A 72,089-nucleotide genomic window follows, 5' to 3' on the forward strand; every position below is an offset into this window, starting at 1 on the left:
GGAACGGGAGGTGGACGTCGTCTTCATCAGCAACCGAACGTGTGACCAAGTACGGAGGTGCTGCCTGTTCGTGGCGCCGTGATCAAGATCTTCTACGCGCTTTTGCAAGCGGCAAGTGAACGTCTACCGCAGCAACAAGAGCCTCATCTTGTAGGCTTTGGAATCTCTTCAAGGGTGAGACTCGATAATCCCCTCGTTGCTACCGTCTTCTAGATTGCATCTTGGCTTGGATTGCGTGTTCGCGGTAGGAAATTTTTTGTTTTCTATGCAACGTTATCCTACAGTTCGTTTAGTTCTTGAGGACATGGGTGAAGTCTAAATGCTAGTAGTGAAGTATGGTTGAGTAATATTCAATGTTATGATATTTAAGTTGTGGTGTTATTCTTCTAGTGGTGTCGTGTGAACGTCGACTACACGACACTTCACCTTTATGGGCCTAGGGGAATGCATCTTGTACTCGTTTGCCAATTGTGGGGTTGCCGGAGTGACAGAAACCAGAACCCCCGTTGGTATATCGATGCAGGAGGGATAGCAGGATCTCAGAGTTTAAGGCTGTGGTTAGATTTATCTTAATTACTATCTTGTAGTTGCGGATGCTTGCAAGGGGTATAATCACAAGTATGTATTAGTCCTAGGAAGGGCGGTACATTAGCATAGGTTCACCCACACAACACTTATCAAAACAATGAAGATTAATTAGCCGTATGTAGCGAAAGCACTAGACTAAAATCCCGTGTGTCCTCGAGAACGTTTGGTCATTATAAGTAAACAAACCGGCTTGTCCTTTGTGCTAAAAAGGATTGGGCCACTCGCTGCAATTATTACTCTCGCACTTTACTTACTCGTACTTTATTCATCTGTTACATCAAAACCCCCTGAATACTTGTTTGTGAGCATTTACAGTGAATCCTTCATCGAAACTGCTTGTCAACACCTTCTGCTCCTCGTTGGGATCGACATTCTTACTTATCGAAGATACTACGATACACCCCCTATACTTGTGGGTCATCAAGACTATTTTCTGGCGCCGTTGCCGGGGAGTGAAGCGCTATTGGTAAGTGGAATTGGTAAGGGAAACTTCTACTGTTTGTGCTGATTTTGTTTCTGCCTGCTGCTATAATTCATTATGGAGAGATCTTCTCTTGAGTTTTTATTTGGGAAATCTACTACTACTGCAAAGGTAGTGGATGAGGCGCCAGGTGAGGAAGAAATACCATACAAAATACCTATGAAAATTATTGAACGTGTAGTGGATAACCGTTATACAGGGGATGGAACTGTCCACCCTGGAGATCATTTACTGTTCTTACATGAATTATGCGGTTTATTCAAGTGTGCAGGTATTGCTATGGATGTAGTGAGGAAGAAATTATTCTCTATATCGCTGTCTGGTAAAGCGGCGCATTGGTATAAATTACTGGATAATGGGGATTCTCTTGAATGGAATGATATTGTGCCCCGGTTTTATTCTAAGTTCTATCCTCCAATTGAGATTCACAAGGATCGGAATCGCATATATAATTTTTGGCCTCATGAAGGAGAGAGTATTGCCCAAGCGTGGGGGAGATTGAAGTCTTTAATGCTCAAATGCCCCATTCATGAGCTTCCTGGTAATATTATTATTGATAATTTCTATGCAAGACTTTCTTTTGAAGACAAGACCTTGCTGGATACTTCTTGTTCTGGATCATTCACACGCAACAAAGAAGAGTTTAAAAGGGACCTTCTTAATCGGATCCAGGAGAATACTGAAGGATGGGAGAACGACAAAGATAGAGAATCAGGTATAAATTATGATTATAAATGCATTGAAGCTTTTATGGATACTGATAAATTTCGTAATATGAGTGCTACTTATGGTCTTGATTCTCAAGTTGCTGCAAATCTTTATAAAGCTTTTGCTTCTCATTATGAATTGCCTAAGAAGAAGTTTGATAAGTATCATGAATCGTATAAAGATAAAATTGATTCATCTATAAATAAATGTGTTGTAGTTGAAACTGTTGATCATGTTATTCCTGAAGCTTATATTGAAAAAACTCCTTTCCCTGTGATGTCTACGGGAGCTTCTATTCTTGTAGACAGTGTTGGGCCTCCAAGAGCAGAGGTTTGTAGAACAGCAGCAAGTTTCCCTTAAGTGGATCACCCAAGGTTTATCGATCTCAGGGAGGAAGAGGTCAAAGATATCCCTCTCATGCAACCCTGCAACCACAAAGCAAGAAGTCTCTTGTGTCCCCAACACACCTAATAGGTGCACTAGTTCGGCGAAAAGATAGTGAAATACAAGTGGTATGAATAAGTATGAGCAGTAGCAACGGCACCAGAAAAGTGCTTGCTGGCGTGTAGTTGATGGTGGTAATATTGCAGGCAGTACAGATACAGTAGAACAGTAAACAAGCAGCGATAATAGCAGTAATTAGGAACAAGGCCTAGGGATCATACTTTCACTAGTGGACACTCTCAACATCGATCACATAACAGAATAAATAGATAGATGCTAGACTCTACACTCTCTTGTTGGATGATGAACACCACTAACTGTGTAGGATTACACGAACCCTCAATGCCAGAGTTAACAAGCTCCACAATATTCAATGTTCATATTTAAATAACCTTAGAGTGCATGAGAAATCAACATAACCAAACCAAGTACTAACATAGCATGCACACTGTCACCTTCACGCTACGAAAGGAGGCATAGATCACATCAATACTATCATAGCAATAGTTAACTTCATAATCTACAAGAGATCACAATCATAGCCTACGCCAAGTACTAACACGATGCACACACTGTCACCTTTACACCGTGCAGGAGTAATAAACTACTTTAATAACATCACTAGAGTAGCACATAGATGAATTGTGATACAAAACTCATATGAATCTCAATCATGTAAGGCAGCTCATGAGATCATTGTATTGAAGTACATAGGAGAGAGATTAACCACATAGCTACCGGTACAGCCCCGAGCCTCGATGGAGAACTACTCCCTCCTCATGGGAGACAGCAGCGTTGACGGAGATGGCGGTGGTGTCGATGGAGAAGCCTTCCGGGGGCACTTCCCCGTCCCGGCGGCGTGCCGGAACAAAGACTCCTGTCCCCCAGATCTTGGCTTCGCGATGGCGGCGGCTCTGGAAGGTTTCTCGTACCGTGGCTTTTCCGTCTCGAGGTTTTAGGTCGAGGACCTTTATATAGGCGAAGAGGCGGCGTTAGAGGGTCGAAGAGGCGGTGACACGATAGGGCGGCGCGGCCAGGGCCTGGGCCACGCCGGCCTACCTCCTGGGCCCCCTGTGGGTCCACTCTGGCGACTCTCGGGTGTTCTGGATGCTCCCGGGGATTCTAAGATGTTGGGCGTTGATTTTGTCCGATTCCGAGAATATTTCCTTACTAGGATTTCTGAAACCAAAAACAGCAGAAAACAGCAACTGGCCCTTCGACATCTCGTCAATAGGTTAGTTCCGGAAAACGCATAATAATGACATAAAGTGTGCATAAAACATGTAGATATCATCAATAATGTGGAATGGAACATAAGAAATTATCGATACGTCGGAGACGTATCAGCATCCCCAAGCTTAGTTCCTGCTCGTCCCGAGCAGGTAAACGATAACAAAGATAATTTCTGGAGTGACATGCCATCATAAACTTGATCATACTATTGTAAGCATATGTAATGAATGCATCAATCCAAGACAATGGTAAATGACATGAGTAAACAACTGAATCATATAGCAAAGACTTTTCATGAATAGTACTTCAAGACAAGCATCAATAAGTCTTGCATAAGAGTTAACTCATAAAGCAATAATTCAAAGTAAAGGTATTGAAGCAACACAATGGAAGATTAAGTTTCAGCGGTTGCTCTCAACTTATAACATGTATATCTCATGGATAGTTGTCAATGCAAAGCAATATAACAAGTGCAATATGCAAGTATGTAGGGATCAATGCACAGTTCACACAAGTGTTTGCTTCTTGAGATGGAGAGAAATAGGTGAACTGACTCAACATAAAAGTAGAAGAAAGGCCCTTCGCAGAGGGAAGCATTGATTGCTATATTTGTGCTAGAACTTTGATTTTGAAACCAAGAAACAATTTTGTCAACGGTAGTAATAAAGCATATGTGTTATGTAAATTATATCTTATAAGTTGCAAGCCTCATGCATAGTATACTAATAGTGCCCGCACCTTGTCCTAATTAGCTTGGATTACCGGGATTATCGCAATGCACATGTTTTAACCAAGTGTCACAAAGGGGTACCTCTATGCCGCCTGTACAAAGGTCTATGGATAAAGCTCGCATCGGATTTCTCGCTATTGATTATTCTCAACTTAGACATCCATACCGGGACAACATAGACAACAAATAATGGACTCCTCTTTTATGCATAAGCATTCAACAACAGTTAATTTTCTCATATGAGATTGAGGATATTTGTCCAAAACTGAAACTTCCACCATGGATCATGGCTTTAGTTAGCGGCCCAATGTTCTTCTCTAACATTATGCATGCTCTAACCATTCTAGCGGTAAATCTCCCTTACTTCAGACAAGACGGACATGCATAGCAACTCACATGATATTCAACAAAGAGTAGTTGATGGCGTCCCCAGGAACATGGTTATCGCACAACAAGCAACTTATAAGAAATAAAATGCATAAGTACATATTCAATACCACAATAGTTTTTAAGCTATTTGTCCCATGAGCTATATATTGCAAAGATAAAGGATGGAAATTTTAAAGGTAGCACTCAAGCAATTTACTTTGGAATGGCGGAGAAATACCATGTAGTAGGTAGGTATGGTGGACACAAATGGCATAGTGGTTGGCTCAAGGATTTTGGATGCATGAGAAGTATTCCCTCTCGATACAAGGTTTTAGGCTAGCAAGGTTATTTGAAACAAACACAAGGATGAACCGGTGCAGCAAAACTCACATAAAAGACATATTGTAAACATTATAAGACTCTACACCGTCTTCCTTGTTATTCAAACTTAATACTAGAAATTATCTAGACCTTAGAGAGATCAATTATGCAAACCAAATTTTAGCAAGCTCTATGTATTTCTTCATTAATGGGTGCAAAGTATATGATGCAAGAGCTTAAACATGAGCACAACAATTTCCAAGTATCACATTATCCAAGACATTTTAGCAATTACTACATGTAGCATTTTCCGATTCCAACCATACAACAATTAACGAAGCAGTTTCAACCTTCGCCATGAAAATAAAAAGCTAAGAACACATGTGTTCATACGAACCAGCTGTTGTGGGTATACTTCATGGGTGTACCATCGACAGTGGCTAGATCCGGCAAGCCCGGGTGGCCCATAGACGGTGATGAGGCATGCGGCCCATCGGGCGGCCCAGTTGCTGTTGATCATGAAGGAAGAAGTCCAGCCCAGGATCAGCAGGCCGGATCCGTACCGACCTAGGAGTGACCCGGATCCAGGGAGGCCCATGAGGAACCCGGATCCAGTACGACGTGTATGGAAGGCGGATCCGTGACGTGCACGGCAAGATATTGTACCGTAGCTAGGCTGTCTGTAATCCGGCTAGGACTCTCCATGTAAACCCTAGATCCGTGCGCCTTTATAAGCCGGATCCCGGGAGCCCTAGAGGCACGACCACAACTCATTGTAACAACGCGAAAGCGCCCAGATAATTCCAGACAAGCAGCAGTAGGCCCTGTCATCGTGCAGGTGTTCCGAAGCTGGGTAACTCGCGTACCACCGTCCCGTGTGCACTCCGCCCTATGGCCCCTACTTCTTCTCCCCCTCGTGAGGATCCCTCCTCCGAGGTACCGTCGATTAGGCAACGACAGTTGGCGCCCACCGTGGGGCCTGTGGCGTCTGGAGGCCGGAACCGGGAGGGTTCCGCCATGGGAAGCTACGACGACACCATCGCTGTGGGGCGCGTCCTTTACGCCGGGAATCTGCCGATCGTCCCTCCGGATGAGTGCTGGATTCCGGCTAGGACAAACCCCGTCAAGCTCTCCATCGTCCCAATTGGCGGCATTCACATCTTCATCGGGGAAACCGTCGATTCCGACGGAAACCCACTGGTAAGTAACGCAGACGCGACCGCCGCAGAGCTGGACGCTGTCGCGAAGATCCGATCTGAGATGCAGGAGCTTCCCAAGGAAGATTCCGCCTCGGATCTGGAAATTTCAAAGCCCACCCAATCCGCCCCTGAGCAGGAAACAAAGGTGGAAGACCAATGCAGATCCGCACAGGTTTCCCGGGTGTTAGAAAAGCAGAGGTGCCACTTCGTACACTTCTTGGCCCATACCGCCGGAACCGCCCCTCAAGAAGACGAAGCTGGTCCTGAGCAGGTAGAGGCACCGGAAAACGGCGCAGATCCGGATCAGGCTCAGCTTGTCGGAGAAAGCGAAGCTCCGGTTGAAGAGTCGATTTTGGGCAATCTGAGCCCAATTTCCGGCGACACCCCGTCCACGGAATCTGATGACTTCGTTCGCAAGATAAGGGAGTACGGATACGGCGATCAGCCTGAAGTCGACTCCGCCCAGCCCAAGCAGGTTCTCGCAACGGTAGCAGCGCTGGGGCAAACTGGATCCGGAGACCAAGTCAGCCAATCTGACCCCCAACCATCCCACCAAGGATCTCCAATGTCTCGGGTGCGCCCCCAAAGGGATTCTCCCTCGGAGGAAATCTTGTCGGCGAGAGGAGGTGGCCGCGCGAGCAGTTCTTAACACACCTATAACCCCGGGCGACGCCGCAGATCTGGAGGCCCTAGAGACCGCCAGAAAGGAAATGCTGGCCACAGCCAAGAGGCTCGCCGATACCGAAGCTGCGTTAAGGATAGGAAGGGCAGATCATGCAGCCTGGACGGAAAACTTCGAGAGACAGGATCGCGAGATTGCTGCCACACTCGAGCAGGTCAAGAGCATGAGGGCTGAGTGGGAGGTAAAGATGACCTATGCGCAGGCGGAGGCCGATCGAATTGTTAGAGAAGAAATTCCGCCTCGCAGAATACCCTTCAACACGCCCGCAGATCACCAGCCGCTGGAAACTCCCAAGGACAACATACAGAAAGCAGCGGAATTGCTGAAGAAGAAGGACGAAGAAGTTGACATCAACTATCTCCGCACACTTGTCGCTTCGGCAATGCAGCGACGAGCAAGGCAGATACTTCACGCAGGTTGGAATCCAATCCGGATAACGTGTATCTACCGCGCAGAAGGACGATGAATCGCACACCGGATCCTCGGAGCGCGAGAAGAAGGGCCACAGCACCCAAATCCGATCCCCGTTCCGTCACAGACGCCTCCGTCGGATCCAAGGAAGGGAAAGGACGCGATGTACTCCGGAAGAGACAAATACCGCAACCCCTCACCTCCACCCAACGGTTACCCGCGACCCCCTCGCCGCCGTAGTCCAGCCGGAAACACCAGGCCCGTAGGGCATGGTGCGCTTGTTATCCGCGACAACGTGCCGCCAAGAAACAGAAACAGGGAGCGCTCGCCGGAACCTCGCCGGAATCAGGACAATGTTCATGAGCCCGAGCCCAGGAGGAGTCGGAATGAAGACCGCGGTCCAGAGCCTCGCCGGAACCGCGATCCAGAACCTCGTCGGAGCCGGGACCCAGAGCCTCGTCGGAGCCGTGACCCGGAGCCTCGCCGGAACGACCAGGGCAGCCAGCGCCAAGGCGAAGGCAGCCACAGGAGCCGGAGTCAGCACCAGGAAGGCCGAGGAGATTCAGATGGCGGAAGCAAGAAGTCAGACCGCCCACCTCGCAGGTCTCCCTCACCACCACCTAGCGGTGGCGGCGGAGGTGGAGGCGGAGGCAATGGCCGGAGATCTCGCTCTCGCTCCAAGTCTCCTCGCCACGGCTCGCGCGACGCGCGGGACCGCCTTAACGAGTACAGAACCGACTACATTGGTCCGAAGTGCTTTGGCAGGATGATTCGAGAGGAACCAAAGCCAAGGATGAACCTCAAGCTACCCGGAAATCTGAAGCATTATGATGGCACCGAAAGGCCGGATACCTGGATTGAGGATTACTACAATGCTGTAACCTTCGCCGGAGGAACCCCTAACATCGCCTGCCGCATGCTCCAGTTGTACCTTGTAGGTCCAGCCCGGATCTGGCTCAGCGACCTCGAGAAGAACTCCATCTTTTGCTGGTTCGACCTGAAGAACGCTTTTGAGAAACACTTCAGGGGCACCTACAAGAGACCTGCCACAACAAGCGACCTACAGGCTTGCATCCAGAAGAAGGGCGAAACATCAAGGAATTTCCTCACCCGATGGTTGGCATGCAGAAACGAGTGCGAGAACGTTGACAACCGCACAGCAATGCACGCCTTCATTGGGGGCTTGCAGCGAGGAGGATTGCTGCGTCACAAGCTAACCTGCATGGTCAATGCAAATCAACTGACGTTGGATGACATGATCACCATCGCTAGCGATCACACTGCCGCCGATGACGACGCAGGCGGTGATCTCGCAGCCACAGCAATCCCCCTGCACCAACAAAAGAAGAACCGTGACAACGGCGGCAGCAGCAGCCATAAGCGCAAGAACCCTGATGACCAGAAGAGTGGCGGATCCGAGATGGTCGCCATGGCGTTTCAACGCGGAGGTCCAGGAGGCGGAAGAGGACGCGGACGCGGAGGCGGAGCCGGCAGGGGTCAGCAGCATACCTCCGAGGTCACTGCTGCCGGATCCCGCGCACCGCAAACCTATGAGGAGTACAGAGACATGCCCTGCCTGGCCCATCTGGATCCGGTTACAAGGAAGTCCACTCATACCAACCGCAACTGCAAGTGGGTCAATGATCTAAAGAACGACCCGGAGGCCGGATACAAGCGCGCCCGGAAGCACCGCCCTCGCGGAAAAGGTGGCAAGGGCAAGAACAAGGACAAGGAGGACGATAGTTCCGAGGCGATGGATGAGGATGATAACTCGCCGGATCCCAAGGCAGGATCCGCAGGAAAATCCAACCCATTCGACAAAAAGAGCGTGGGGGCTTACCACACTTTCCTCGGAACCCCAACAGTACGCGCCTCCAAGTCAGCTACCCGGATCCTGAACGCCATAGTTCCGGCTGTGCCGCAGTACGTCAGGTGGTCGGAAATCCCGTGCACATTTGATCGGAAGGATCATCCCGCAATTGTGCCGAAGGAATGCTACGCCTTGGTTGTAAGTCCCCGCATCGATGGGTATGACTTCTCCAAGTGCCTCATGGATGGTGGAGCTAGCCTGAACATCATGTACCTGGAGACTCTAGAGCGGATGAACCTCACCAAGGAACAGCTCAAACACAGCACCACTGAGTTTCATGGCGTGGTTCCGGGTAAGAAGGCGAACTCCCTCGGCAGCATCACACTTCCCGTGGCTTTTGGCGATGTTCATAATTTCCGCGAAGAGAAGATCACGTTTGAAGTTGTGCCCTTCAAGAGCTCCTACCACGTCATCTTCGGCAGGCCCACCTACCACAAGTTCCACGCAAGAGCGTGCTACATCTACAACAAGCTCAAGATTCCGGGTCCTAAAGGTATGATTACCGTATCCGGAGATTACAAAAAAGCTCATGAGTGCGAGTTAGGCGAAGCCGCCTTCGCAGAATCTGTGATATCCGGAGAAGAGCTGAAAGGCTACAGAGCCGCGGTGGATCCGATCGAAATGCAGACCACCAAGAAGCAAATCTCCGAGCGAGAAAACCTCCTTCAAGCCCGCGATAGAAACCAAGAAGCATGACCTCATCCCAGGTGACTCTTCCAAGCAGGTTTCGATCGGAGCCAACATGGACCCCAAATAGGAAAGCGCGCTCGTCGAGTTCCTCCGCGCTAACATGGATATCTTCGCATGGCAACCTTCGACATGTCCGGAGTACCTAGGGAACTCGCCGAGCACTACCTCAACATAAATCCGGGGCCAAACCAGTGAAGCAAGCTATGCGACGCTTTGGAGATAAGAAGCGCCGCGCCATAGGAATGGAACTAGCAAAGTTACTAGAAGCAGGTTTTGTAATAGAAGTTATCCATACCGATTGGGTCGCGAATCCCGTCCTTGTACCCAAAAAGAACACTGAAATACTAAGAATGTGCATCGATTACTCTGGCTTGAACAAACATTGCCCGAAGGATCCGTTCCCCTTGCCGCGCATTGACCAAGTCATTGATTCGACGGCGGGGGCGGAACTTCTGTGTTTTCTTGATGCGTATTCCGGGTATCATCAGATCCGGATGAAGGAATCCGACCAAAAGGCGACTTCATTCATTACCCCCTTTGGTACTTACTGCTATGTTACTATGCCTTTTGGTTTGAAAAATGCAGGTGCTACTTACCAACGTACGATGCAGCGGTGCACGAAGGACCAAATTGGCGGAACGTGCACGCTTACGTCGACGACATCGCGGTCATGACCCGGAAAGGATCCGACTTGATCAGCGATCTCACGTAAACCTTCGACAACCTCCGCAGGTACAAGATGATGTTGAATCCGCTGAAGTGCGTCTTTGGCGTGCCAGCCGGAAAACTCCTTGGCTTCATAGTCTCTCACAGAGGCATTGAGGTTAACCCGGAAAAGATCAAGGCAATCCTGTGCATCAAAAGGCCAACTTGTCTCAAAGATGTGCAACGACTAACTGGTTGTGTTGCGGCAATCAGTAGGTTTGTTAGCCGTCTTGGCGAGAAGGCACTACCTCTGTACAAGCTGCTTTGAAGAAAACAGACAAGTTTGTCTGGGATGATGCAGCCGATGCAGCTCTTCGAGGGTTGAAGGAAATACTTACCTCCCCTCCTATCTTGGCAGCTCCAGCAGAGTCAGAGCCAATGCTCCTTTACCTGGCAGCTACCAACAAGGTCATCAGCCTCGTCATCGTGGTGGAGCGAAAGGAAGAAGGTCATGAATATGACGTCCAGAGACCTGTCTACTACATTAGCGAGGTGCTGACGGAATCAAAACAGAGATATCCTCACTTTCAGAAGCTAGCTTATGGCGTGTTCCTAGGCAGCCGGAAGGCTGAGGCATTATTTCCAAGAGCATCCGATGAATCGTGAGCAAGGCTCCGCTGTCAACAATTCTCAACAACGCTGACGCAACAGGACGTACGGCTAAATGGGGCATCGAATTATCCGCCTTCGACATCGCTTACAAGCCAAGGACTGCGGTAAAATCTCGTGTTACGGCAGATTTCGTTGCAGATTGGACAGAAGCTCCGGATGCAAGTCTGGAGCCGGAACCAGAAACATGGGTCATGCACTTCGATGGATCCAAGCAGCATCAAGGCTCAGGAGCCGGAGTCACCCTGAAATCCCCTACCGGAGAAGAACTGCAGTATGTTCTGCAGATCCACTTCGAAGCTACCAACAACATGGCGGAATATGAGGCTCTACTACACGGTTTGCGCATCGCTAAGGAAATTGGGATCAAGCACATCATATGCTGTGGAGATTCCGACCTGGTGGCACAACAAGTAGCCGGAACCTGGAACGCCGTAAATTCCGTCATGGCGGCCTACAGAGACGAAGTTGATGAGATTGCCAAGAGCTTCCTCGGATACGAAGTCAAGTACGTCAGGAGAGACGATAACACAGCGGCAGACATGCTATCCAAGCTCGGATCCGGCAGGAAACCAATTCCACCTGGCATTTTCCTGGAGCATCTCCGGATACCCTCAGTTAAGGCGCTAACCGGAAAACCCAGAGGTGGCAGTGTCTCCGGCTAGGGAAGTGATAGCTATCATTCCGGCTTGGACCCAGCCTTTCCTGGACTACCTCATCGATCAGAAGTTGCCAGAGGACGAGGTCCTCGCACGACAGATCGTCAGACGAGCAAGAACCTACACAATAGTTGATGGACAGCTCTACAAACGAAGTGCAGCAGGGGTATTTCTTAAATGCGTCTCCAATCAAGATGGCATTGAAATCCTCAGAGAGATCCACGCAGGGGACTGCGGGCATCACGCCGCTCCCAGATCACTCGTTGCAAAAGCTTTTCGGTTAGGTTTCTATTGGCTTACAGCTAAAGAAGACGCTGATAAAATAGTCAAGACCTGCCGAGGTTGTCAGTACTACGCTACTCAACCAAACGCTCCAGCCCAAGAGCTGAAGACCATACCTATCACCTGGCCATTTGCGGTGCAGGGGCTTGATATGGTTGGTAAGTTAAAAAGATCATCTCCTGGCGGTTTTGAGTACCTCCTGGTCGCTGTTGACAAGTTCAGCAAATGGATCGAGGCTAAGCCAGTGAGAAAAGCCGACGGTGCTACGGCACTAAAATTTGTCTGCAGCCTCGTGATGAGATTCGGCATCCCTCACAGCATAATCACAGATAATGGCACGAACTTCGCTCAAGGAGAATTGAGGGATTATTGTGAAACAATGGGGATACGATCGACCTCGCATCGTGGCTCATCCACGGTCAATGGTCAGGTTGAAAGGGCTAACGGCCTAATATTATCAGGAATTAAACCACGCCTTGAAGGACCGCTGCGACGAGCAGCTGGAGCTTGGGCTGATGAGTTGGAGGCTGTTCTGTGGAGTTTACGAACTACCCCTAACAGATCAACAGGGTTTACCCCTTTTTTCCTGGTATACGGATCCGAAGCCGTGCTTCCCTCCGACATCATCCACGATTCACCGCGAGTTTCCGCCTACAATGAAGAAACAGCTGACGAGGCCAGACAGCTATCTGTGGACCTGATCGAGGAAGCTCGGAACTTAGCAGACCAGAGATCCGCCATCTACCAGCAAAAGCTCCGACGTTATCACAGTCGTCGAGTTCGGAAACGCTCCTTCATGGCAGGAGACCTGGTCCTCCGCCTTCGACAGGTGAAAGACCATAAGCTGCAATCTCCATGGGAAGGACCCTTCGTCGTTAGCAAAGTGCTTCATAACGGGTCGTACTACCTTGTTGATTTCCGCGAGCTAAGGGATAGACCTGCTAACTGGCACCGGAAACGCAAGCGTGAGGATCCGGATGACATCTACGATGAAACAGATCGCCCCTGGAATATCGCACAGCTACGTCCTTTCTACACTTAGCATATATTTTCCGAGTTATAAACTCTGTAATAGTTATACATGATCAATGAAATAAAGCTTCTGGTTCACTCTTTGAGTCTTTTACCTCCTTTACTTGTTCATTTTAGATCGTGTATGTTTTTCCGACTAAAACCGCAGAGCTGGATATTTCCGCCTAGGCGTGTATGAAAGTTGTGATTTTCAAAATCGTCCTTTAGGACGTAAGCTTAAGTTTTCTGATTAAGTTGTTATCTGCTGCAAACTCGTGGATTCCTAGTAGCGATTTCCGGCACCTATGCCTGGGGGCTTGTTTCCGCGGTTATGGACGGACTGCCATTGGGCTTCGTCGCCGCTGGCGAGCGTTTCCGGCTAAGGTTTTCCGGCTCGTGGAAGGTCAAGCGAGCAAGCCGGAAAATAACGAAGTCAGCACTTGCTTTCTGACATGAAACAAAACATGCACATAATATTTAACGGATAGCAGGATAAGTGTTTCCGCCCCATGCATTATCGTTTCGTTCCTAGCTACTTAAGAATTTAGTCTTATTACAAACCCACTCCGGGGCCAAAATGATGCAACTTGTTTCAATGTTTCAAACAGGAACTCTACTCGAGTCCTCCTCTTCGATTGCTGGTAGCTGGAGCCGTCGTCGCTGGCAGCAGATCCGGCTTCAGAGTCTTCTCCGAGTTTTCTCCGGAGTGCTCGCTTTGGATCCAGGAACCTTCCCCATAAAACTCGCTCGCCTGCTTCCTCCTCTGCATCGGAAAAACCTTCGGGCAGATCGTGCTTGTTGTACCGTAACGAGTGATCCACTCGCTCGACAAACAGCTCTTCATAGCCTTCAGTTTCCGCGAGGAGGGCGCTCATGTCGGAACTCTCGGGGGCTCCGCGTGCAACTTGCGCCAGGTTGAGTGAGGGGAAGAAAGCCTTGCAGGTGGCCAGGACTAAGGAGGCGGCTCCGCGCGCTGAAGACTTCTGCCAGTCCTTCATGAACTCCGGCACCTGTCGCATAAGTTTGGTCATCGTGTCGACAACTGTGGTTTTGGCTTTCTTTAGCCGCAGAGCCGTGGCAATCCCGCGACAAGCTCCAAACAGCGCATCAATTGAGATCCGCGCTTCATCGTACGCCTCCGTCCTCGTCAGGTTTGAGTCCTTTGTCCACTCAAAGCCAAGGCTTGCTGTGAAAGAAAGAGGTTCAGTTCCGTCAAAAGAAAACATGCAAGGTGGTCGGAGCAACGACGCGGAAAAATGCTTACGGAAGATAAGCTTGTCAATGGCTTCCGCCTCCGCTTCCAGGGCTTTGTTCTTGGCAATCAGGGAGAGCGCGCGGCCTTGGCTTTTCTCCAGCTTGTCGATCAGTTCCGCCTTCTCACGGGCGTGCTTCTCGGAGAGCTCCTTCCTCGCCTCAGTCTCTTTGCTTGAAGATTCTTTCATGAAGTTTTGGAGGGACTCGTTCTCCGCCTCAAGCACCTTGACCTTGGCGGAAAGTTCATCAAGCGAGGAATGCTTGGCAGTTTCTTACGAAAGCAGAATTGAACATGTTATGCACCACTGAACAACCGTCGGCGCAAAACAACAGTGAAGATCCGGATCTCGTACCTTGAAGTCGGGTCTCAAGCAGCTGGATAGCCTTTCGGCTATTTTCCGCGTGTTCGCGCAGTCCCTCGATCTCCTTGATTTGCTCCAGCACGTGAATGCGCAAATCTTCGTGCAGTTTCCGCGTGGACTGAGAAGCAGCAGAGAGAGTCGGATATTAAAATCTGGGGGGCTGGCAAAGATTTCGAAGACTTGGCGAAGATTTCAAATTTCCGCCTAACAGTACATTTTGAGAAGCATCGGCTAATACATGTTACACGGAACTATATCACCCAATGCTTGGGGGCTAGTATTACCTGCCGCACTTCCTTGTGCTTGACGAAAAATTCCTTCAGGCTGTCCTCCAGTTCCGCGAGATAACCCACCTCTTCCTCCGGCTTCCCCCATACCTTGTTCAGCATGGCGGAAACTTCCGCGTGACGCTCTGCGAGTGTAAGTTTTTGGAGGGATGGAGTTGGCTCGAGGTTGACGCGGGTCGCATTGGTAACTTGGAGGAGCTTGGCCTTTTGCTCTTGCTCCTCATCAGTAGGTCCCGCGAAAGCGGAACTTGGTTGATCTGGTGGAGGCACGGGTGAGGAGGTCCTCTGGGCGGAGTCGCCATGGTGGGCAGGGTCTTCCGGAAGGTCATCGAGGTCAATGATGTCCTTCGGATTTGGCTTGCTGGCAGATGAAGCCTTAGGTGGAACTTCCACCTCAGGAGTGATAGGGAAGGAAGCCGGAGATGGTTTGACTTTCTTCTTGATGACCCTTGGGGCCTTGGGAGGTTGGCTTCCGGAACTTCAGGAAAAGTATACAAGTATAAGAGCAAGTGTTAAACCAGAATTTGGGTCTCGGAAGAAGACGCTTACCCGGAAGGCTTGAAAAAGTGCTGGATGGCAGGCTGCCCTTTGTTGCTGGTATTAATCAGCGCGAGGCGCTTCTTTTCCGCCTCAGCTTTCCGGGTAGCCGCGATGCTGAGCGTTTCGCGGGGGCGTTTCGCGTAAGGGCTGGAAGGGGCTGGTTTCTTCCTCTTCGCGGGACGTGGAGCTTCAGGAGCTTCCGCCTCTGATGTGGCTTCTGGATCCGCGTGGCCGGTGGATGGGACTCGGAGAAGAGTTCCGAGTTGATTTTCCTCAAGCGCCTCGAGCTAGTTCAAAGTTACACTTAGCCAAAAGTTTGAAGAAAAACGATAAACCAAAGTCAAGACGACGTACCGCAGTTCCGGATCCCTCCGTGTGGATGTCTTTGTTGCATACGTGAACGTGGAGTTCACGTGGGATTTTGATGAGGACCCGGATCCTCTTGTCGATGGCGTCGGCGGAGAGATTATCCTTGGTGGCGCGCATCGGATCGTCACGCCCTGTGTATTCGAACATCAGGCGGTCTCTATGTTGCAGCGGCTGGATCCGCTTCGTGAACCAGGAGAGGGTTAGGTCTTTCCCTGTCAGCCCCTCCTCCGTGAGCTTGCAGATCCGCCTGACAGCGCGGGTCAGCTGTGGCGAGTCGGAGAAGTGGGGGCAATGCGTCCATGACGGAAGCTCGGTGGCGGGACAGTTCTTGAAAGGTGGTAGTTTCTTGTTGCTCGCGGGGTCGGAGACGTCCTTCAGATAGAAGAAACCCCCAGACCAGTATCTCGCGGATTCGTGGCGGTCGGTGGGGGGGTAGACGCGGCCCGGGCGGATGATGAAGGTGACAGATCCGCAAGTCGCCAGCTCGGAAGTTTGGCGGATCTTCTCCTTCTTAACAGAGAAATAATATTGGAAGAGGGGAAGCTCTGGAGTTACCCGGAGGTGACCTTCGCAGAGAGCGACGTGGTTGCTGATGGCGAGCACGCTGTTCGGAGATATATTGTGGGGTTGGAGTCCATACGTCTTCAGAATCTCCCGGAAGAAATCTGAAGGCGGAAATGAAAATCCGCGCTCCACCAGTGCCTTCGTCACCACCATCTCGTCGTCCCTTGGAGCCGGAGCTGGTTCATCTGGAACTGTCCTCCAGCTTCCGGGTTGCAGGAAGCCCTCCGACTCGAGATTCTTCAATTCCATCTCGGTGGTGGTGCAGGGCCACCACTTCCCCTTAGCTTCGGAATCGCGCTTTCGAGCTTTTGACTTCTTGGCAGCTTCTTCTGTTTGCTGCTCCGACTGGCCCGCCCCAGAGGTTTTCTCCGGGTGCGCGGAGGTCCCCTCAGTCTCCTTGCCGGAATCCTTTGAAGGGTCCAGTCTGATGGGGACAAAGGGAGGAGGGGCGGAGGAAATTGGCGTCGCCATGATCGGTTCCGAGCTCGGAGGCGGAGTCGTCGAAGACATCTGAAGAAAAAAGGTTGGCGGAAACTTTCCTTAGTCGGATCTCACTTCGTCTTCCCCAAATCTATCCCTACCAACTACGGCGCGAAGTTTGAGCTCGAGGTTTTACCGTAATGGCGCGTGCGGTGGTCGGAGTTGCCGGCGGCGAGTTTTTCCGCGCGGTGGTTCGCCGGAGTTAAGAACACGAAGAACACTGCGGCGGAGGGCTCGCTCCGGCGATGCTCCGGCGACTTTCCGGTGGTTTCCGGCGCGGCGGAGGAATGGCTCTCGGGCGGCGCTCGGAAGAGAGGTAAGAAGGGGGTGAATGAGGTGAGAAGGGGTCGACGGCTGATATTTATAGGCGAGAGGATGAGATTCGTGTTCCGCATCCTGTGGTCGGAACGCAAGCGTCGCGCCGTTGGATGCGTGACACGTGTCCCAAACCCTAGCGGTAAAAATGGCTAGAGATAAGTTACCGCGCGGATCGCGCGAAAATGGCGCCAGAATTGGCGGAACCGTTTGAGTCTTTTAAGATTCCGGGTAAGTGCATGAAGATAAGTTGGCTCTTGTTCGCGAGCAGGGAGTAACCCGGAAATGTTCTTTGGAACGTCGATGGATGAAGTCCCGCAGGATGAGAGCATTTTCCGGCTATAAGTTGGAAAAAGAATAAAATGCAAAGTTTGAGCTCTTCAAGTTTCTCCGCGTTGCCGACGATGCCGGAAACCTAAGGAACAAGCATGGCGGAAGCTGCAGGTGAAACTCGGAGAACTCTGGGGGCTACTGTTGTGGGTATACTTCATGGGTGTACCATCGACAGTGGCTAGATCCGGCAAGCCCGGGTGGCCCATAGACGGTGATGAGGCATGCGGCCCATCGGGCGGCCCAGTTGCTGTTGATCATGAAGGAAGAAGTCCAGCCCAGGATCAGCAGGCCGGATCCGTACCGACCTAGGAGTGACCCGGATCCAGGGAGGCCCATGAGGAACCCGGATCCGATGCACGTGTATGGAAGGCGGATCCGTGACGTGCACGGCAAGATATTGTACCGTAGCTAGGCTGTCTGTAATCCGGCTAGGACTCTCCATGTAAACCCTAGATCCGTGCGCCTTTATAAGCCGGATCCCGGGAGCCCTAGAGGCACGACCACAACTCATTGTAACAACGCGAAAGCGCCCAGATAATTCCAGACAAGCAGCAGTAGGCCCTGTCATCGTGCAGGTGTTCCGAAGCTGGGTAACTCGCGTACCACCGTCCCGTGTGCACTCCGCCCTATGGCCCCTACTTCTTCTCCCCCTCGTGAGGATCCCTCCTCCGAGGTACCGTCGATTAGGCAACGACACCAGCGGAGCGTGTCTCTCTCCCACACAGGCATGCTATTTATTTAGAGAATGAAAATAACAAAACGAAAATAAAAACACACAGATGCTCCAAGTAAAGTACATAAGATGTGACCGAATAAAAATGTAGTTTCAAGAGAAGGAACCTGATAATTTTGTCGATGAAGAAGGGGATGCCTTGGGCATCCCCAAGCTTAGATGCTTGAGTCTTCTTGAAATATGCAGGGATGAACCACCGGGGCATCCCCAAGCTTAGACTTTTCACTCTTCTTGATCGTAGTATATCATCCTCCTCTCTTGACCCTTGAAAACTTCCTTCACACCAAACTCAAAACAACTCATTAGAGGGTTAGTGCATAATCAAAAATTCACATGTTCAGAGGTGACACAATCATTCTTAACACTTCTGGAAATTGCTCAAAGCTACTGGAGGTCAATGGAACAAAGAAATCCATCCCACATAGCAAAAGAGGCAATGCGAAATAAAAGGCAGAATCTGTCAAAACAGAACAGTCCGTAAAGACGAATTTTATTGAGGCACCAGACTTGCTCAAATGAAAATGCTCAAATTGAATGCAAGTTGCGTACATATCTGAGGATCACTCACGTAAATTGGCATAATTTTCTGAGTTACCTACAGAGAATTAGGCCAAGATTCGTGACAGACAGAAATCTGTTTCTGCGCAGAAATCCAAATCTAGTATCAACCTTCGATTAGAGGCTTCACTTGGCACAACAAAACACAAAACTAAGATAAGGAGAGGTTGCTACAGTAAAAACAACTTCCAAGACACAAATATAAAACAAAATTACTGTAGAAAAATAAACACATGGGTTATCTCCCAAGAAGTGCTTTCTTTATAGCCATTAAGATGGGCTCAGCAGTTTTAATGATGCACTCGCAAGAAACAAAAGTTGAAGCAAAAGAGAGCATCAAAAAGCAAATTCAAAACACATTTAAGCCTAACATGCTTCCTATGAAAAGGAATCTTGTACACAAATAAATTCATGAAGAACAAAGTGACAAGCATAAGAAGATAGAACAAGAGTGACTTCAAAATTTTAAGCATATAGAGAGGTGTTTTAGCACCATGAAAATTTCTACAACCGTATTTTCCTCTCTCATAATAATTTTCAGTAGCTTCATGAACAAACTCAACAATATAACTATCACATGCAGCATTCTTATCATGAGTCTCATGCATAAAATTATTACTCTCCACATAAGCATAATCAATTTTATTAGTAATAGTGGGAGCAAATTCAACAAAGTAGCTATCATTATTATTCTCATCATCAAATATAGGAGGCATATTGTAATCATAATCAAATTTATCCTCCATAACAGGCGGCACCATAAGACTACTATCATTATAATCATCATAAATAGGAGGTAAAGTATCATCAAAGTAAATTTTCTCCTCAATGCTTGGGGGACTAAAAAGATCATGCTCATCAAAACCAGCTTCCCCAAGCTTAGAATTTTCCATAGCATTAGCAACAATAGTGTTCAAAGCATTCATATTAATAACATTCCCATTAGCATGCATATAAAGTTCCATGGGTTTTTTAATTCTCTCTTCAAACACATCATGTCCTAATTCAAGATAAAGTTCATAAAGATCTCTCATATTTTTGTTGTTTTCCATTATGCCTAACTAGTGTAAACAAGAAACAAAAAGTTGCAATTGCAGGATCTAAAGGAAATAGCTTCGAGCACAAACACAATGGCGCCAGAAAAGTACTGTTACCTGGAACCGGAGTATGAGTGCCTTTTACCTTTCCTCCCCGGCAACGGCGCCAGAAAAGTGCTTGGCGCGTAGTTGACGAGGGAGGAAATGGTGTAGCTTTCCTTCGTTCCCCGGCAACGGCGCCAGAAAAGTGCTTGATGTCTACGGGAGCTTCTATTCTTGTAGACAGTGTTGGGCCTCCAAGAGCAGAGGTTTGTAGAACAGCAGCAAGTTTCCCTTAAGTGGATCACCCAAGGTTTATCGATCTCAGGGAGGAAGAGGTCAAAGATATCCCTCTCATGCAACCCTGCAACCACAAAGCAAGAAGTCTCTTGTGTCCCCAACACACCTAATAGGTGCACTAGTTCGGCGAAGAGATAGTGAAATACAGGTGGTATGAATAAGTATGAGCAGTAGCAACGGCACCAGAAAAGTGCTTGCTGGCGTGTAGTTGATGGTGGTAATATTGCAGGCAGTACAGATACAGTAGAACAGTAAACAAGCAGCGATAATAGCAGTAATTAGGAACAAGGCCTAGGGATCATACTTTCACTAGTGGACACTCTCAACATTGATCACATAATAGAATAAATAGATAGATGCTAGACTCTACACTCTCTTGTTGGATGATGAACACCACTAACTGTGTAGGATTACACGAACCTTCAATGCCGGAGTTAACAAGCTCCACAATATTCAATGTTCATATTTAAATAACCTTAGAGTGCATGAGAAATCAACATAACCAAACCAAGTACTAACATAGCATGCACACTGTCACCTTCACGCTACGAAAGGAGGCATAGATCACATCAATACTATCATAGCAATATTTAACTTCATAATCTACAAGAGATCACAATCATAGCCTACGCCAAGTACTAACACGATGCACACACTGTCACCTTTACACCGTGCAGGAGGAATAAACTACTTTAATAACATCACTAGAGTAGCACATAGATGAATTGTGATACAAAACTCATATGAATCTCAATCATGTAAGGCAGCTCATGAGATCGTTGTATTGAAGTACATAGGAGAGAGATTAACCACATAGCTACCGGTACAGCCCCGAGCCTCGATGGAGAACTACTCCCTCCTCATGGGAGACAGCAGCGTTGATGGAGATGGCGGTGGTATCGATGGAGAAGCCTTCCAGGGGCACTTCCCCGTCCCGGCGGCGTGCCGGAACAGAGACTCCTGTCCCCCAGATCTTGGCTTCGCGATGGCGGCGGCTCTGGAAGGTTTCTCGTACCGTGGCTTTTCCGTCTCGAGGTTTTAGGTCGAGGACCTTTATATAGGCGAAGAGGCGGCGTCAGAGGGTCGAAGAGGCGGTAACACGATAGGGCGGCGCGGCCAGGGCCTGGGCCGCGCCGGCCTACCTCCTGGGCCCCCTGTGGGTCCACTCTGGCGACTATCGGGTGTTCTGGATGCTTCCGGGGATTCTAAGATGCTGGGCGTTGATTTCGTCCGATTCCGAGAATATTTCCTTACTAGGATTTCTGAAACCAAAAACAGTAGAAAATAGCAACTGGCCCTTCGGCATCTCGTCAATAGGTTAGTTCCGGAAAACGCATAATAATGACATAAAGTGTGCATAAAACATGTAGATATCATCAATAATGTGGCATGGAACATAAGAAATTATCGATACGTCGGAGACGTATCACCCTGCTAAAATGAAGGAGTACTCTGTTATAAATAGTGCGGTTCATAAAAGTGAAAAGAAACCTATAGAACCTGAAGAACAAATAAAAGATGAACCTGCTGTTGCAATAGTTAAAGATCTTGTGACTGAAAATGTGGAGGATGGTCATATTATTTTCTGTGAAGATGCCTCTAATATTGTTTCACATCCTAATAAGTCCAAGCAAGCTAGTGTTCCTATGCTATCTGTTAGAATTGGAGATCACTGTTATTATGGTTTATGTGATATTGGTGCAAGTATTAGTGCTATTCCTTATGAGCTTTACACGGAGATTATGCACGAAATTGGTTCTTGTGAACTTGAAGATATTGATGTGGTTATTCGGCTGGCTAATAGAGAAACTATCTCTCCAATTGGTATTGTTCGAGATGTGGAAGTTCTATGTGGTAAGATTAAATATCCTGCTGACTTTTTGGTACTTGGTTCTGCTGCTAGTAAATATTGTCCTATCATTTTTGGTAGACCTTTTCTAAATACTTGTGGAGCTATTATAGATTGCAAGAAAGAGAAAATTTTGACTAAATTTGCTGGTGAATCTTATGAGTTTAACTTCTCTAAAATTGCCAAAACTCCTTATAAAATTGATTCGCCTAATAATGATTTTAAAGTTGAACAATGTGCATCTATTGCTCTTGCTCCTAATAATCCTTTGCAGCAACATTTGGAGAATAGTGAGAGTGAAGTTTTTAGGGAAGAAAGAGATGAGCTTGATGAAATTTTCCTTCGTCAACCTATTCTTAAGCATGATTTACCGGTGGAAGATCTGGGTACAACACCACCACCAAAGGAAGATCCTGTCTTCGATTTAAAACCATTGCCTGATAATCTTAAATATGCTCATATTGATGATAAGAAAATATATCCTGTTATTATTAGTTCTAAGCTTTCAGAGTTTGAAGAAGAAAGGCTATTGGAAATACTGAAGAAGCACCGAGGAGCTATTGGCTACACTCTTGATGATTTGAAGGGGATTTCTCCCTCTATTTGCCAACACGCCATTAATATGGAAGATGATGCGAAGCCTGTTGTTGAACCTCAACGTCGTTTAATTCCTAAGATGAAGGATGTGGTAAGAAATGAGGTATTAAGACTTCTTGAAGCTGGTATTATATATCCTATTGCTGATAGTAGATGGGTTAGTCCTGTGCATTGTGTTCCTAAGAAAGGAGGAATGACTGTTGTGCCTAATGATAATGATGAGCTCATACCTCAAAGAGTAGTTGTAGGGTATAGAATGTGCATTGATTATCGAAAAGTTAATAAGGTTACTAAGAAAGATCATTACCCTTTGCATTTTATTGATCAAATGTTAGAAAGGTTATCTAAAAATACTCATTTTTGCTTTCTTGATGGTTATTCTGGGTTTTCACAAATTCTTTGTCATAAAACTAAGGATCAAGAAAAAACCACTTTCACTTGTCCCTATGGAACTTATGCTTATAGACGTATGCCTTTTGGTTTATGTAATGCTCCTGCTACTTTTCAAAGATGCATGTCTGCTATTTTTCATGGCTTTTGCGAGAGTATTGTAGAGGTATTCATGGACGATTTTTCCGTTTATGGGAATTCTTTTGATAATTGCTTGCGGAACCTTGATAAAGTTTTGCAAAGATGTGAAGAAACTAACCTTGTTCTTAATTGGGAGAAATGCCACTTTATGGTTAATGAAGGAATTGTATTGGGACATAAAATTTCCGAGAGAGGTATTGAAGTTGATAGAGCTAAAGTTGAAGCAATTGAGAAGATGCCCTATCCTAGGGATGTTAAAGGTATTCGTAGTGTTCTTGGTCATGCTGGGTTTTATAGGAGGTTTATTAAAGACTTCTCCAAGATTTCAAAGCCTCTTACTAATCTTCTTCAAAAAGATGTACCTTTTGTTTTTGATGATGATTGTTAAGGAAGCTTTTGAAACTCTAAAGAAAGCCTTAACAACTGCTCCTATAGTTGAACCTCCTGACTGGAACTTACTTTTTGAAATTATGTGTGATGCTAGTGATTTTGCTGTAGGCGCTGTTCTTGGACAGCGAGTAGATAAAAAACTGAATGTTATTCATTATGCTAGTAAAACTCTTGATGTTGCTCAAAGAAATTATGCTACTACTGAAAAAGAATTGTTAGTCGTAGTCTTTGCTTGTGATAAGTTTAGATCTTATATTGTTGATTCAAAAGTTACCATTCATACTGATCATGCTGCAATCAGATACCTTATGCAAAAGAAAGATGCTAAGACAAGGCTTATTAGATGGGTACTTCTGTTGCAAGAATTTGATTTGCATATTGTAGATAGGAAAGGTGCTGATAATCCTGTTGGTGATAATTTGTCTAGATTGGAAAATATTGCTTATGATCCTGTTCCTGTTAATGATAGTTTTCCAAATGAACAATTGGCTGTAATAAAGGTGAGCTCGCGAGATAGCCCTTGGTATGTTGATTATGCTAACTTTATTGTTTCCAAGTACTTGCCTCCAACCTTTTCAGCTCAGCAAAGGAGGAAATTCTTTTATGACTTGAGGCATTATTTTTGGGATGACCCACACTTATATAAAGAAGGAGTGGATGGTATTCTGCGAAGATGTGTTCCCGAATATGAACGACAAGAGATATTGAGTAAATGTCATGGTAGTGCTTATGGAGGACATCACGCCGGAGATAGAACCGCGCAAAAGGTCCTACAATCAGGTTTTTATTGGCTGACTCTCTTCAAAGATGCAAGGAAGTTTATTTTATCTTGAGATGAATGTCAAAGGGTTGGTAATATCTCCAGACGCAATGAAATGCCTATGAATTATACTCTTGTTATTGAACCGTTTGATTGTTGGGGATCTGACTTCATGGGAACTTTTCCCTCTTCAGAAGGTAACACTCATATACTTGTTGATGTTGATTATGTTACTAAATGGTTGGAAGCCATACCTACAAAAAGTGCCGATGGTCAGACCTCTTTAAGAATGCTTTTAGATATTATTTTTCCTCGATTTGGAGTTCCTAGATATATTAAGACAGATGGAGGTTCTCATTTTATTCATGGTGGTTTTAGAAAAACTCTTGCTAAATATGGTATTAATCATAGAATTGCTTCCGCTTATCATCCTTAAACTAGTGGGCAAGTAGAACTATCAAATAGAGAGATTAAATCTATCTTGCAAAAGACTGTTAATAAAACTAGAAAGAATTGGGTTAGTAAATTGAAGGAAGCACTATGGGCTTATAGAACTGCTTATAAAAATCCCATGGGAATGTCACCTTATAAGATGGTTTATGGAAAAGCTTGTCATTTACCTTTAGAACTTGAGCACAAAGCTTATTGGGCTGTTAGAGAATTAAACAAAGATCCTAAACTTGCCGGTAATAAGAGGTTGTTGCAATTGAGTTCTCTAGATGAATGGAGAAGTGAAGCTTATGAAAACGCTAAACTCTTTAAAGAGAAAGTTAAGAAATGGCATGATAGAAGGATTATCAAAAGAGAATTTAATATTGAGGATAAAGTCCTATTGTATCGGTCTCGTCTCAGATTCTTTGCAGGGAAATTACTCTCGAAATGGGAAGGACCATATGTTGTTGAGGAGGTGTATCGTTCAGGAGCAATTAAAACTAGCTCTCTCCAAGGCAATGCCACACAAGTGGTGAATGGACAAAGACTCAAGCATTATATCTCAGGTGATTCTTATAATGTAGATGTTGATATTATTCGAGTGGAAACACCGGAAGCTTTCATCAAAGGTCAAATTGACAGTCCACCAGAACTCAACTTTGAATAGGTAACAGTACAGGTAATAAAAAGTTCGTGATTTACTTTCCGAACAATAGTTTTGCTGTTTTTGGAAAATATGAAAAATTACGAGATCGAAACGGAGTGGAGGAGACGCACGAGGGCGTGCCCTCATAGGTCGATGCGGGCCCCAGCCTGGCCGCGCCGCCCTATGAGCTGGCCGCCTCGTCGCCTCTTTCCGACTCTGGTTCGACCTGGTATTTTCCTTATGACATACAAATTCCTGCTATATAATCCCCCGGACCCCTGGAGGTCCGTATATCGTTTTCTCGACGTGTTTTGTTTCGAGTTGTTTCTGCCAGGATTTGTTTCGGATCTAGAGGCATCATGTCTTCGTCGGAAATTCCAAAGGACAGCTCCTGCAAGGATGTTGACAACTTGTACATGAACGAGCTGAGGATGCATCCCAAGAAGTTGCTGCTCGTTCATGGGGAGCTGCAGATCAAAGATGTCCAGGGTCCTAAAGGAGAAGGAAACTGCAAAGCTATGGGGCGACATCCTCTCACTTCACGACACCACCAACAAACTCCAAGCTCAACTCTATGACGTTCAGAATCAGAACTGTGAGTATGAAAACAGGTTTAAACACATGAGCTATGCTGCTAGTTTCAGGATTCCCGAGACCAAGATGTCATTTGTTGATGGAGAGCCTCTTCCTTGGAAATCTGATGATGGGAATTCATCACCACCATCGCCGAAGGAGTAATTCATCATCGGTATTGGCATCCCCTTGGTTTGTTCCAAGCTTGGGGGAGTGCTGCGGTATCACATCATCACTATCTTTTACTTTTTACTATTAAGTAGTGTCATATCATGAGTAGGGAAGTTATCATATAAGATGGGTTGCAATGTGGAAGTATCTCTCCTTTAGTTGGTTGTCTATGTATCCCTTGGTGTGAGTTATCGTTATGAAATATTAATGAGAAGTCTTATCATTTACATATTGCACACCTTATTTTAGTTTGCAATCTCTAATATATGATTGATCTTGATTTTAGTATTGGTATCACTTTGGGAGCATTGAGTAAATCTATTTGGTTTTGGCAAACTTAGCATTGGTCAAATAGCAACAACACCTTGAGGTTTAAGTAGAAACTAGGAAACATGCCCGTGCGTTGCACCGGAGAAAAAAAAATTTATAATCACAGTGGCATACAAATAAGTTATGTTTGTACGGTGACGGTTTGCCGCTGAACTCACCCAACATCATCGCTTTCATGGGGGCTCCGAGGTCAGGGCATCGTCGCCGTATAAACATAACCTATTTGTATGACACTGTAACTGTAATCATTTTTTTTCTCCCGGTGCAATATGTGGTCACGTTTCTAGTCTTAATAAAAGGAGTTAAGCCGCGAGAAGAGGAGTGAAGTTGGTGTTGCTAAAAACATTAGAATTTGCTCAGGTGCATTATTATGAAGAAATATTTTCTTCCATGATTTTTCAATCCTATGGTCTCTTCCCGACTTTCCGATACATCTTTTTCAATCGCCCAATGCATGCAGCTTGTCCCCGCGCTGAGGTTCGTCCAACACATCAACATTAGCGCTTGGAGACGCCATGGCCCAAACCCTGGTCGCCGCCCTTCTATGTAGGATCTAGATGCTTACGTCCGGAGAGGCAACCCGCGATGGACGAAGGCGCGCTTCATGGTGGCCGAAAGTGACGAACCAAACCATGGAAACATCAATTCGAACAAAAAAAAATGTGTGTGGCGTATCGTGGAAATTCGACAACATCGGCACGTACCTCAATCAGGGCGCCACGACTGCTTCCTTAGTCCGCCACTTCAGCCAAAACATTTGAAAACATGTGTCATTGTGATTTGCTTCCATCACCACATCATCCTACTCCACGGAGACCTTCGCTTCCCTCATGGTTAGGGGGTAGAGGAACAGAGAAAGGCAGATAAATCATTTAGGAGTTAGGATGCAGATAGGTCGATGCTTTCAGCAGTGCATATTTTGAGTTGTACACTTCATTTAGATACTTTTGAAGTCGACTATGTAAAGTCAACCGTACTGACATCTCGAGCTAAGCGTACAGTCTCGGAATGGTGGTCGTGTAAGGGCATCTCCAACGGGCGACTCATCCCGCGCCCGCGCGTCCGGATGGATCCAGACGGACAAAAACCCGGCCCAGCGCGCGGACCCATCCCTAAAACGGATGGCCGCGGCGTCCGGAACGACGCAAACCCGGCCCAAATCTGGGCCGGGTTTGCGTGGCCGCGGACGCGAAAGGATGGTCGCTTGCGTCCGCCCCTTGTCCGCCCCTGGCCCGCGTGTCATAGACATAAACATTTGTTTTCATTAAAAAGAACCCATTACAATTTTTTTTAACTACTACTTCTATCCTACTACGTACGGGGCCGGCGGCCTCGCCGGCGTCTCCTCGCCGACTCGCCGTCGGGGTCGTGGATTTCACTCGACACGGGCGGCCTGTACGCGTGAGGATTCCACTCCAGCTTACCAGCTGGGTGGCGCGGCGGCGGCGGCTTCGGCGGAGGCCTTCATCCTCCTCCTTTCCGCCCGCGCACCTCGGGCGCGCTCGCGCTCCGCCTCCTGCGGCGGAACCATCCGCTTCCCGCATACCTCAAGCTCCTGCAGGGCGGCGCGTTCCACAGCGGTGCGCGCCTCCAGGCGGACGCGAGCGGGGGCCTGGGCCTCGTGGTTCTCCCGCCGCCGGCGCATGCGCTCTTGCCGGCCGCGCTCCGCCGACGCAGCATCCTCGCGGCGCGCCGCTCGGGCGAGGGCATCCGGATGAGGTGACGGGCTGCTCGCATAGCGATCAGCTCGTTCTTCGGCCGAGGAGGTCGCCTAATCGGCGGCGGCCGGCCCTCCAGGTGGCCTCGTGCTCCTTCGTCACGCGCGTGAGATCGGCGAGACGCTCCTCGATGGCGGCGTTGATATTCGCCAGCGCGAGGTCCTCCTCGTCGACGGGCTCCTCCGCGGCGGCCGCCCCCTCCTCCGCGGCCTCGTACCAGCCGTCCGCGGTCTCGTGCCAGCCGTCCGCGGCCGCCTCCACCATCTCGGCGTCGCCTGCCTTCTTTGCCGCCGCCTCGGCAGCGACGCGGAGCGCTTCGTCGTCGGCGACCCACCGCGCGTCCGCGCGCTCCTCCTCCGTCCGCGGGAACCTGGCCCGGGCGGCGAGGGAGAGCTTGGCCCACGTGGCCTGCAGGGTGCGCGGCATGGCGACGGAGAAGGTGGAGTGGCCGCCGGAGAAGGTGGAGTGGGAGAGGAAGGTGATGCGGTCTGTGTGAGACCGCCGCCGTCTTTTATAGCCGGCGGTCTGGCGGGAAACTTGGGCGCGAGCGCGCGCCAATAGCGTTTTCGCGCGCGCGGGAACCTTGGTGCGCGCGGGATCTTTCCCGCGCGTTCCACCGCCCACCATGGCTGTCCCGTCGAGGCCTGCCATGGCGCAGCGCCGCGCAACGAAGACGAACCACGTGGCGTCTCTTTGGGTCGCCGCGTTGGGCGCCGCGTGCGACCCAAACGGACACGCAGACGCGGGGCGCTGTCCGCGTGTCCGGACGGCCACGCAAACGGCCTAAAACGGACGGCCCAGCGCGTCCGTTTGGGTCGGCCGGTTGGAGATGCGCTAAGAAGTTAGTTGTTGGGTCACGTTATCGAATTCGGCAGTGATTTCAAACTGTCAGTATACTCCAATGTTTATTTCTGATGATTTTTCATTGAATCATTTTGAACAGCAACAGTACGGATAATAACAGATGACCAGCTTTCTCAATGAGATCATCAATTGATGAAGCTTGGTATGTAGTCTGCCGTAACAAATCAGAGGAAAGGATACATGTTTGTGCATACTCAAAGGCGATCTGACTCCTTTCCAATTGCACAAAGTTGACATAACATGAATCTCAACACTTGCGCTTCTAACAATAAAAATGGTGGCAGATAAGATTCAGCTACAAATGGGCCACATTGCTGACCTGAAATTTTTAACGACATTGAACGGGGTTGGTAATTAAAAGAATGCATAACTGAGAAAGATCGAAATTAATATCCATCACATGACCAACAGAAGCAGCGCCGCATCGACGCACACATGGCAGCAGAGTATCAAGATTATCAGAAAAATATGCATGATAACCCACCGCCGTACCGGCCCCAGAGCAGATCAGCAACCAGCTCGCTCCATATCCTCACGCGAGCTTGCCAGACACCATATGGAATAGCACTTGTCCAGGGCCATGAAGAGGTCGCCCACCTGTATGTGCAGCATGGATGAGACTCTCCCGCCTATACCTGGATCGGAGCACGCGAGGTCGAACGCCCAAGATCATCAACGCAGAGGCAGCGCTAGAAGCAAGGCTCTCCTCACTCCAGGTCGGGGCGGTGTGGAGGAATTTTGGGATCGGGGCGGCCGGCGGCGGCCAAATCGAGAGTTGTCGTAGGAAGGAGGCTCGGGCGCGATGTGGCCCAGAGCTCGGATACGGGGTATCGGCAGTGGGCAGTCCCGTTCCTTCCGCTGGAGGAGTGAAGCGGCGCTAGTTGCCAGAGATCGAGAGGGTTGGTGGCCAGTTGGGGAAGAAGCGCCCAGTAGAGACGATGAGACGAAGGTCAACTCGCTGCGGGGCTGGGGAGAAAAAAACGAAACGTTTTTCACTCGTGGATAGCAATGGTGGGTAATTTCTCTTCAAGTTCAGGGGCAAATCAGTAAAATATCAGGACGGACGAACAAGAAGCCTTATTTTCTTTATTATTAGGTATAGAAGAGAAATACATATAGTTGTTTCATTGTCTTCCTTTCTTGTTAGCTCATAGCTTATTATTCTGAAGTTAAAACTGTTTGTGCTTACAAGAGAGATGCATCACATGTATATTTGTTTGTTTCCCTCAACTCTTGTGCTTGCTATTTAACCATGCTAGCCAAAAACCCGCGTTGAGAGGGAATGCTTCTCGTGCATCCATACCTCAACCCAAACCTATGCCATTTGTGTCCACCATATCTACCTACTACATGGTATTTCCTGCCATTCCAAGTAAATACTTCGTGTGCTACCTTTAAACAATTCAAAATTTACTATCCCTTATTTGTGTCAATGTTTTATAACTCATGAGGAAGTATGTGGTGTTTTATCTTTCAATCTTGTTGGGCAACTTTCACCAATGGACTAGTGGCTTCATCCACTTATCCAATAATTTTGCAAAAAGAGCTGGCAATGGGATTCCCAGTCCCAAATTAATTAACCTAAATAGACACTCCTCCATGGTATGTGATTGTTGGACGGCACCCGAAGGATTCGGTTAGCCATGGCTTGAGAAAGCAAAGGAGGGGAGGAGTGTCATCATAATAAAACTAAAATAAAAAGGCACTCCTTCATGGTATGAGATTGTTGGCAGGCACCCGAAGGATTCGGTTAGCCATGGTTTGTGAAAGCAAGGTTGGAAGGAGTGCCAACCTAAAATAAAACTTTATGGGAGCCGCTCTTCGAAAGTTTGTCTGGCAAGGGGGTTAGAGTGCCCGCTACCAGTCGTTGACAACAACAAACACCTCTCAAAATATTACTCCCTCCGGCCCGAATTAATGGGCGTGATGTTACTTTTGCAAAACGCCCCTTTGTATTTCCCGACAAACAACCGAGTTAAGCGTCGTCTCTCTCCCTCACACTCCCCCGCCGCTCCCCCGCCGGCCACCACTTTCTCGCCCGCGCCGCCTGCTCCGACCTTCCCTCGCCGGCCGCGTTGCTTCCTCCTCGTCTCCCGCGTTTCTTCCAATCGAAACCTCACGAGGAGGGAGATCAAAGATGAAAGGGATCCCTTTCCCCCCCCAAGCGCATCACTTTGCCGACTCCGGTGGCGCGCCGTCCCCTCCTCCCCGTCTCCGGCGACATCGCACCGCGCCAGGCCGGCAAGCGAAGACGCAGGGAGGGGCGATGGACGCGGAGCTCCTGGAGCTGCAGCGGCAGCTGGAGGCGGCGCAGAGCGCGCGCTCGAGCTGTCGGAGCGGAACGTGGTGGAGCTGGTGCAGAAGCTGCAGGAGCGCGGCCTCATCGACTTCGAGCTCCTCCACACCATCTCCGGCAAGGAGTACATCACATCCGTAAGCCACCCGGCCCCTCCCCCTCCGCACACCTCTACTAGTACTCCCCAATCCCCTCGCAGTCTCTCTGGAACCAGATTCACCTCTTTGCGGCGGAGGGGTTGTAGTACTCTCTGCTGTAATTGGGAATCAGCCCTTCGAATTATGGACCCCGCGTTGAATGAAATCATCGGTTCTACTATTTCAGCTTTGCTGTACAGCAGTCTAGAGATTTAGTTTGATAAATCGTATGCCAACGATGATCTAGCCAGTGCTCGGCACTGACCTATTCTATCTGTGGTGGATTGCCTCTGTTGTAGTGTGCTATTAGGATATGATGCTACCATGTAACAACTATTGATTGGGTGTTGTCAGTCTTGTCTGCTCCACTTCTGATAGTTGTAGGTTGGCCTTAACTTGTGTAATCTGAGTGGCACCATATGTCCTTCCCCTACACGATATTTCAGTCCAAAACATAAAATCTGAGTTGCACCAAACATTGAACTTGATTTCTCTGAATATGTTATGTTGGAAAAATGGACCTTCCCTGCAAAACATTGGCGTAACTGCTCTATTTTCATTTGTTGGTAGGTGCTGGAGCAGCTGAGTGGACAGTCACCGGTGTTCTCCAAGGGTCAGTTTCTTAGAGCCAGCCTATTCTGTTTGGCCATGTCCAGTTCCAGTATGGTCTATGTTGGTGCTGCCTGACAGCGATGGTATTGCGTTGTTGCAGGCTTGCAGCGAGGTACACTGTGAGGTCTTTCGGCATCCGGCGTAATGAGAAGATTGCGTGCTACGTGACGATCAGGGGCGAGAAGGCGATGCAGCTGCTGGATAGTGGCCTGAAGGTGAAGGAGTACGAGCTGCTCAGGAGGAACTTCAGTGACACGGGATGCTTTGGGTTCGGTATCCAGGAGTAAGTTAATCTGATGCTGGTACTTTTTGTGTATGGCACATTGGCTGCTTCCACTGGTTATTATCTTGTTATAAAGATACTGTTTACTTGTTAAGTACTCCGTAGATGAAATCACATGTTGTGCATCTGTAACTTCATGTTTACCATTCATTAGAGCACCATGAGAACCAAGACTTGTAATTAGCTGTAGACTGTTTGAAACAGCATCAGATTTAATATGGGCATTTGGTAACAACTCTTGCCATCATCATTATGCAGCTACTTGTTATTAATGAAATTCCCTTTATTTGTCCACCAAATGTATCATAGTACGCTTTTAATACTTGACAATCCATCGACTCCTGCTGGATAACTACTCAGTTTAGAAGTGTGTATTACACTGTTTGATTTTTGTTTGGACAGGCATTGTGTTGCCATTGCTAGTTCTTTCCTTGCCTACTGATTTGGGTTACACGTATAATGTTCAAACAATTACAGCCAACACAATTATATACTCCACCTTGTTTCAGCCATCTTTCACCTTGTTCAATGTACTAAACAAGCTATTACATGTACTAAACAAGCTACTCATGCTAGCTATTTTAGGAGGACTAGCTGTTTGTTTGTGCCATCCTTAGCCGAGCTTATCCTTGGTCGACCAATTATATACTCCATGCTTATACTTTATACTTTACAGCCAACACAATTACGACCATCTTTCACCTTTACAATTTGTTGCAATATACCATGCTTGTACTTTACATTTGTTTGCTCTTGATCCTCTTCTTCTCCTTAGGCTTCTCTTCTTCTATTATTGGTTGTTTTCCCTTTCTCTTCTCCTGCTTAGGCTTCTCTTCTTCTATGCTTGGCTGTATTGCAGCTTCAAAATCGCCTATTTGTGTTTCCCGGATGAGGTCAAGTTTCTGTAAATAGTAGACATAAAATTCTGTGAGTAAGATGCATCAGTTTAGACTTATCTTAATACAGATAATTACAAGCAATAGGACATTGACATACAGTCTTGACTCGACGCCATGGACGGCTAACGCTTGATGGGTCCTTCAACCATGTGCTATATTCTTTTGCTGCGATAATAGTGTCATCGTCCACAATTAATTGGGATCTTCCTTTTCTCATTGATGCTTTCTTTGCTTGTGTAGCCTTGATCTTTTTCTCCTCTTCCTCCTTTAGTTGCTTCTCATATTCCTCTATCAACTTTAAGGTTTCTTCATATAGTTCACTATCAACCTCTAGTGTGTCAGGCAAGTTTCCCTCTTTTATCATTTTGTCCTTGCCCATGTGAATTAGCTTGTATGTATTTCCACCCTGGTTTTTCATAATCTGCACAAGGACAGACTGCAAGGTGACATACACTTTGGCAAGTGTATTCACGTCATATGCATCATAAGCTTGTTCTACTGATTCTATCAGTTCTTTGAGACTATTAGGTGCACTCTCAAATGCCAAGGATTGGATTGAACTGAAGAAGCAGAGATCCAGAACATTCACATCCGGGGAGTTAGGAGGTTGAAAAGTCAACCTAATATCCAATCCTGAAGCTTTTACGGCGGCTTGAAAAATGGGATCATCAGGCAGAACATGTGTTCTTGCATTGTCCTGTTGTATCCATATGGTTCCCACGTCTCCATCGTCGGGCCATACTTCAACAATTGCTGGAATTACCTTCTCACAGAGGTATTCCCGCATCACGTCTCTAGTAACATTGAGATTCTTTAGCATCAAATCGCCTTTTGTCTGATACTTTGAGTTGTACTTGGCCACATCCTCTATGACAAAAGCCCAAATTCCGACCTTTCCGTCAAATGTCATATTACCTTGTGCATCAAATCTTGGTCTTGCAACCAGAGTTAGGAACATCACCTTACCGATGTTGTTATGGTTATGGATTGTGCGAACTGGATCCGGTTCTTCTGGAGTTAGGTAATATGTTCGATTACGCTTTGTCATATCAAACCATTTTTCATCCATATGCATTATGCTCCCCATCATTTTGAAGATAAGCTTTGCATCTGTTATTGATGGTTCATCTATCATTGAGATGCAATATAGAAGTCTTCTAAGTCTGTTTTCCAAAGATAGATATGGCTTCAGACTATTAGTATGGCGCCTTAAATCGCCCCATGCCAACCTTCTTTGTAGTGTCGAGAAAGGGACATCAAGGGACCTTGCTAGCGCCCTCAATGTACCCCTTTTGTTTAGTGGAACTTTAGGCACCCTTTCGGCGAGATTAAGCTCTCTCCTCTTTCTTCCGCACCTTCCTTTTCGCTTGTTTGAGAAATCAAGCACTTCATTTCTGTCCTCTTGATCTATGGCCTTCTTCCATGTCTTCTCAACAGATCTAAGACTTATTCCCAAAAGTTGAGCGACAATTTCTTTATCCGCCTTCACCACGGGTCTATCATTGCCTAGAGCTTTCAATGCAATATATGCAGCAAATTTATAACTCTCCGGCATATCTTTATGGTGCCTCTGCACACCATGTTCTTGTTCTTCTTCTAGAATCTGTTCTGGCTCCGCAGCATGTTCTTGTTCTTCTTCTAGAATCTGTTCTGGCTCCGCAACATGTTCTTGTTCTTGCTGTTCTTCTTCTGGAACATGTCCTAGCTGAGCAGCATGTTCTGGAGTATGCGGACTGAAGTCGAGATCCAGATCCCTCCCTGCATCATCCTGCTCTTGGGGAGGAGTTAAATTGATATCAAAGAGGAGGACCATTTTCTCCTATTGTGAACTGGGCGAGCTGCAGAAAAGATAGACCAGAGTCATTACAACCATAAATTTTCTGTAGCCAGAAGTTAGAGATAACACATTTGTTCCTTACTTGCATGTACAGATTCCAGGAAGCATAAATTCTAGCTCAAGCAAATAAATGTGGTGCAAGCATTCTATGCTTTGAAGCTAAATAATTGTGTTAACATGCAAGTATCTTTGTGCAAGCATCCGATGACCAGAGTCATTACAACCATAAATTTTCTGTTAACATGAAGGTACACTGGATCTTTGTGAAATGTCTGTTTTAATTGCTTGTCGGGACATGATTATGATTTCATACTTTTGCTATGCTTTATGGGATGATTAAGTGTTAACTCCACACTCTACATTCTTATTATGTTATGCATGTGTCACTTTAAAGTTCCATAAGAAACATTTTAGAATCACAAATATGTCTGAACTACTCCACCGATATATTTGGCAGGCAGGAATACAAAACTACAGGGTCTGGCTGCTGCTATTCTACAAGCCATCATGCAATATCCAGAGGTTCCCTTCCTTCCATCTCGAGCCTCAATTGCAAATTCCACCGATTTTCTCTTGACCCAGTTTCTCCCCTAATTTAATTTGTAGATTCAAGCGGCAGTTTACGCTCTTCGGAATACTAGGGGCCTGCCATGGCCCAAGGACAAGGAGAATGAAAAGAAGCCTCAGGAGAAGAAGAAGCCCGAGGAGGAGAAGAAGACTGATAAAGATCTCCTTGACTGGCTTCAGGCCATGTTTGGATTTCAGGTAACCTTACACTGCATGTCTATATGTCTACTTTACTCTCAAAATACACATCATCTAATTTCACTTCTCTCTTTGCAGAATGATAATGTATCCAACCAAAGGGAACATCTCATATTGTTACTAGCAAACGTACACATAAGGCAGATACCCAAGCCTGAACAACAGTCTAAGGTTCTTATTCTCCTTCTTTATCTTAGCTTAAGAGGAACTGGGCGTTGTTTGTTTCCGTCTTTCTTCATGTTGCCTAAAAGTACTGTGATGATGAGTTCTTGTGCCTTTTGTTGTTTTTTCCAGTTGGATGATAGGGCTTTGGGAAAAGACTTTCAGGGAGTATCAGGATTTCCAGGTTAACCATGTGCATGAAACAACTGAAAACAACCAGGCAATGATAGAACTAGAGGCCGAGAAGCACAGATTGGAGAAGGAACTGAAAGACCAGGAACATAGGCTTTTCATTGGACCTGATCTACGCTAATGCTCTTGTTTGGAATCCACAAACTTCTGATAGTTCCTAACGAAACAAAACTGGTCTGTACTGCAGCTCACTAAGAAGATTGAAAGATCCAACCAGGCGCTGACAAAGCTTCATAGTTCTTGGAACCCTTCAGAGCCATCTTCAGACAAGGAACTCTTGACAGAGGAGGAAATGATGATATTCATGGAAATGGCATCAGGAAACGCGACGGAGGAGCAGGGGTTGGGGGAGCACGTCATCGGATAGCCACTGAAATGGCAATGGAGTTGAGCGTGGCAGGCCGAGGCCGAGAAGGAGGATGGTGACCAAGAAGAGGTGAGAGTGGCGAGATGGTGCCATTGTTGGATGGGAAGTTGGGATGCAGCGGGAGATTTATAGGAGGATTGATTTGGGCGGGAGGCGCAGCTACAAAGCGTTGGAAAATTAGAAGAGGTGCTGGTGGTTTGGCCGTTCAGAATCAAGTTCAGTCTCACTCTGACCAAACCAAACCCAGCATCGCGCGCACGACCATCTGAACCTGCCATCTGAGATCGCACCAAAATGTATACAGTGGGCACAGACGGGACGACCGCGAGCGCGGACGAAGGCGGCGCAGCGGCGGCGGAGTGGATCTTGGAGAGGAGGCCAAACCTCGACGGCCGCCGGACGACCTCGACGGCGCAGTCGGTGTCGAGGAAGAGGAGCTCGGTGAGGTCGCCCACGAGGCCTTCCTGCGCCGGGAAAGGAGAAGCGACCGGCCGGCGGGCCCTCCGCGGGAGCCTCCCTACACCGAGCGGATCCGCCCCGAACTCCCTCTCGCCGGGGAGCTGCGGACGGCAGCGTCGCGCCGTCGGCCTCCTCCTGGAGGAAGACGAGTCCTGATTTGGACCTGATTGCAAATTATTTTGAATTCGGGAGGGGGTTATTGTAAAAATAAATTATAACGCTCGCCCGAACAGTAATTCAGGTCGGAGGGAGTACTTTTTATTCTCTTTATATGATTTCAAAACTGAAAAAGCTCTAGCACATGATTTAATCCCTGCTTCCCTCTGCGAAGGGCCTGTCCTTTACTTTATGTTGAGTCAGTAAACCTATTCCCCTCCATCTCAAGCAAGCATTTGAGTTGTTGTGATCAAACCATTATATTGTGATTTGTTTCATCATGCCTTTTACTCTTCCTTGTTTAGTACAAGTTTTATCTGAATGGATATAGCTTTGAAAGTTATCAATGATCATTATGATTGAGTATGCAAGATGTGCCATATAAACTTTAACATGAGAGCGCTGCTCGATAGATAAATATAACCTGTTAATTGTTCTCTGACCAAGAACGAAGTTTGCCATCACCAACTATGATTTCTTATGAACCTTTATTTGTGGTTACCTTATACTTGTTTCAAGTTGAATTATATGAAGAAGTTGTTTACTAGAATGTCTTGTGTGAATGAATATGATGCTTCTTGTCCGTATTTGATTTATCGACTCTTCACTCCATAAACATGTGGTCCTGTTTACCGAGTTCAGTTTCGCTTGGGGACAAGTGAAGTCTAAGCTTGGGGGGAGTTGATACGTCCAATTTGCATCACTATTTTATATCGTAATTTGCTGTTATTCGTTGATATATTTCATATTTGGAGATAATACTTATGTTATTTCATCTATTTTGCATGTTTCATGATTATTGGAGGATCGCGCACCGGAGCCAGGATTCTGCTGGAAAAAGCGCCGTCAGAATGCAATATTTCGGAAGATCAACAGTTGACGGAAATTATACGAAAAATCCTATTTTTCCAGAAGACGAAGTGAGCCAGAAGGGGGAGCCGAGGGGACCCGAGGTGGGCCCACCCCATAGGCCGGCGCGGCCCAAGGCCTGGCCGCACCGCCCTGTGAGGAGGGGGCCCACAGCCCCCTCTCGCCTCCTTTTCTTCGCGTATGCCTTCGTCCCGAAGACCTAAGCTCCAGGGGTACGTCGCGAAGAGTCACAGCCGCCTCTGCGGGGCGGAGAACACCAGAGAGAAAAGAGCTCTCCGGCAGGCTGAGATCCGCTGGGGAAATTCCCTCCCGGAGGGGGAAATCGACGCCATCGTCATCGTCATCGAGCTGGACATCGTCTCCATCACCATCGTCATCATCTTCATAATCATCACCGCCGTCTCCACCGCTACACATCACCACCGCTGTAGCAATTTGGGTTTGATCTTAATTGTTTGATAGGGAAAACTCTCCCGGTGTTGATTTCTACTAGTTATTGATACTATTGAGTGAAACCGTTGAACCAAGGTTTATGTTCAGATTGTTATTCATTATCATATCACCTCTGATCATGTTCCATATGATGTCTCGTGAGTAGTTCGTTTAGTTCTTGAGGACATGGGTGAAGTCTAAATGCTAGTAGTGAAGTATGGTTGAGTAATATTCAATGTTATGATATTTAAGTTGTGGTGTGATTCTTCTAGTGGTGTCATGTGAACGTCGACTACACGACACTTCACCTTTATGGGCCTAGGGGAATGCATCTTGTACTCGTTTTCCAATTGCGGGGTTGCCGGAGTGACAGAAACCTGAACCCCCGTTGGTATATCGATGCAGGAGGGATAGCAGGATCTCAGAGTTTAAGGCTGTGGTTAGATTTATCTTAATTACTTTCTTGTAGTTGCGGATGCTTGCAAGGGGTATAATCACAAGTATGTATTAGTCCTAGGAAGGGCGGTACATTAGCATAGGTTCACCCACACAACACTTATCAAAACAATGAAGATTAATTAGCCGTATGTAGCGAAAGCACTAGACTAAAATCCCGTGTGTCCTCGAGAACATTTGGTGCTAAAAAGGATTGGGCCACTCGCTGCAATTATTACTCTCGCACTTTACTTACTCGTACTTTATTCATCTGTTACATCAAAACCCCCTGAATACTTGTTTGTGAGCATTTACAGTGAATCCTTCATCGAAACTGCTTGTCAACACCTTCTGCTCCTCGTTGGGATCGACATTCTTACTTATCGAAGATACTACGATACACCCCCAATACTTGTGGGTCATCACTAGCTTTACTTTATTTACTATCTTGTTTGCGTTCTCCATATTAAAAACACAAAAAAATTAGTTACTTGCTTTTACTCTATCTAGTTTGTTTTATTTACTATTGCTAAAATGGGTACTCCTAAAATTACTAAGTTGTGTGACTTCACAATCACAAATAATAATGATTTCTTATGCACACCTATTGCTCCACCTGCTACTACAGCAGAATTCTTTGAAATTAAACCTGCTTTACTGAATCTTGTTATGAGAGAGCAATTTTCTGGTGTTAGTTCTGATGGTGCTGCTGCCCATCTTAATAATTTTGTTGAATTATGTGAAATGCAAAGTATAAGGATGTAGATGGTGACATTATAAAATTAAAATTGTTTCCTTTCTCATTAAGAGGAAGAGCTAAAGATTGGTTGCTATCTTTGCCTAAGAATAGTATTGATTCATGGACTAAATGTAAGGATGCTTTCATTGGTAGATATTATCCTCCTGCTAAAATTATATCTTTGAGGAGTAGTATAGAGAATTTTAAACAATTGGATAATGAGCATGTTTCCCAAGCATGGGAAAGAATGAAATATTTGGTTAAAAATTGCCCAACCCATGGACTAACTACTTGGATGATCATCCAAACCTTTTATGCAGGACTGAATTTTTCTTCACGGAACCTATTGGATTCAGCTGCTGGAGGTACTTTTATGTCCATCACTCTAGGCGCCGCAACGAAGCTTCTTGATAATATGATGATTAATTACTCTGAATGGCACACGGGAAGAGCTCCACAAGGTAAGAAGGTAAATTCTGTCGAAGAAACCTCCTCCTTGAGTGATAAGATTGATGCTATTATGTCTATGCTTGTAAATGGTAGGACAGATGTTGATCCTAATAATGTTCCTTTAGCTTCATTGGTTGCTCAAGAATAACATGTTGATGTGAACTACATTAAAAATAATAATTTCAACAACAATTCTTATCAGAACAATTCTAGTAACAACTATAGGCCATATCCTTATAATAATGGTAATGGTTATGGTAATTCTTATGGGAATTCTTACAACAATAATAGGAACACACCCTCTGGTCTTGAAGCCATGCTTAAAGAATTTATTAATACACAAACTGCTTTTAACAAATCTGTTGAAGAAAAGCTTGGTAAAATTGATATTCTTGCTTCTAAAGTTGATAGTCTTGCTGCTGATGTTGATCTTTTGAAATCAAAAGTTATGCCTAATGAAAATAAAGATATTAAGTCATTTGCTACAGCAAACGCCATCCAAGTTCGAATTAATGAGAATATAAGATTGATGGCCGAATTGCGTGCTAGGTGGGAGAAAGAAGAAAATGCTAAAGAGAATAATGTAGCTAAAGTTTGGACTATTACCACCACTAGTAATGCTAATGATTCACATGTTGCTACACCTCCTACTATCAATGGTAAAATAATTGGTGTTGGCAATGTTTCTACTCCTAATGCAAAGCTTGCAAAACTGCCTAAAACTGCTAAAATTGCTAAAATTGCTTGTGATAAAACTGCTGAATTTTTTTCACATATTGGGGACAATGATCCCATTGCTTTAGATCATAATGGTTTAGATTTTGATGATTGTCACATCTCTGAAGTTATAAAGTTCTTACAAAAACTTGCTAAGAGTCCTAATGCTAGTGCTATAAATTTAGCCTTTACAAAACATATTACAAATGCTCTCATAAAAGCTAGAGAAGAGAAACTAAAACTTGAAACTTCTATTCCTAGGAAGTTAGAAGAAGGTTGGGAGCCCATCATTAAGATGAAGGTCAATGATTTTGATTGTAATGCTTTATGTGATCTTGGTGCAAGTATTTCCGTTATGCCTAAGAAAATCTATAACATGCTTGACTTGCCACCATTGAAAAATTGTTATTTGAATGTTAATCTTGCTGATAATTCTACAAAGAAACCTTTGGGGAGGATTGATAATGTTCGCATTACGGTTAACAATAACCTTGTCCCCGTTGATTTTGTTGTCTTGGATATTGAATGCAATGCATCTTGTCCCATTATATTGGGAAGACCTTTTCTTCGAACTGTTGGTGCTATTATTGATATGAAGGAAGGTAATATTAAATATCAATTTCCTCTCAAGAAAGGTATGGAACACTTCCCTAGAAAGAGAATGAAGTTACCTTTTGATTCTATCATTTGAACAAATTATGATGTTGATGCTTCGTCTCTTGATAATACTCGATACACACTTACTGCGCCTAGCTGAAAGGCGTTAAAGAAAAGCGCTTATGGGAGACAACCTATGATTTTACTTCTGCACTTTTGTTTTATATTTGAGTCTTGGAAGTTTTTACTACTGTAGCAACCTCTCCTTATCTTAATTTTGTTGCATTGTTGTGCCAAGTAAAGTCTTTGATAGTAAGGTTCATACTAGATTTGGATTACTGCGCAGAAACAGATTTCTTGCTGTCACGAATTTAGGCAGTGTTCTCTGTAGGTAACTCATAAAAATCTGCCAATTTACATGAGTGATCCTCAGATATGTACGCAACTTTCATTCAATTTTAGCATTTTCATTTGAGCAAGTCTGGTGCCCCAGAAAAATTCGTCTTTACAGACTGTTCTGTTTTTGACAGATTCTATCTTTTATTTCGCATTGCCTGTTTTGCTATGTTTGATGGATTTCTTTATTCCATTAACTTTCAGTAGCTTTGTGCAATGTCCAGAAGTGTTAAGAATGATTATGTCACCTCTGAACATGTGAATTTTTGATTATGCACTAACCCTCTAATGAGTTTGTTTTGAGTTTGGTGTGGAGGAAGTTTTGAAGGATCAAGAGAGGAGGATGATACAATATGATCAAGGAGAGTGAAAGCTCTAAGCTTGGGGATGCCCCCGTGGTTCATCCCTGTATATTTCAAGAAGACTCAAGCATCTAAGCTTGGGGATGCCCAAGGCATCCCCTTCTTCATCGACAACATTATCAGGTTCCTGTAGTGAAACTATATTTTTATTCCATCACATCTTATGTGCTTTACTTGGAGCGTCTGTTTGCTTTTGTTTTTTGTTTTGTTTGAATAAGTTGGATCCTAGCATTCATTGTGTGGGAGAGAGACACGCTCTGCTGTTGCATATGGACAAATATGTCCTTAGCTTTATTCTTAATGTTCATGGCGAAGGTTGAAACTGCTTCATTAATTGTTATATGGTTGGAAACAGAAAATGCTACATGTGGTAATTGGTATAATATCTTGAATAATTTGATACTTGGCAATTGTTATAGCTCATGTTTAAGCTCTTGCATCATATACTTTGCACCTATTAGTGAAGAAATACATAGAGCTTGTTGAAATTTGGTTTGCATGATTGGTCTCTCTAAAGTCTAGATATTTTTTGGTAAGGGTTTGAGCAACAAGGATGACAGTGTAGAGTCTTATAATGCTTGCAATATGTTTTTATGTGAGTTTTTCTGTACCGGTTCATACTTGTGTTTGCTTCAAATAACCTTGCTAGCCTAAGCCTTGTATTGAGAGGGATTACTTCTCGTGCATCCAAATCCTTGAGCCAATTACTGTGCCATTTGTGTCCACCATACCTACCTACTACATGGTATTTCTCTGCCATTCCAAAGTAAATTTCTTGAGTGCTATCTTTAAATTTCTATCATTTGTCTTTGCAATATATAGCTCATGGGAAATATAGCCTAAAAACTATTGTGGTATTGAATATGTACTTATGTATCTTATTTCTTATTAAGTTGCTTGTTGTGCGATAACCATGTTCCTGGGGACGCCATCAACTACCCTTTGTTGAATATCATGTGAGTTGCTATGCATGTTCGTCTTGTCTGAAGTAAGGGCGATTTACCATGAGTTGAATGGTTTGAGCATGCATATTGTTAGAGAAGAACATTGGGCCGCTAACTAAAGCCATGATCCATGGTGGAAGTTTCAGTTTGGACAACAATCCTCAATGTCTTATGAGAATATTATCTGTTGTTGAATGCTTATGCATTAAAGAGGAGTCCATTATCTGTTGTCTATGTTGTCCCGGTACGGATGTCTAAGTTGAGAATAATCAAAAGCGAGAAATCCAATGCGAGCTTTCTCCTTAGACCTTTGTACAGGTGGCATAGAGGTACCCCTTTGTGATACTTGGTTAAAACATATGTATTGCAATGATAATCCAGGTAATCCGAGCTAATTAGGACAAGGTGCGGGCACTATTGGTATACTATGCATGAGGCTTGCAACTTGTAGGATATCTTATACATAATACATATGCTTTATTACTACCGTTGACAAAATTGTTTCTTGTTTTCAAAATAGAAGCTCTAGCACAAATATAGCAATCCATGCTTCCCTCTTCGAAGGGCCATTCTTTTACTTTTATGTTGAGTCAGTTTACCCACTTTCTTCCACCTTAGAAGCAAACACTTGTGTTAACTGTGCATTGATTCTTACATACTTGCATATTTGCATTCATCATATTACTTTATGTTGACAATATCCATGAGATATACATGTTACAAGTTGAAAGCAACCGCTGAAACTTAATCTTCCTTTGTGTTGCTTCAATGCCTTTACTATGAATTTATTGCTTTATGAGTTAACTTTTATGCAAGACTTATTGATGCTTGTCTTGAAAGTACTATTCATGAATAGTCTTTGCTTTATGATTTAATTGTTTAACCATTTTCTTTACCATTGCTTTGGATCGCTGCATTCATTACATGTGCTTTACAATAGTATTGATCAAGATTATGATAGCATGTCACTTCAGAAATTATCTTTGTTATCGTTTACCTACTCGGGACAAGTAGGAACTAAGCTTGGGGATGCTGATACGTCTCCAACGTATCGATAATTTCTTATGTTTCATGCTACTTTTATGATGATACACACATGTTTTATACATACTTTATGTCATATTTATGCATTTTCCGGCACTAACCTATTAACGAGATGCCGAAGAGCCATTCTTTGTTTTCTCACTGTTTTTGGTTTCAGAAATCCTAGTAAGGAAATATTCTCGGAATTGGACGAAATCAACGCCCAGGATCTTATTTTTCCACGAAGCTTCCAGAAGTCCGAAAGGGAAACGAAGTGGGGCGACGAGGCGGCGACACGCCAGGGCGGCGCGGCCCTATTGTGTGGGCCCATCGCGTCGCCCCTAAACCTACCTCTCCGCCTATAAGAAGCCTTCGTCGATAATAACTCCAGTACCGAGAGCCACGATACGGAAAACCTTCCAGAGACGCCACCGCCGCCAATCCCATCTCGGGGGATTCAGGAGATCGCCTCTGGCACCCTGCCGGAGAGGGGAATCATCTCCCGGAGGACTCTTCACCGCCATGGTCGCCTCCGGATTGATGTGTGAGTAGTTCACCATTGGACTATGGGTCCATAGCAGTAGCTAGATGGTCGTCTTCTCCTCATTGTGCTATCATTGTTGGATCTTGTGAGCTGCCTAACATGATCAAGATCATCTATCTGTAATGCTACATGTTGCGTTTGTTGGGATCCGATGAATATGGAATGCTATGTTATGTTGATTATCAATCTATCATCTATGTGTTGTTTAAGATCTTGCATGCTCTCCGTTGCTAGTAGAGGCTCTGGCCAAGTCATTACTTGTAACTCCAAGAGGGAGTATTTATGCTCGATAGTGAGTTCATGCCTCCATTAAATCTGGGACAGTGACAGAAAGTTCTAAGGTTGTGGATGTGCTGTTGCCACTAGGGATAAAACATCAATGCTGTTGAAACAAATCTTATTATTAGTACTAAGTTTAGAGTTTGATTATGTTTATTTTTGTGTAATCAAGCCAAGGCCAGAAGCTGCGTTAGTCTGCACGCACAAAGCTATGATCATGCGTGTAGACAAGCTAATGGTCTTGCGTAGCCAAGAATAAATTCATGTAGATGCTAGCTGATAGGATAATTATGTTTATGCGCCCAGCGGAAAACTAGCTTTAGAAGTGATCAAGTTAGTTTAGAGGAGGTGCATGCGTGTGACTCCTTCAATGTAGCTGCATGCATCTGGCCTAGCTAGTGGGTCGAGTGGCCGAGTCGTGTGGCTGCGGGCTTAAGAATAGGTCAGCATGTGTTAGTGTTTGTGCATGATGTTAGTGGGTTAATGGCTGCGTATTAGCCGTGTGAGTTTGGCTATATAAGCCACTGTAACCAGCTGAGTTGAGTTGTGGAGTGGAATACAGAAAAAGCACTACGTGCGTGTGTGCTGGAACTCTTCATGTGTATGTGTGCATCTTCTCCACCATGTTAACGTGTGTGTATCAGGGGAAATCTATCAATTGGTATCAGAGCCTCGTTCGTCGAGGTCAGGGTCTTCATCATTGTCGAGCTGCGTCGCGAGCGATGGAGGAAGGTGTGCTGACCGGTAAGTTGCGCCACCGGCGGCAAGGAGGTGATGCCATGGCGTGGAGGCCATTTCCATGAGGAGTTCATCGTCCATGTCCGAGTCGTTGACAAGGTGCGTCATCGTCGACAATATGGAGGAGAGTCACCGGCGAGGTGCGGCACCGGTGGTGAACAAGAAGGTGAGTCGCCGGCGAGATGCGGCACCGGCGACAAGCATGAGGCAGCGAGCGTGTCGCGATGGCATGCTCGTGGTGAAGGCGTAGGAGGTGCGTCTCTCGGCGAGGCCAAATGGCGACGGCGGAAATCGGCGTGCAAGATGGCATTGGCGGCCATCTGCGAGGTGCACCGACGACATCGACGACCACAGGCTTCAAGGAAGAAATAAGTAATAGCAAGATTTGGGAGGTGATTGTTGAAACAAATCTTATTATTAGTACTAAGTTTAGAGTTTGATTATGTTTATTTTTGTGTAATCAAGCCAAGGCCAGAAGCTGCGTTAGTCTGCACGCACAAAGCTATGATCATGCGTGTAGACAAGCTAATGGTCTTGCGTAGCCAAGAATAAATTCATGTAGATGCTAGCTGATAGGATAATTATGTGTATGCGCCCAGCGGAAAACTAGCTTTAGAAGTGATCAAGTTAGTTTAGAGGAGGTGCATGCGTGTGACTCCTTCAATGTAGCTGCATGCATCTGGCCTAGCTAGTGGGTCGAGTGGCCGAGTCGTGTGGCTGCGGGCTTAAGAATAGGTCAGCATGTGTTAGTGTTTGTGCATGATGTTAGTGGGTTAATGGCTGCGTATTAGCCGTGTGAGTTTGGCTATATAAGCCACTGTAACCAGCTGAGTTGAGTTGTGGAGTGGAATACAGAAAAAGCACTACGTGCGTGTGTGCTGGAACTCTTCATGTGTATGTGTGCATCTTCTCCACCATGTTAACGTGTGTGTATCAGGGGAAATCTATCAAATGCTATGTCTAAGGATGTATGTGTTGATTACATTACGCACCATACTTAATGCAATTGTCTGTTGTTTGCAACTTAATACTGGAAGAGGTTCGGATGATAACCTGAAGGTGGAATTTTTAGGCATAGATGCATGCTGGATAGCGGTCTATGTACTTTGTCGTAATGCCCAATTGAATTTCACACTACTCATCATAATATGTATGTGCATTGTCATGCCATCTTTATTTGTCAATTGCCCAACTGTAATTTGTTCACCCAACATGCTATTTCTTATGGGAGAGACACCACTAGTGAACTGTGGACCCCGGTCCATTCTTTACATCGAATACAATCTACTGCAATACTCGTTCTTACTGTTCTCTGCAAACATCATCATCCACACTATACATCTAATCTTTTATTACAGCAAGCTGGTGAGATTGACAACCTCACTGTTAAGTTGGGGCAAAGTATTTTGGTTGTGTTGTGCAGGTTCCACGTTGGCGCCGGAATCCCTGGTGTTGCGCCGCACTACACTCCGCCACCATCAACCTTCAACGTGCTTCTTGGCTCCTACTGGTTCGATAAACCTTGGTTTCTTACTGAGGGAAACTTGCTGCTGTACGCATCACACCTTCCACTTGGGGTTCCCAACGGGCGTGTGCTTTACGCGTCAACAGTGACCAAATATCAGGAGCCAAAAATAATTCAAGAAAAGAAACTTGATTGTACATAGAGGATGACATGCGGGTCCCAATTAGCAGCAGCGGTATCACCGTTTGAGAAGCGGCAGGGGATCGAAAGAAAAAGGCAAGTGACCAAATATGAGGTGCCAAAAAAATCCAAGAAAAGAATGTTTTATAGTACATAGAGGATGACATGCGGGTCCCATTTAGCAGCAGCGGTCTCACCGTTTGAGAGGCGGCAGGGGATCGAAAGAAAAAGGTAAGTGACCAAATATGAGGTGCCAAAAAATCCAAGAAAAGAAAGTTTTATAGTACATAGAGGATGACATGCGGGTCCCATTTAGCAGCAGCGGTATCACCGTTTGAGAGGCGACAGGGGATCGAAAGAAAAAGGCAAGTGACCAAATTTGAGGTGCCAAAAAAAACTCCAAGAAAAGAAAGTTGATTGCTCATATAGGATGACATGCGGGTCCCAATTAGCAGCAGCGGTCTCAATGTTTCCAAGGCGGCAAGGGATCAAAAGAAAAAAGGAAGTAGCCAGAAATCATGGGGTCAAAAAAAATCCAATAATAGAAAAAAAATTTGGTTCATAGAGGATGACATGCGAGACCCATGATCCTGCATCGTAAACGGCTCGATCGGAGAGCGTTGAACGAGATGGCGCGATCGAGAAAAAAAAACAATGCCAGAGAGGCTGCCATCTGGGCCCTACATCCCTCGGCGGTGCGGATTTGCGTTGACTCGGCCGGCGAACCCGAGAATTCGAGATGCACCACGTCCCGGGCCACCATACGCAACGTTTTGGCCGTTTTCGTCGGGCTAGGTGGCCTCAAAAACGAGAAAAAAACGTTTTGACATGCACAACGGAGAGACCCAAAATCGTCGGCCATGGTACACCAGCAACCACGGCGCGACTTCAACTTCGTCGGCCATGGCATCTTTTCTTGTAGTGATACTTATATTGGGTATGGCCTTGATATCATTCATCTAATGATATGATCCCCTTGCCATCTGACAAGAATGCCTATAATCGGAAAACCTCGATTATCGGATGACCAATGAGCTAATTTGCACAAAGGCTCACTAGGGACTCTGGTTAGTTTACATACCAGACGTGTATTAATGTTTCTGATTAATACCGTTATAGAATTGCACAAAACTTATTATGAAACTTAGTGTAATCATACCTTCCAGAACACTTTGGGTTATTCAGTGATGCTGGTGCCAAAAACCTGATAGTTTGCTTAGCTTTATTAGATTTATGATATGTAGATTTGATCTTGTCTAAACATTGATGTATGTATGATGTGGAAAAGAATTTAGATATCCTTCAACTCCATTTGAAGCCTTGCGATGGGAACGTCACTCAAACACTCGACGAAACCTAAATGTCGTACCAAAGGAACGCCATGTTATAAATGCAACGTGGGTGCCACATGGCAAGCATTCAGTGGCCAGACGTTACGACGACAGTTAGTACGTAACGCCATAAATCGTCACCCACAGAAACCATGCGGCCGTCCTTCATTGGCCAGCATCCCGTGACGGAAAATAAAACATCACACATGAGTTGTCGCAGTAGAGCTGACCGTCATGACGGAAAAAAGGTTGCCGGTGTAAAACCCGCGATGAGGGACACGCGTCACATGTCCATGGTTTCCAATGCTGACGGATAAATTCAAAAACATCGCAACAGAACATCGTGAACGGTGGCCACGTGTTGCATGATCAGTTGGTTAGCACCGTGACGACCACAACAGCGTCGTAGTAGGAATGTCATGTTTCGGATGACATCATAACCACGAATGTGACATCAGCAGTGGCCTCGTATAGTTTGTCAGGTGCCAACTTCCACGTGGCACACGGCGTGGTGTTTTTTGCGACGAAAAAAACGTCACACACGACCGGGCCTGGGCCAGACTAGTCCAATTCGGCGCGACGATCTCGCAAAACATCACGCTTCGTGATGTTTTTGGTCCGGCAAAAACGTCGTAATGTGGTCTGCCACGTTCGATCTGAGACATATTATTCGTGGTACAAAACGTCGCTGGTAGCAACCAGTGACGTCTTTCACGTGACCAGCGACGTTTTGGAAATGTTGTGTATGAAGCCAGCCCACGAAAAACAGGCAAGAGCCAACAAAATATGTGAGGACTAATTTAAAATAGAGATGTAAATGTAGCGCCAATATCTACAAATTTTTAATGTAGCTCTATCCAGAATTATTAATGTTAAACACCATGCCATAACAATCGAATACATATATAATTTGTTTGCAAAACTGATGCTATGGTGTTTGTGAAAAACTAGCAAGATAGGCTAATATTAGTTGGGAGAGATATGCATATATAAATGCAGCTCCGATATCAAAATATTTTATTATGGTTTTGTGTATAATCACGAATATTACACACCTAGCTATAATGATGAAATGCATAGTTTCTTTGCAAAATAACAGTTATGGTGTGTATGTACGTAGCAAGATATGCTCATATTAATTGGGAGAGGTACGTGAATAAATGCAGTGTCAATATTTAATTTTCTTTTATTATGGCTCTATCTATAATCAGCAATATTAAAACCAGACAATGGTGAAGAGATACATAATTTCTCTACAAAATAAAAGCTGTGTTGTTTATGTAAAAATACAGGATATCATAATATTAATTCGAAGAGATACATATATAAATGCACCGCTGATATCTAAAGATTTTATTATGGCTCTATGTATAATCACCAATATTAAACACCGGGCCATAATGACGAGATACATAATTTCAATGCAAAATAAAAAGATGTGGTATTTATGTAAAACTAGCATGATATCCTAATATTAATTGGGAGAGATAGATATATAAACGTGCGAGAATAAGCAATTGTATCTAAAATTGCATCGTGTGTCTATATAAACACGTACAACGATACACCGAGCAAAAGTCATATATTTTCCCCATGGCACTCGGCAAAACCAACCAAAATTTCAACATGGATATCATTGCTTTCATGCTCCTGGCAGTCGTGTGTTCAACGTTGCCGTCCTTCCAAGCAGGTAGGCAGCAATGTTTTCTATTTCACCTAAAATTTCCAAATGTTCAAAGTACTATCTTTTTTTCTCTTTGGACTATATTACTAATTTTTTTCATGTGATGTATTGATTGTAGTTCCTACACAGACGTGCAATCATTTAAAGAGCTGCGGTAACGGGTCGTGTACTCATTGGTGCAAACAAATAGGCTATAAACCCCCTTTCCTTCCGTATTGTAGAACGAGGCATGAGTGTTGTTGTCTCAAACTTAATCCACCACCACCACCTCCCCAAATTCCAAACCCACCACCACCACCTCATATGATGAAATAATGAGAGAGACGGAGATTTTCAGCATATGGAATTCAATTATTCCGATGAATGATTTCCTGAGCATGTAATTTATCATTGTACTCATGCCAATAAATGAATAAAATTATATTTTCTGATAAACATAGTATTGAAGTCATCAATCTCATTGGATTGACATGGGAAATAAAGACGGAGAAAGACTGGCTACATATGATGTGTTTTTTACACCCATACACGTAGAATGGGGCGTAGATATATCCATTTTGTGTTTGGTGGATCGAAAATGTTTATGTGGAAGCTTCCAGAATGCTCACACGAGTTCATCGTAACATGAACTGTTTGTAACACACCTCCATGCCCACATGCTCGTAAGGTATGTTAGTTTGTTACTTTGTTTAAAGCGTGCACGCCTCTGTCCGATGGCGAGCCGACGAAAAATCAGCGACGACCAAGGAGACCAAAGTAAATGTTGAAAAAAATCATCGATAAGCACCGCATCCGTTCGTGTTGCGCCCATGCGAGCACGTGCGTATAGAAGTGTTCAAAACTACTTACAAGTTGGATCAATACACGCGCACGATACATGCAGATCAGATACTCAATACGTATATATGTGCCAGCTACGGCTCCAGAGAAAATAAAAAGACTGATGACTAATCACGGTTTTATTTTCCAGCCCATCCAAACCTTCGTACAATCTGTCACTGATCCCATCCGATCCATCGCCGCTTCCTCTACCGGCCGGTGGGGCCCCAACTCCCTTTCCGCCATCTCATAACAAAAAAACTGATTCATCGAAACGACAGGGGAACGAAGAAGATGTAACCTACATGGATTCATCAAACAAAGCCAAAGATAGAAACAGAAATTTACCGAGCCACCCGCCCATGATCAGAACGATGCTGGCCGGAGATCGATCAAAGTCAGCTTCGAAGACAGAGTAGCCGTGCTCTCCTCTCCTCTCCGAGTAAAAAGTCAAAGTCTAAGTTCATTGGTCGCGGCAAACCGCCGATCCGATCTGATCATCCCGCTTCCTTGATCTCCCGGCGGGGCCCCAACTCCCTTTCCGGCAGCACGGCATAATAATAAAAAATTCATCAAAGATAGGGAAGAAGACGTAACAACATGGATCGATTGACGGATGGATGGATTCATCAAATAAAGCCAAAAGATAGGAATAGAGGATTCGTGATCCAAACCAAGTCGGACGGAGATTGATCAAAGTCGGCTTTGATAGAGTAACCGTCCTCTCCTCTCCTCGATGAGTAAAGAGTCGATACAACGGAGCATGGTGCCCTCTCCTCTCCTCTCCTCAACGAGTAAAGAGTCAAAGTCTAAGTCTAAGTCTAAGTCTAAGTCAGTCGGTCGCGATAAGCCACTAGCCGTGGGGGGCTATGGTCTTGTATTTATAGACTCTCAATTCAGGTCTTGTTTGAGTTTTGAGGGAGGGAGGAGAGAGGCAGGAAGTCATCCAAAAAATTTGGTTGCTGCTTTTTTTCCCACCGCTGGCAGAGGGAAGGCTACAGGAGAAGATGAGATTTTCTAATTAATCGTGTTGGGAGCGTTGGATGGATGGAGAGGACGGATCGTTGGCTTAGATTCGTGATGCCATGGATCGCTCTCATGACGGGGGAGGTCTCCAGTAAACTTTAACTATGACAGTGTGGTAATTATGTGCGACAATTATGGAGGGCTATTGCCGTATCTTTAATTCATTCGTTAATTGCTTTCCCAAGAAAGTTTTCCACCCCGAGGATAAAGAACCACACCACACAATCACCTCCATGATTACAGCAATGACTTTCTCCCTCTCGTTGTATTTGCTTTTTATTAAATCTCTCGTTGTATCTGCTTGGATAGGGAGGAAGCATACATACTAGATTTAGATGTGCGCCTTGGCGCACGACCCCGTAGATCTCGTGTGAAAATTTAAAATCATCAATTTAACGAATATAATAAATTATATCATTAGAAAACATAGCATACTCTCCTCAAATGTACTTTAGTTCTGTTCTCCCCGTAGAATATGCTGTACAACTAAAAAGACAAAACAGAAGACCAAATACACAGAGATCATGACTGTGTACTAAATGGACTGATTATAAAGATCAAATGCGGTACAAAAATAGATGAAATAGACGTGTAAGTGTGATGAAAAAAGCTGCCAATATGATAATCCATTTCAGTACAAAGTCTTTCCTCCAAACCAAGTATGGCAGCTAGTTTAACATTGGATAGTAGATTGAAGGACTATTGCCCATGATCAGATATGGGAAGCAATATTCCTAATCTGGATAAGAACGATTACACGGAATAGTCTGTAGGACGTCCATCAGAGTCAAACTCAGGAGGGGCAAATCTCGTTGACGACAAATCTGAGTTACCGGATGAAGAGAGCCGGTCATTATGAAAAGTGTCCTCACCAAATGGAGATGGTCCTGCAGCTCTGACCATGACAATTGCCTTAGCTGTATGTTGACTAAGACTAATAGCGATATTCTGGATTTCAAGGAGGCTACTCTGACATTGGTGAGGTGGAGTGGTACAACCTGGAGTCAACGTCTTCAGGATAATATCCTTGATACGACGGTTTGATTCAGTTACAGTGTCAATGTACTCATCACATGCTGCCGCGGTTTGTATCGGCTGGTTGAACTTTCGGATCAACTTTTCTTTATTCTTCTCCAATTCATGACGGAGAAACTCCGCTCTTTTCTTCTCTTCCTCGAAAGCAGCATCTGCGAAACCCGAAGGCACTTTCTTCTCAGATTGCTCCATATACGCGATAGCCTGTCGAGCAGCATCACGTTTTGCAGCTTCCAGAGTCATTGCCGGGTAACCGTACAGTGAGTAAGGTTCCTCCGAAGCGCGCATAAACTGGATGGATGGGAAGAACACCACTTTAGTCGTGAAGCTGTCCCATGCGGCAACGTCGTGGATGTACTCAGGGCCTGGAAGTCGCAGCTCCTTCATCATAGCTTCCAGAACAGCAACAGTCTTTACTCTTCTTAGTTAAGGCTTGTTGTTTCTAACATAGGAGGTAAGTAACAAAACCAAACTGAAAACCTTTGCTGAACTTCAGTATCTGAATACAGTACCTGAAAGCAAAGTGAAAGCACTAACGATATCAGGTGTTGTCAGCCAGAGAAACTAAAACATATTTCTTCAGTTTACATCAAATGCATGGATTTAATTATAAGCTTCTAAATGATCTGCTTCATAAGGGCTCGTGGCTGAGATGGTAATTTTCTGATGTTGTTTCAAGTCAGAATGTTGCTATTGAGATGGCATAGGTTTGCCTAATTGCCATTTCATTAATATCAAAATGCTGCTATTAAGGTTTGTAATGTCTGCAACTTTGATTTAACTAATCTTTAGAAAATGTTAGCATGTCCAATTGACATAGTAAGGTCATAGTTTAAGGCTTGATAAGTGCAGTACGACTTGAGAACTATTTACTAAACTACGGTAGCACTTTTGTCTCCATGAGGCTCAGCTGTGGTGAAAAGATGCCATTATATGGCACTTGGGTGTTGATATCTCTCCCTAAAGTGACAAAGGACAAAGTGAGTCATATTCCAATTTGGGGTTATTGTCACAGTACCTAAGGTGGATTCTTATGCTCTACAGCAGTACATTTAATGATTCTGGTTCAGGTGAGCGTTTGGATCCCTGATCAATCATATTCTTGTCCTGATGCAATGGTAATTGCTGTGGTGATATTTAGTGTAATAAGGTATGAAAAATAATATTTCAGCTTGACCAAAGATATTTATGAGGAGATCAATATATCTGGTTGTTTCTTCTCAGCTGCAGCCTACTATATTGTATATTCATTTGCACTGGTACTTATGTGTCTCCTCTCAAATATTTTGCAAATTGGACAGCTACAATTTTGTATTGAGTAATTCGCTATACAGAGCTAAATGCAATTCACACCTTTACTATGATATCAGTCGCAGCTTTTATGTACTATTTGTACTCAAATGAGTCCACTAACATTAGGACGGCCAAAACCTGGATTGGATCATGGCTGATTAAATCCAAAATTCAGGAATCAAAAAATCTCCCCAAAATGTAGTCTTCTAGTTCCCAACAAAAGCGTGGGTGCCTAAAGTAAAATAAATCTGCTCTAATCGTTGAAAATTCGAAAATGGCACAATACCACCATCTTCAATACGAATGCAAGGTTGAAAAGTACAGAGCTCACCGAGATTCAGAGGTCAAGTTGCTGTTGGACGAGAGGCTAAGACAGAGGCCTGTGGTCGGTCGAGGTGGGAACAGAAGGCGGCAAGACGATCAGGCGCAGGCGTCCAGGGATCTCTCAGGTCCAGGCCGATTCCTCGAACGGAGACTACGAACCAGACAACACGGATGACCAGAAAAAAAAAACGGGTGGGCGCAGGCCCCTCTTGGACAACAGCGATCTCAAGCTCCACGCCTCCAAGGACGGAACCATTGCCGCCCACCTCACGCAGGTAGCCATGGTACGACAACCGACAGTGAGCAGCGACCAGGTCCAACAAATGCAGAGGAGAATAGGAGACGACGAACATCCTGTTACACAAACTAAATGAATGCAAGGAAAAGACACACGCCGAAATAGTGAATAACCCAGAAGGCACGCTTTTATCAATAACATAGCAACATCATCTGGTAACAAAAGTTAAATACACATAAACATAGTATATGAACAGAGGGCCATAGCAAATGGACGGAGATAAGTACCTGAGAAAGAAGAAATCCTAGGAAGACAACACGGGCAAGTCCAGCAGCAGGTCACATTAGCAAGTAACCTGGAGCACACAGCAACGACAAGCAAAATATGACAGCTGAGATACACATGGACAGTAGATGACTCTAACAGTGAAAATGCAGAAGGTAAACTGACCAAAACCAAGAGTAGGTTCAAATCCAAGACCCAAAAAAATATTGGTTGGATGCAGCGTTTGGAGACTATATTTAGTACATGACTATGAGGCAGAAGCAAACCATCATCAATCATCAACCAAGTGGTATTGTCTGTACCGTAATGACATAACAAAACTAACAACAAATCACCTCTAGACAACCTGCATTGGTATCCCTCTCCTTCCACAAATGTCTCATTGGCAAATATATATTTGGTCGCCGGATTAATTAGGTGCAATTCTTTAATCTGTTAATCTATTCAGAGTTCAAATAGAGCTAGCCATGATAAGCTAGGATAATCTGCAACAATAAAAAATACAACCGCTGGTGATCCCTCTCCTTCTACAGGTGCCTCATTGACAAATATATATTTGGTCAATGGATTAATTAGGTGTGATTCTCTAATCTTAAGGAAGGTTCAAACACATGTGTGATTCTTTAATGTGACCTGTATAACTGAAGAAGAAAACCTCATGTGCACTTTCCTGATGTACCTATAAGCTAATCCCATTTTGAGTTATCACCTATAACATAACCTAAACTAAAGAGCCAACAACCCAGAACGCAAATAAACATCAGAGATGTTGGGGAACCATGGTAGTTAGATTAGAACACCCTAATCCAGAAGATGGACAATACCAATGGAAGAACAATGAAAGCAGAGAAAACACATGAAGTAAATCATTATTTTGCATTTTGATTCAGTGTAAAGTCAGCTGTAGCTAAATCAGTCAGATCTTATTTTTAGCTCAATAACAATACCGAGAGATCCTGAACAATTATGTTCCTTCCCCTGCTGTTTAGACCATGGCACTCTGCAGGTATTCAGTTTCTGAGATTTTTTTAAATCTTTGGCAGGAAATGGAGCCTGACCTATGTCACTGACGTGTCTATAGGCTAAACCCAGTTTGAGCCATCATCTACGACATAACCTAAACCAAGTAGCCAAGAACCCAGGCTGCAAGATTGGAAGGAAGAGCAAGACAAGTCACGCTTACCACAGCAGCAACCGAAGAGCATTCGAACCGAAGCAGCCGCGGCAACCAAGCGCGGCAATCCCATATGATTCAAGCTATTTGTGTTTCAGAGTTAACGCATTTAGAAATGAAGTGGACATCATCAGCCGATGTACACCCAGCTGGACATAATCTTGTTGTGTTGTTTCTTGGTTAGGTTTGATCGCAAAAGATTAGATCTCAAACAGAGCTAGCTTTAGTGCCCTGTTTCCAAAATTGTATTTTGATTTTAAATATATTTACAGTAGGTGCTCAGTTCATGTAGCACCGACTATAAATATTGTATCTAAAATAGCATGGGAAGCCTATCCTCGCCAAATGTCAGTTTGAATGATTTAGACCAGATATTGCAGGCACAAATGTGAAAAAATCAACTCACTATGCATATAGAGTGCAACAACCTGGAAATAGTAGTAGGGTAATTATTGAAATAACAAGAGAAATTGTGAAACTGAAGTGATCTATCAAATAAGAGAAAAGAAGCACCCAAAGATCAGACTAAAATATTATCCAATATCTAAATAGACTTAAATACCTCTGAACATACCCTTGACCATATGAATCACCATCCATATAACCTAAAGCTCCTTCAAGCTTTCCCTCTGATTCTTCTCTGGAGGGGATGTCGGAAACATTTAATCATTTGATCTAGAAAAATAAATGTTGAACAATTCAAAATTCAGTAACCATGTAAGCATAAAGAAAAGTAATTCCGACTAAACACCAACCTTCCAGGAAGACAAGTGGCACCTTTGTGATTCATTGCTGACATTTTCAAAGCATGAGATCACTGCAATAAGGGCATAATGAACATCAAATCAAACAACTTGGGTCAACTTGATCAAGATAAACATAATAAGATGTTTCCAGCAAGGGTCTGAGAGGGGAAAGAAACCTAATGTCAAGATATTGCAGTGAAGGTTTCACACAAAATTCAGACAACAAGAACTACAAAATGGTGAACCAGAAGAAATTCACCTCCCTTTTCCAGAACCATTCTTCCATGCCGTAATAAATGTTGAACATTTAATCATTTGATCTAGAAATATAAATGTTGAACAATTCAAAATTCAGTAACCATGTAAGCATAAAGAAAAGTAATTCCGACTAAACACCAACCTTCCAGGAAGACAAGTGGCACCTTTGTGATTTATTGCTGACATTTTCAAAGCATGAGATCACTGCAATCAGGGCATAATGAACATCAAATCAAACAACTTGGATCAACTTGATCAAGATAAACATAATAAGATGTTTCTAGCAAGGGTCTGAGAGGGGAAAGAAACCTAATGTCAAGATATTGCATTGAAGGTTTCACACAAAATTCAGACAACAAGAACTACAAAATGGTGAACCAGAAGAAATTCACCTCCCTTTTCCAGAACCATTCTTCCATGCCGTAATAAATAAGCATCAGTGCTTAACTAAAAGCCGGTCTTGCAAAGCACATAGTAGATCACATTTCACGTTTTTTCTGTACGAAATAGTGTAATACATTAGAAAGGCATGCATCACAGTTTATAATTTAAGCATATTTAGGGGGGAGATCTAGACAATTTAACATTTAGAAGCATCAACCTGTAGATCTGATTGATCCTTGGCTGCCGGATTTGAGGAAAAATGGGAAAGGAGAAGTGGTGGTTCCAACTAATGGGATGGGCTTCAACTGCATCATGGCTGGCCGGCAAACCTGCGTACAAGCAAATCTTTGAGAGAGAGGAGAGGAAGAATGGAGAGAGAGATGGCTGGGCGGCCGGCAAACCTGCATACAAACAAATCTCTGACCAATCTGTGAGAGGAAGAATGGAGATAGAGATGGCCGCCGGCCGGCCGGCAAACCTGCGTACCAAACCAACCTGTGAGGGAGGGAGAGAGAGAGGAGAGGAAGAAGGGGAGAGAGCTCGTGGTCTGGGATGACGAGTTTGAGCGAGAGGAGAGGCAAGAAGGCTTACCCGCGGGTGAGCGCCGCCGCTGCTGGTCGCCGTCCTCGCGCTGGGGGCCGAGGTAGTGGAGGCCGCCGCCACCCTCCCAGCAAACAACACCACCACCAAATCGCGAGCCTGGCCAGCACCATGCTCAGGGTCGAGCTCGAGGTAGATGAGGAGGCCAAACCCAACAAGATCTGTAGCCGTCCGCCTCCTCCTAGCCCTCCACTGCTGATGTGCTTGGGGTCGAAGAGGAGGACGCCGCACACGCTGCTGCCGCCGCCGCGCCACCGTACTGACTCGACGAAGAAGGCTATGACGGCGAGCGTCGGGGTGGGGACGACGACGTGCGGCTGAGGAAGGAAGGGGCGGGAAGGGGAGGCGGCCCTAGCAATGACGACGGGGTGGCGGCGCGAAGCAGCGGATGCCGCCGATGGAGAGGAGCGTCGGGGAATGGGGCGCCGTGCGAGGCCTGGGATTGGGGAGGAGGAACCGGGCGACGGGATTGGGGATTTGGGAGAGGAGGAGGCGTGCGAGGGATTGGTGGAGCGCTAGCGACGCCGGGCCGGACGGGCTTTCACACGACCCATGGATAAAACGTGGGTTCATGGGAGGGCCTCGCGCCCTGGACGGAACGGCCGGCCGAGATCGCGCCACGTCACCTCGATCGAACGGCCGAAAATCCAAACGCCTGTGAGAGCCCCATGGGGGTGCAGCAATCATACCGTGGGATGCATGTCCATTACGTGACCATGACACATTGACACTAGTGGAGAACATTCCTATAATACCAGGCCGTAAGAGGCTCTAGTACCAGGCCAGCGCCCGGTACTAGGAAGTACTGGCTCCCTTACAACCCGGTACTACACCCGTTCCATGTGGCCGCCCCACGGGAGACCCTGGGTGCCCCTCTTTAGTCCCGGGTTCTAATACGGCCCGGGACCAAAGATGAACCACGTGCAGCTCCGCCACTCCTCACATTACTCCACCCTCAGCACGTTTAATTTCTCGGTTTTTTTCTACCGTGCTCTCGCAAATATGATTGTGTCTTGTTGTAAATATTACCATATTAATCCTATTAACTCTTATACCATTGTGTCATATTTCTGTATATTTTGAAAACAAAAACAATTATGTAAGTAAACAATAATGAATAAGATAATAATATTAAATTCCAATGAAAGTAAAATCAGTAATAAAACTATTTATCTTATAAATATAATATATGCATTATCTTTACTATTAAATTGCAATAGGTGGCTGCCTGGTGTCACAAACGGGCTAAACAGTTTATCCCCACGGGCCTATTTTAAATTCCCATAGAGGCCCAGTTTGCACTGGTACAAAGCCCTGTTATCGAGTAGGTTTTTATCACATCCGTTTCCATCTGCTAAAAAAAAGCACAACCTTTTCTCTAATTTGAATCTGACAAGTCTATTTGCTTTCCGTTTATTTCGATGGTACACATCGCGTCACTTCAGCCAACTTTTTTTAAATCCAAGTAGCATCAAGTCTGGCCGGTCAGACATGCCACCTACCGTACATACGAATCGAAAGTCAAAATTCAAGGTAACCCATATAGAAAACGATGAAACCAGATCATATCCGGAATGGAAGTTGTTTATATATACCTCCCGTCCAACAAGCCGAACGAGCGATCGACCCTTCCTAACAAAAACAATTTTGCTTGAACACGAGAGTGTACTCCGTACCTCAACTTCCCTGATCGCTTCCTCGTCACGGTCCAACAAAGAGTCATACAGTAGCAAGCCTATCAATCCATCGCTATATGTTGGCCTAGGTACATCGATTGATCCGTAAAAAAAGGCCCACTCTCCCAAGCTTCCCAGATTGCCGCCCCTGTACTCCTGTCGTTTCCTCGTTGGTCGAGCGGCCAGACATGATCGAGCGATCCACAACCGACAGCTCATCGCGGTTTGCCGCCGCCGCTCGGTATTGTTCTGCCGTTCCGCCAAGAGGTTTGATGTTGCCGTCGTTGCTTCGTAGTGTGGCGGAACCAGAAGCCAGCTGAGGACAGCGGTGGCGCGGCGAGGATGTAGGAAAGGGCCGGAACCGTAGGGCTCTTCCGAGTTTGGCACCGTCACACCGAGACGGCCGACCATGATCTCTGGATCACTGAAAGGGCAGCCATGGCCACGATTTCTCCATCTTGGTTGAAACTTGGAACCAGCGTATGGAGCCGGTAGATTATAACTAGTAAAAGTGCCCGTGCGTTGCAACGGATTTAAAAATAATTTCATTTAATATGTGCTCACAAACTAATAAAGTAATATTTAATTTATAGCACTCCAAACATATTATATTTCACTTTGGTTTTGCTTTGAATTTATTTTCTGTCTTGCACTGTATATCAATCCTCTTGTAAGCAAAAGAAAACTTAGGACCTAATTATTAATCTTCTATGCGGTTCATCAGGATTTCTAGAAGTGCACATATCATGTATATCATGCAATTCTAATTATACTACAATTAATTGATTGATTTTAAAATTGGCTAAATTACATGAAAAACGAATAAACAACAAATATATTAAATCGTAATAAAATAAGGCTCACAAGGAAAATTTCCAAGTTCCGGTTTAAGACATCATGCATATAGTAGCTGTAGCTCACGGCCTAGAGAGTGTTGCGGGTAGCCAAACAACAATGGAAGGATATCTTTTCGTAAAAACACAACTATAGAACTATCTATAAATGCCTATGTTGATAAGTTGATATGCCATCTTTTTACCTACTCACACCCACAGCTGAATTCGTACCCACACCTACGTGATGGAATTTCTGTACACATGCTACACCCCCGCTGAACTCCAATTCGGCAGGCGTAATGAGCACACGTACCCATAACGACGAAACCTTAGGGACGCTCTTCCAGCTCAACCATGGCGGGATCCAGCCTGTGGTGGCAGCAAGTTGCAACTGTGAGGCGCTCATGAAATCTCATGGCGCGCGGAGACGAGCGGCATAGGACACACCACCGAGCAAGCAATTATCCCGATGTATGCCGGCGTACTTGGTCTCGACCATGGCTGAGCAATCCTCCACCATTGTCATGGAGGCGCGCCAGCATGACGGCGAGCATGACCTCGCAACTTCTCTTGTGATTTGGGGCTCCGATCCAAGGCACCAGGGAAGGAACGAATGACCAGCTCAAGACCGGAAGGACCTCCATCGCCCCGCCAACTAATTCGTAGTCTTCATCGTGGTCAACCTCGTGTACATGATCTGACGTGTAGAACATGTCCACTATAAAAGCTTATACCAGATTGACCTGGAATAGTTTTGGGAACTATGCTGATGTAGGAACTATGATGATGTACGATTGAAACATCTGATCGGCGTATGAAAATGGCCGTAATCTCCTGGATATTCGCCGCCACATAGAGCATCACATTAAGCCAAGGGTGATGAATAGCGGCATAGGGAGGTCAGACGCGACACATCCGCGGGCGATGTGGGTGCCGCCTCGGCAACGTCGACGATGAACTGAAGCGTCGTCAGACTTGATGGATCGCATCCATCAGGCAGAGCACGTCGCGGGCGCCCGATGACGTCCCAAAGGAAGCTTCTGGACCCATTTACAATTCATTCCACATGTCGTTCTTGCCTTCCCTGAGGTCAGAGGGGAGGCCGGGGGTAGGCTTAGTTGCTGATATTGTTGATGAGGCTGTCGGCGGGGGTGTCAGCTTCGGCGCTTCAGTTCATCGGCGTCAGCATCGTCGGCATCGATTTCAGCATCAGAGTCACAAAGATCTACATCTTGGCAGGTATAGAAACCGCTGCCTCGCTTGTTGAATCGGTATTATGGATTTACAGTGGACGGACGCCTCCGACTCTGCCTAGAACACACCGCCGTGCGAGGCCGAAAAGAACATGGCGCAGGCACCGTCTACTTCTGCAGTGGTGGGCGCTGTTGGGGAAGTGGACGTCTTTCTTGATGGCTGTCGGGTTTCCATACGGCGAGGCACGTCTTGAAGTTCATCACGATCGGAGGATTTTGCTATTCGAGTTCCTGTGTAGGAGGGCTGAGGGCGGTGTATATATATGAGCACCGTACGGGAGACCGAATCTGATACGTACGCTTTGTTCTCACGTAAATCTTTAATCGATCATGGACAGGGCCGTGCCAAGGTGGGCTAGCTAGACAGTTTTGATTTGTATTTGGATAGGACTCCGTACGTAAGTTTAACAGGTTTTTTTTCTAGCGAAGCGGTGGACGGGCCTCGGATTTCTAGGAGATGTTGGGCTTAGAGGAAAAAACTTTGGCCCGTTTGTGACACCACGCAGTCACCTATTGCAATTTAATAGTAAAGATTTATGGATGCTTTTGGTGATCCAGTTTACAGCGCATCTATCTTAGCTTTGTATGATCAATCCATCGTCCTGCCCAAGGCAACGAAAATCCCTCGGCTATAACGGGATGGAGCTTTAAGAAGGCCGAGCTCAAGGGCCGAGTCTCAGGCTATCATCCGAAATTTTATTACTTTTCACAAATTTTGGTCGAACGTGTTTTTTCTCTTGGGTTGGGGTTCAGGGATGGCCACATCAGGAATTCACGAAGAGCAACGTCGTGCCGCTTTCTCTGAGGAAGAAAGCTCTGATGGTTGGCCACAAATTTAGACGGAAAAATTATTTTTGTTGTTGCTAGGAACATCGATCCAGCGAGATATCTCTGTCCCTAGGAACCCGATGCTTACGTGTGAGGTGAAACACAAGGAGGATATCGAGAAAATAATAACATGCAGAAAATGTTGCGCTTGTCCGGAGCATCAAGGCGATTGGTATTCTATGAGTTGGTACAGTTGTTTATGAAATGTTGCTTACAACAGCTACTATGCTACCGAATCAATTTGCATGTGTATTAACAATTAGCCATTGTACTACTCCCAGGAGTAGTACTGATTTAACATGAAATTTATACTAAATAATCGAGACTAATATTTGGATTGGAGGAGTACTATAGATTTAAAACAAATGTCTAGGCAATCATCTATTTCTGTATTTTTGTACCATTAGTTAATTATTGTTTTCTCGTATCGTTCTAGCATTTCATGATTTTCTTTTGTGTTTAACAAAATACATGTACTAAATCAGTATATAAAAACAAGAGAAAAATAATACTCCCAACGTCTAAAAATAGGTGTCTCACGACACATGGAGTAATAGTCGTGGCAAGGCACGAGCATTCAGCTAGTTTCATATAATATGTCCAAATAATGAATATCTTTAAATCTGCCAACCGCAATTGGACAAATAATATATATGCATTATTATTAGAAAAATGTGAGGAATTTTAATATGAAATAATTTTAATTTTATTCATTATTATTATGGGATTTCTATTTTCGTGCCCCCGCTTCGTTAGTTGTACTCAGTTTTCCCCAGCCCCTTAGTTTTTCCTCAGTTTTCCCCAAGCCTATGTCTGAAACCCGCAGAAGGAGCTCAGACGGAAGGAATCCGTCTATTTGGACGTTCTGTGCTGACGTGTTGCGCCGCGAAGTCTGTGGGGTCGCATTTTTAGGTCGAAAGGGATTATATAGGCGAAGAGGCGGCGCAGGAGGGTCGACAGGGTGGCCTCCCCATAGGGGGGCGCGGCCTAGGTGTGGCCCGCGCGGCCCACCCTCCTGGTGGCCCCCTGGCTCTCCTCCGACTCTCCTTCGGTGTTCTGGAGCCTTCTGGGAAAAATAAGATCTTTTGCGTTGATTTCGTCCAATTCCGAGAATATTGCCCGAACAGCCTTTCTGGAACCAAAAACAGCAGAAAACAGGAACTGGCACTGTGGCATCTTGTTAATAGGTTAGTTCCGGAAAACGCATGAAATCATCAGAAAGTGCAAGCAAAACATGTAAGTATTGTCATAAAACAAGCATGGAACATCAGAAATTATGGATACGTTGGAGACATATCAGCATCCCCAAGCTTAGTTTCTGCTCGTCCCGAGCAGGTAAACGATAAAAAGAATAATTTCTGTAGTGACATGCTACTTACATAACCTTGATCATACTATTACAAAGCATATGAAATGAATGAAGTGACTTAAGGCAATGATCTATAGTTGCTAACAAATAGATAACATATAGCAAAACTTTTCATGAAGAGTACTTTCAAGACAAGCATCAAAAGTCTTGCACAAGAGTTAACTCATAAAGCAATAAATTCAAAGTAAAGGCATCGAAGCAACACAAAGGAAGATATAAGTTTCAGCAGTTGCTTTCAACTTTCAACATGCATATCTCATGGATAATTGTCAACATAAAGTAATATGATGAATGCAAATAAGCAAGTATGTAAGAATCAATGCACAGTTGACACAAGTGTTTGCTTCTAAGGTGGAAGGAAGTAGGTAAACTGACTCAACATAAAAGTAAAAGAATGGCCCTTCGCAGAGGGAAGCATTGATTGCTATATTTGTGCTAGAGCTTCGGTTTTGAAAACATAAAGAGAGCATAAAAAGTAAAATTTTGAGAGGTGTTTGTTGTTGTCAACGAATGGTAGTGGGCACTCTAACCCCCTTGCCAGACAAACCTTCAAAGAGCGGCTCCCATGAATTATTTTTATTTTTGGGTGGCACTCCTTCCAACCTTTCTTTCACAAACCATGGCTAACCGAATCCTCGGGTGCCTGCCAACAATCTCATACCATGAAGGAGTGCCTTTTTTTTAGTTTTATTATGATGACACTCCTCCCCACCTTTAATTTCTCAAGCCATGGCTAACCGAATCCTTCGGGTGCCGTCCAACAATCACATACCATGGAGGAGTGTCTATTTTGGTTAATTAATTTGGGACTGGGAATCCCATTGCCAGCTCTTTTTGCAAAATTATTGGATAAGCGGATGAAGCCACTAGTCCATTGGTGAAAGTTGCCCAACAAGATTGAAAGATAAACACCACATACTTCCTCATGAGCTATAAAACATTGACACAAATTGAGAAGCATTTTGAATTGTTTAAAGGTAGCACTCAAGCAATTTACTTTGGAATGGCAGGAAATACCACATAGTAGGTAGGTATGGTGGACACAAATGGTATAGGTTTTGGCTCAAGGTTTTGGATGCACGAGAAGCATTTCCTCTCAGTACAAGGCTTTAGGCTAGCAAGGTTATTTGAAGCAAACACAATTATGAACCGGTACAGCAAAACTTACATAAAAACATATTGCAAGCATTATAATACTCTACACTGTCTTCCTTGTTGCTCAAACACTTTTACCAGAAAATATCTAGACCTTAAGAGAGATCAATTATGCAAACTAATTTCAACAAGCTCTACAGTAGTTCTTGATACGTCTCCGACGTATCGATAATTTCTTGTGTTCCATGCCACATTATTGATGTTATCTACATGTTTTATGCACACTTTATGTCATATTCGTGCATTTTCTGGAACTAACCTATTAACAAGATGCCGAAGTGCCGATTCTTTGTTTCTGCTGTTTTTGGTTTCAGAAATCCTAGTAACGAAATATTCTCGGAATTGGACGAAATCAACGCCCAGGGTCCTATTTTGCCACGAAGCTTCCAGAAGACCGAAGAGGAGACGAAGTGGGGCCACGAGGCGGCCAGACTACAGGGCGGCGCGGCCTAGGTCTTGGCCGCGCGGCCCTGTCATCTGGGCCCCTCGTGCTGCCTCCTGACTGGCCCTTCCGCCTACTTAAAGCCTTCGTCGCGAAACCCCCAGTACCGAGAGCGACGATACGGAAAACCTTACTGAGACGCCGCCGCCGCCAATCCCATCTCGGGGGATTCAGGAGATCGCCTCCGGCACCCTGCCGGAGAGGGGAATCATCTCCCGGAGGACTCTACGCCGCCATGGTCGCCTCCGGAGTGATGTGTGAGTAGTCTACCCCTTGACTATGGGTCCATAGCAGTAGCTAGATGGTTGTCTTCTCCCCATTGTGCTTAATTGTTGGATCTTGTGAGCTGCCTAACATGATCAAGATCATCTATCTGTAATTCTATATGTTGTGTTTGTTGGGATCCGATGAATAGAGAATACTTGTTATGTTGATTATCAAAGTTATGTCTATGTGTTGTTTATGATCTTGCATGCTCTCCGTTACTAGTAGATGCTCTGGCCAAGTAGATGCTTGTAACTCCAAGAGGGAGTATTTATGCTCGATAGTGGGTTCATGTCTCCGTGAATCTGGGGAAGTGACAGAAATCTCTAAGATTATGGATGTGCTGTTGCCACTAGGGATAAAACATTGGTGCTATGTTCAAGGATGTAGTTACTGATTACATTACGCGCAATACTTAATGCAATTGTCTGTTGTTAGCAACTTAATACTGGAGGGGGTTCGGATGATAACCTGAAGGTGGACTTTTTAGGCATAGATGCATGCTGGATAGCGGTCTATGTACTTTGTCGTAATGCCCAATTAAATCTCACTATACTCATCATAATATGTATGTGCATGGTCATGCCCTCTTTATTTGTCAATTGCCCAACTGTAATTTGTTCACCCAACATGTTGTTTATCTTATGGGAGAGACACCTCTAGTGAACTGTGGACCCCGGTCCAATTCTCTATACTGAAATACAATCTACTGCAATACTGTTCTACTATTTTCTGCAAACAATCATCATCCACACTATACATCTAATCCTTTGTTACAGCAAGCCGGTGAGATTGACAACCTCGCTGTTTCGTTGGGGCAAAGTACTTTGGTTGTGTTGTGCAGGTTCCACGTTGGCGCCGGAATCTCTGGTGTTGCGCCGCACTACATCCCGCCGCCGTCAACCTTCAACGTGCTTCTTGGCTCCTACTGGTTCGATAAACCTTGGTTTCATACTGAGGGAAAACTTGCCGCTGTACGCATCACACCTTCCTCTTGGGGTTCCCAACGGACGCGTGCTGTACGCGTATCAGTTCTCCACTAATAGGTTTAAACTACATGAAAAAACTTAATCATGATCTACTTGAGAGCTCAAAACAATTGCCAAGTGTCAAATTATCCAAGTCAATATGAGGCATTTTCTTTTTCCAACCAAATAACCATAAGTATTGTAGCTTCCAACTTTTATCATTGAACATTAAAAGTAAAACGAAGAACAAGTGTTTGATACGTCTCCGACGTATCGATAATTTCTTATGTTCCATGCCACATTATTGATGTTATCTACATGTTTTATGCACACTTTATGTCATATTCGTGCATTTTCTGGAACTAACCTATTAACAAGATGCCGAAGTGCCGATTCTTTGTTTCTGCTGTTTTTGGTTTCAGAAATCCTAGTAAGGAAATATTCTCGGAATTGACGAAATCAAAGCCAGGGGCCTATTTTTCCACGAAGCTTCCAGAAGTCCGAAGACGATACGAAGAGGGGCCACGAGGCAGCGAGAGCATAGGGCGGCGCGGCCCCTGCCCTGGCCGCGCGGCCCTATGGTCGGGGCCCCTCGCGCCGCCTCTGGGCCGACCCGTCCGCCTACTTAAAGCCTCCGTGACGAAACCCCCAGTACCGAGAGCCACGATACGGAAAACCTTCCAGAGACGCCGCCAACGCCGATCCCATCTCGGGGGATCCAGGAGATCGCCTCCGGCACCCTACCGGAGAGGGGAATCATCTCCCGGAGGACTCTACGCCGCCATGGTCGCCTCCGGTGTGATGTGTGAGTAGTCTACCCCTGGACTATGGGTCCATAGCAGTAGCTAGATGGTTGTCTTCTCCCCATTGTGCTATCATTGTCGGATCTTGTGAGCTGCCTAACATGATCAAGATCATCTATCTGTAATTCTATATGTTGCGTTTGTTGGGATCCGATGAATAGAGAATACTTGTTATGTTGATTATCAAAGTTATATCTACGTGTTGTTTATGATCTTGCATGCTTTCCGTTACTAGTAGATGCTCTGGCCAAGTAGATGCTTGTAACTCCAAGAGGGAGTACTTATGCTCGATAGTGGGTTCATGCCTGCATTGACACCGGGACAGTGTGAAAGTTCTAAGGTTGTGTTGTGCTGTTGCCACTAGGGATAAAACATTGATGCTATGTCTAAGGATGTAGTTGTTGATTACATTACGCACCATACTTAATGCAATTGTCTGTTGCTTTGCAACTTAATATTGGAGGGGGTTCGGATGATAACCTGAAGGTGGACTTTTTAGGCATAGATGCAGTTGGATGGCGGTCTATGTACTTTGTCGTAATGCCCAATTAAATCTCACTATACTCATCATGATATGTATGTGCATGGTCATGCCCTCTTTATTTGTCAATTGCCCAACTGTAATTTGTTCACCCAACATGCTGTTTGTCTTATGGGAGAGACACCTCTAGTGAACTGTGGACCCCGGTCCAATTCTCTTTACTGAAATACAATCTACTGCAATACTTGTTCTACTGTTTTCTGCAAACAATCATCTTCCACACAATACGGTTAATCCTTTGTTACAGCAAGCCGGTGAGATTGACAACCTCACTGTTTCGTTGGGGCAAAGTACTTTGGTTGTGTTGTGCAGGTTCCACGTTGGCGCCGGAATCCCTGGTGTTGCGCCGCACTACATCCCGCCGCCATCAACCTTCAACGTGCTTCTTGGCTCCTCCTGGTTCGATAAACCTTGGTTTCTTTCTGAGGGAAAACTTGCTGCTGTGCGCATCATACCTTCCTCTTGGGGTTCCCAACGAACGTGTGAGTTACACGCCATCAAGCATATTTTCCGGGCGCTCGTTGCCGGGAGATCAAGACACGCTGCAAGGGGAGTCTCCACTTCTCAATCTCTTTACTTTGTTTTTGTCTTGCTTAGTTTTATTTACTACTTTGTTTGCTGCACTAAATCAAAATACAAAAAAATTAGTTGCTAGTTTTACTTTATTTGCTATCTTGTTTGCTATATCGAAAACACAAAAAAATTAGTTACTTGCATTTACTTTACTTATTTCATCATGTTTCCTCCTAAGTTTGTTCTTAAAGATGTACTGGTAGGTCGAGGGTCTATCCTTGGGAAAGACAATATAGAAGATTTTTTCACTCATATTAGTACGGTCGAAGATTTTGAAGATAGACACCTGGTAGAACTTGCCCCCACTTATGAAATTGCTGTTGCTTCTTTATTACACGCATTAGAAGCTAGATTTGTTAATCTTAATCCTGTGATTCAACATATGTTTCTTACACTCAGTGATATGGAAGAAGGAGAAAAGAAAGATTTTGTATTAGAAACCCTTCTTAAAGAATTTGGGGGAATAGCGAGAGAAGCTAGAAAAGTTTTCACTAAATATAATATGCTAGGTTCTTATACCAACTTTGCCAGTACCCTTGAGAAGATGGAAAAGGATAGACAAAAGTACACTAATAAAGTTAATTATGAGGGGGATATTAAAACATCAATACCTTGCAAGCTCTTGGGAATGTGTGAGGCACTAGAAAAGAATTTTGATTGGATTGTTCCTGAAGATTTGTTTGATGAGAGTAGCAAGCCCAAGACTAATGAAAAGGGAACCTCTGAAACTCACATAGAAAAGATAATATGCATAGTTGAGAACAATTCACACCCCGCTGAGAACACTTCGTCTCTTGATAATACTTGATACACACTTTCTGCGCCTAGCTGAAAGGCGTTAAAGAAAAGCGCTTATGGGAGACAACCCATGTTTTTACCTACAGTACTTTGTTTTTATTTTGTGTCTTGGAAGTTGTTTACTACTGTAGCAACCTCTCCTTATCTTAGTTTTGTGTTTTGTTGTGCCAAGTTAAGCCTTTGATAGTAAAGTAAGTACTAGATTTGGATTACTGCGCAGTTCCAGATTTCTTTGCTGTCACGAATCTGGGTCCACCTCCCTGTAGGTAGCTCAGAAAATTAAGCCAATTTACGTGCATGATCCTCAGATATGTACGCAACTTTCATTCAATTTGAGCATTTTCATTTGAGCAAGTCTGGTGCCATTTTAAAATTCGTCAATACGAGCTGTTCTGTTTTGACAGATTCTGCCTTTTATTTCGCATTGCCTCTTTTGCTATGTTGGATGAATTTCTTTGATCCACTAATGTCCAGTAGAATTATGCAATGTCCAGAAGTGTTAAGAATGATTGTGTCACCTCTGAATATGTTAATTTTTATTGTGCACTAACCCTCTAATGAGTTGTTTCGAGTTTGGTGTGGAGGAAGTTTTCAAGGATCAAGAGAGGAGTATGATGCAACATGATCAAGGAGAGTGAAAGCTCTAAGCTTGGGGATGCCCCGGTGGTTCACCCCTGCATATATCAAGAAGACTCAAGCGTCTAAGCTTGGGGATGCCCAAGGCATCCCCTTCTTCATCGACAACATTATCAGGTTCCTCCCCTGAAACTATATTTTTATTCCATCACATCTTATGTGCTTTGCTTGGAGCGTCGGTTTGTTTTTGTTTTTTGTTTTGTTTGAATAAAATGGATCCTAGCATTCACTTTATGGGAGAGAGACACGCTCCGCTCTAGCATATGGACAAGTATGTCCTTGGTTTCTACTCATAGTATTCATGGCGAAGTTTCTCCTTCGTTAAATTGTTATATGGTTGGAATTGGAAAATGATACATGTAGTAATTGCTATAAATGTCTTGGGTAATGTGATACTTGGCAATTGTTGTGCTCATGATTAAGCTCTTGCATCATATGCTTTGCACCCATTAATGAAGAAATACATAGAGCATGCTAAAATTTGGTTTGCATATTTGGTTTCTCTAAGGTCTAGATAATTTCTAGTATTGAGTTTGAACAACAAGGAAGACGGTGTAGAGTCTTATAATGTTTTCAATATGTCTTTTATGTGAGTTTTGCTGCACCGGTTCATCCTTGTGTTTGTTTCAAATAAACCTTGCTAGCCTAAACCTTGTATCGAGAGGGAATACTTCTCATGCATCCAAAATACTTGAGCCAATCACTATGCCATTTGTGTCCACCATACCTACCTACTACATGGTATTTTCCGCCATTCCAAAGTAAATTGCTTGAGTGCTACCTTTAAAATTCCATCATTCACCTTTGCAATATATAGCTCATGGGACAAATAGCTTAAAAACTATTGTGGTATTGAATATGTAATTATGCACTTTATCTCTTATTAAGTTGCTTGTTGTGCGATAACCATGTTCACTGGGGACGCCATCAACTATTCATTGTTGAATTTCATGTGAGTTGCTATGCATGTCCGTCTTGTCTGAAGTAAGAGAGATCTACCACCTTATGGTTAAGCATGCATATTGTTAGAGAAGAACATTGGGCCGCTAACTAAAGCCATGATCCATGGTGGAAGTTTCAGTTTTGGACATATATCCTCAAATCTCAAATGAGAAAATTATTAATTGTTGTTACATGCTTATGCATAAAAGAGGAGTCCATTATCTCTTTGTCTATGTTGTCCCGGTATGGATGTCTAAGTTGAAGAATAATCAATAGCGAGAAATCCAATGCGAGCTTTCTCCTTAGACCTTTGTACAGCGGCATAGAGGTACCCCTTTGTGACACTTGGTTAAAACAGTGCATTGTGATGATCCGGTAGTCCAAGCTAATTAGGACAAGGTGCGGGCACTATTAGTACACTATGCATGAGGCTTGCAACTTATAAGAT

General features: G+C 45.0%; 1 protein-coding gene and 2 long non-coding RNA genes across 3 annotated transcripts; all 3 read right to left on the reverse strand.

Annotated features, from left to right (window-relative positions):
* Nucleotides 1-29,064: 29,064 nt before the first annotated feature.
* On the reverse strand, nucleotides 29,065-29,990 carry LOC127325875 (uncharacterized). Its single transcript, XR_007867400.1, has 2 exons — nucleotides 29,517-29,990; nucleotides 29,065-29,343 (listed from the first exon to the last, which is right to left on the reverse strand). It is a non-coding gene; the product is annotated as an uncharacterized lncRNA (long non-coding RNA).
* A 2,554-nt stretch (nucleotides 29,991-32,544) lies between these two features.
* On the reverse strand, nucleotides 32,545-36,637 carry LOC127325876 (uncharacterized). The gene is made up of 2 exons (XM_051352710.2): nucleotides 33,349-36,637; nucleotides 32,545-33,254 (listed from the first exon to the last, which is right to left on the reverse strand). Exons 1-2 carry the CDS (start codon nucleotides 35,062-35,064, stop codon nucleotides 33,090-33,092), a joined length of 1,881 nt encoding a protein of 626 aa, XP_051208670.1. The 5' UTR covers nucleotides 35,065-36,637; the 3' UTR covers nucleotides 32,545-33,089.
* Nucleotides 36,638-58,174: 21,537 nt separating this feature from the next.
* On the reverse strand, nucleotides 58,175-58,836 carry LOC127325880 (uncharacterized). Its single transcript, XR_011745896.1, has 3 exons — nucleotides 58,549-58,836; nucleotides 58,359-58,435; nucleotides 58,175-58,286 (listed from the first exon to the last, which is right to left on the reverse strand). It is a non-coding gene; the product is annotated as an uncharacterized lncRNA (long non-coding RNA).
* Nucleotides 58,837-72,089: the final 13,253 nt, after the last annotated feature.

The sequence above is a fragment of the Lolium perenne genome, chromosome 5 (genome assembly GCF_019359855.2).
Source record: "Lolium perenne isolate Kyuss_39 chromosome 5, Kyuss_2.0, whole genome shotgun sequence".
NCBI lineage: Eukaryota > Viridiplantae > Streptophyta > Magnoliopsida > Poales > Poaceae > Lolium > Lolium perenne.

Bases quoted from the DNA above. Each gene is read 5' to 3' on its own strand.
- LOC127325876 (XM_051352710.2), bottom strand. From the start codon at position 35,064: ATGGTCCTCCTCTTTGATATCAATTTAACTCCTCCCCAAGAGCAGGAT. The intron at 33,255-33,348 runs GTATGTCAATGT...TACTATTTACAG, and splicing joins CATGGCGTCGAGTCAAGACT to AAACTTGACCTCATCCGGGA.